This window comes from Gorilla gorilla, chromosome 20 (genome assembly GCF_029281585.2).
Source record: "Gorilla gorilla gorilla isolate KB3781 chromosome 20, NHGRI_mGorGor1-v2.1_pri, whole genome shotgun sequence".
Taxonomy (NCBI): domain Eukaryota; kingdom Metazoa; phylum Chordata; class Mammalia; order Primates; family Hominidae; genus Gorilla; species Gorilla gorilla.
Window position 1 is genome coordinate 59,307,443 of NC_073244.2, and position 60,948 is coordinate 59,368,390.

Consider the following 60,948-nt stretch of genomic DNA (forward strand, 5'->3'; position numbering starts at 1 on the left):
TCTGGCCGCCTCACCCCTCCTCTTCCTGGCACATCAGCCTTGGGCCCCTCTCCCTGGCCCACTGGATTCCTGCCCCTTTGTCCTCAAGCCCCTCTACTCCAGAAAGTCAGCCTGAATTGCACCCTTCTCCCCACCCCACCCACATGAAGTAGAATCAAGAGCAATACCGGGCTCCCCACCTAAAAGCTGGGGGGTTGGTTTCAAGTCTTCTCAGTCCGATGATTCCCATCTGAACTCCATGAACAGGGAACTACAGCTTCTCTCTGATGTCCTAAACATCCTTAACTATTAGGGGTGATGTGAACCTTGTATGCAGAAGGTGCTTAATCAATGCCTGCTGATGCAGGTGATACAGGGCATTGGTTAGTAGCATGGACTCTGCAGCCAAGCTCCTGGAATCACATCTTGGCTCCATCCCTTACCAGCTGTGTGTCTTTGAGGAAGTTAACCTCTCTGAGCCTCAAGAGAGATAATACTAGTGTCTATCGTTAAATAAGATAATACCTATTACTTTATTTATGCTGTAAATGCTGACAGCAGTGCCCAGCACATTGCCAAGTGCTGTGTGATTTTTACTATATAAGGAGCTCAGAAGAAAAGGAAAGAAAAAGGACCACAATCAATTCCTTTTCTTTTTCTTTTCTTTTTTTTTTTTTTTGAGACGGAGTCTTGCTCTGTCACCCAGGCTGGAGTGCAGTGGCGTGATCTCTGCTCACTGCAATCTCCACCTCCCAGGTTCAAGTGATTCTCCTGCCTCAGCCTCTGGAGTAGCTGGGATTACAGGCGCCCGCCACCACACCTGGCTAATTTTTCTATTTTTAGTAGAGACAGGGTTTCACCCTGTTGGCCAGGCTGGTCCCAAACTCTCGGCCTCAAGTGATAGGCCCGTCTCAGCCTCCCAAAATGCTGGGATTACAGGTGTGAACCATGGCACCTGGCCAGTAGAGTCTAGATTTAACTCCCAGTTTATAGAATATACTAGGGACAGAGGAGCATGTTAGATGACACCACAGAGTGAAACCAGTCAAATTCAGATAGTAGGAAACCCAGTCAACCTGCTTTCTTCAACAAATGAATGTCATTTAAAAAACTGAGTGATTGGCTGGGCACAGAGGCTCACGCCTGTAATCCCAGCACTTTGAGAGGCCAAGGCGGGTGGATCACGAGGTCAGGAATTCGAGACCAGCCTGGCCAATGTGGTAAAACTCTGTACTAAAAATACAAAAATTAGCCAGGTGTGGTGGCATGTGCCTGTAGTCCCAGCTATTTGGGAGGCTGAGGGAGGCTGAAGCAGAAGAATCACTTGAACCCGGGCAGCAGAGGTTGCAGTGAGCCAAGATCATGCCACTGCACTCCAGCCTGGGTGACAGAGCGAGACTCTGTCTCCAAAGAAACAAACAACCAACCAAAAAACTGAGTGATTACTTCCACGTCAAGACACAGATATTGAGGAGGGTAGAAGGCACTGCCGTGACTAGACTGGAATCCAGGCCATCTGAAGCCCCAGGTGGACAGAGATGCTCTGGTTACCTGGACATCCTGAATTCCAGAATTCCAGCAGGTGTCTACTTAGGGCTGCCACCTCCTTGCAGTTGATTTTTGGAGCCTCTTGTTGCCTCTGGCTTGAAGGCCCAGCTGTCTTTCTAGGTGTTTTCCCAGTGGGCATGGAGCTGCAGCGTGGCTGCCGGGAGCAGCACCATGTCTCCCTGCCCACTAGCTGGAGCTCCAGCTAGATGTGAACCACCAGGCAGGCGCAGTTGCTGCTGGTGTCCAGGGAGCATTGAACAGCAGGAGGGACTGAGGGTAGTAGGAGAGAGGAGAAAGAAGGTGGGTGTGAAGGACAGGATGTCATATCAGTGGTCTTCCTTCTTGGAGGAAACCTCACCTGGCTAGACTCCTGTCCACTCACCTGCTTGCCCATCAACCCATTTATCCACCCAACTGCCCACCCATCTGTCCACTCTTCCATCCATCCACTTATTCATCCAGCCACTCATAATCCACTATTCATCCACTCATCCATTCACTAATCCGCTCATCCATCCATCCATTTATTCATCCATCCATCCATCTACTCATCCATCCATCCATGGGCAACCATCATCAATGGCTGCTAAAACCATTTGGTTTAGGCCGGGCATGGTGGCTCACGCTTGTAATCCCAGCACTTTGGGAGGCTGAGGCGGGCAGATCACTTGAGGTCAGGAGTTTGAGACCAGCCTAACATGGTGAAACCCCATCTCTACTAAAAATACAAAAATTAGCCGGGCGTAGTGGCGGGCACCTGTAATCCCAGCTACTCGGGAGGCTGAGTCGGGAGAATCGCTTGAACCCGGGAGGCGGAAGTTGCAGTGAGTTGAGATCACGCCATTGCACTCCAGCCTGGGCAAAAGAGCGAGACTCCGTCTCAAAAAAAAAAAATCATTAGGTTTAGCATCCACTCATCCATCCATCCATCCATCCATCCATCCACTCATCCATCCAATTATTTATGCACTCATCCACTTGTGTATCCGTTGATCCATCCATCAATCATCCATCCATCCATCCATCATCTATCCATCCATCCATCCATCCATCCATTCATCCATCCATCCATCCATCATCCATCAATCATCCATCCATCATCCATCCATCCATCCATCCATCCATCCATCCATTCATCCATCCATCCATTCATCCATCCATCCATCCATCCACCCGCCATAGACATAATGTCAAGGGAAAGAATCCAGACATAAAGAGTACACAGTATGTGATTACGTTTATATGAAGTTTGAGAACAGGCCAAACTGATCTGTGGTGAAATAAGTCAGGCCAGTGGTGACCCTTATGAGGGAATTAACTGGGAGGATGTGTGAGAAAAACTTGGGGAACTGGAAATGATCCATATCTTGATCTGGGGTGGTTAAATGATATTATACATATGGAAAATTCACTGATCTGTACATCTGAAGATTTATGTAAAAAATATACTTTTAAAAGAAAAAAGACCTCACTGAGAAGGTGGCATTTGAGGAAGTACCCATGTCACCTGCACCGCAGAATGCTTCCAGACACCTGCAGATACCGTATACCTTTGTGTAGCCAGCACACAAATAACGGGATGGCTACTTTGAGTACCGTATTGACCAGAATAAATTATACCAGATTCCCGCCTCGCACCGTATGCATTTGTATTGTGGTACCCTATGTTCCTGGCAAACTGAAGAGGCCTGACGGGAACTCAGTGGGTCTTTGGAAAATTCTGCACCCAGTGGAAGAAGAGCCTATAAGCCCTACTTAAAAAAAAATTTTAAATCTGAAATATGCCTTTTCCCTTTAAGGATGTACAAAGGCTTGTTTGAGCAGGAAATTAAACAGACACCCCCTCCCCACCAACATGCCTGAATTCCAAGCACCTCGTGCTGGCCCAGAGAGAGAGAGAAGAGTTATCGCAGGGAGAGTGAGATAAGAATTTCCTTGGTTGGTGCTGACAAATGACCGAGTTTGCTTTCCTGTTTCACATACGGTTTTCACATGATTTAATTGTTTTAAATGTTTGTGAACATTCAGATAAGTGCCATGTGGTTTTTTTGTTGTTGTTGTTGAGACAGAATCTCGCTCTGTCACCCAGGCTGGAGTGCAGTGGCGCGATCTCGACTCACTGAAACCTCCGCCTCCCAGGTTCAAGCAATTCTTCTGCCTCAGCCTCGCCTTGTGGTTTTATAGATGGTTTTTGTGAAAATGAATAATGTTCGAAATTGTATTCATTAATATAAGCGACTCAACATTAAGTTTTTTTTTTTTTTTGAGACAGAGTCTTGCTGTTGTCGCCCAGGCTGGAGTGCAGTGGCACAATCTCAGTTCACTGCAACCTCCGCCTTCGGGTTCAAGCCATTCTCGTGCCTCAGCTTCCCTAGTAGCTGGGATTACAGGCATACACCACCACGCCTAGCTAATTTTTGTATTTTTAGTAGAGACAGGGTTTCACCATGTTGGCCAGGCTGGTCTCGAACTCCTGACCTCAGGTGATCCACCCACCTTCGTCTCCCAAAGTGCTGGGATTACAGGCCTGAACCACTGCATTCAGCCAACAGTAAACTTACTAAATATTTTCCTAAAGATGCATTTATCTGACAAGGATTTGAGTGCTTGTCACGTGCCACTCACTGTTTAGTTTCTGGGCACATACCAGGAAAGAGAACCAAAAAGAAAAACTCGAGGTGCACATTCCGGTAGGGAGAGATGGATACAGAACACGAAAAAATCATGCTTAGGCTGGGCGTGGTGGCTCATGCCTGTAGTTCCAGCATTTTGGGAGGCCAAGGCTGGTGGATCACGTGAGCCCAGGAATTTGACGCTGGCCTGGGCAACATAGTGAGACTCCATCTCTATGAAAAAAATACAAAAATTAGCCGGGCATGGTGATGTGCACCTGTAGTCTCAGCTACCTGGGAGGCTGAGTTGGAAGGATCACCTGAGCCCAGGAGGTTGAGGCTGCAGTGAGCCACGATCATGCAACTGCACTCCAGTCTGGGCAACAGAGCAAGACTCTGTCTCAAAAAAAACACACCAAAATCATTATTGGTAAGATACATAGAATGTCAGAGGTGACGAGTGCCATGAGGAAGAGGGGGCACAGAATGTTGGGGGAGGGGTTGCAGTTTTAAATAGGATGTCAGGGGAGGTCACAATGAAAAGTGACATTTTGGCCAGGCATGGTGGCTCACGCCTGTAATCCCAGCACTTGGTGGGAGGCTGAGGCGGGCAGATCACCTGAGGTCAGGAGTTCGAGACCAGCCTGGCCAACATGGTGAAACCCCGTCTCTACTTTTATAAAAATTAGCTGAGTGTGGTGGCAGGCACCTGTAATCCCAGATACTAAGGAGGCTGAGGCAGGAGAATCGCTTGAACCTGGGGGGCGGAGGTTGCAGTGAGCTGAGATTGTGCCACTACACTCCAGCCTTGTTGTCCAGCACTCCAGGCAACAAGAGCAAAACTCCATCTCAAAAAAAAAAAAAAAAGAAAAAGAAAAGAAAAGAAAAGTGACATTTGAGCAAAGATATGAAGGAAGCGAGGAGAGAAACTGGCAATTATCTGAAGGAAAACTGTTCCAGGCAGAGGGCACAGTAAATGCAAAAACAGTGAGGTGGATACGTGCTACAATGTGTGTGAACCTCAAAAACGTTATGCTAGGCCGGGTGCAGTGGCTCACACCTGTAATCCCAGCACTTTGGGAGGCCGAGGCAGGTGGATCACTTGAGGTCAGGAGTTCGAGACCAGCCTGGCCATCATGGTGAAACCCCGTCTCTACTAAAAATACAAAAATTAGCCAGGCGTGGTGGTGGGCGCGTGTAATCCCAGCTACTCGGGAGGCTGAGGCAGGAGAATCACTTGAACCCAGGAGGCAGAGGTTGCAGTGAGCCGAGATCGCACCACTGCACTCCAGCCTGGGCGACAGAGTGAGACTCCATCTCAAAACAACAACAACAAAAAACCCAAAAACGTTATGCTAAGTCAGATACAAAAGGTCACCTGTTGTACGAGTCCATTTATGTGAAATATCCAAAACAGGCAAATCCTTTAAGGCAAAAAGCAGATTCATGGAGCCAGGGACTCCTGGGGAGATGAGAAGTGGAAAGGGGCTGCTTGATGAATACGGGGCAACGTCTAGGGTGAAGAAGATGTCTTGGAGCTAGGCAGGAGTGATGGCTGCAAAACAATGTCAATGCACAAAATATCCCTAATGGTACATTTTAGCTTATGTGTATCGTTTGTATCGTTTATTTATTTATTTATTTATTTTGAGATGGAGTCTCGCTCTGTCACCCAGGCTGGAGTGCAGTGGCGTGATCTCGGCTCACTGCAACCTCTGCCTCCCAGGTTCAAGTGATTCTCCTGCCTTAGCCTCCTGAGTAGCTGGGACTACAGGCGCCTGCCACCATGCCCAGCTAATTTTTGTATTTTTAGTAGAGACGGGGTTTCACCATATTGGCCAGGCTGGTCTCGAACTCCTGACCTCAGGTGATCTGCCCGCCTCGGCCTCCCAAAGTGTTGGGATTACAGGTGTGAGTCACACCGCGCCCAGCCTAGGAATATATTTTGAAAGTAGATCCACCGTAACTGGCCGAGGTACAAGGGGAATAAAAAAGAGCCAAAGGTGACTCCAAGGTTTCTGGACTTGGTCTAGAGTTGCCGTTGCCTGAGATGGGGAAGACTGAGGAAGGAGGGGCTCAGAGGTGGGGCAGGTGCAGGGGAGAAATGGGAACTCGTGATTGAGATGCCCATTAGACGCCTGAGTATAGATGTGAAGTAGGCAGTTGGAGGTAAAAATTTGGAATTCAGAGAAAATTCCTGGGCTGGAAATATGCATTTGGAATTTGCTTATATTCACAACCTTTAAAACGTTGGGAGTGTGCCTTGTGTCTTCAACCTGTGAAAACTGCCCATTCTCTCCCTACCTAATGTAGTAGAATTTTTTTGTTTGTTTGTTTTTTATTTTTGAGACAAGAGTCTCACTCTATTGCCCAGGTTAGAGTGCAGTGATGCAATCTTGGCTCACTGCAACCTCTGCCTCCCGGATTCAAGCGATTCTCCTGCCTCAGCCTCCCGAGTAGCTGGGATTACAGGCGCCCGCTACCACACCCGTCTAGTTTGTATTTTTAGTAGAGACAGGGTTTCACCATGTTGGCCAGGCTGGTCTTGAATGCCTGCCTGCCCTCAAGTGATCCGCCCACCTCGGCCTCCCAAAGTGCTGGGATTACAGGCATGAGCCACTGCGCTTGGCCAGGGCTGTCATGTATTGAGAACAAGGTGTGCTTTTGTATAGCTGTGTGGCTGAATAAAGGTGTTTGATGTGTTGTGTCTCTGGGTTGGGTTTGTCTGGGTGTGCAATTGTGTAAATGGGTGAAGGAGATCACTTGTGTGTTACCATTTGTCATGTGTGTGTTTGTGTGTGTGAAAGAGAGAGAGAGAAAAGGGGAGGGGGGGTGGCCTCCCAGCCCAGAAGTCATTACTAATTCCTCCAGCATCCCCCATTTCTGGGCAACAGAGGCCCTTTTGTTCACAGTGGCAGAGGCAGTGATGTCCCTTCTCTCTTGAGGCCCCTGGCAAGTTCTCAGCCCTGAGCCTGGTCAACAAAAGGTCCTGTGAGCTTTTGCATTGAGCCCGGCCACTTGCAGAGTGTGCTGAGGACATCAGTGAGGGCACGGGACCTGTGACAACCACAGTGGCTTGGCCAGCGATGGAGGAGCCAGGGGCTTAGAGAGGGCCTTCTTGAGGATAATGTTGTTACAAGATAATTATGGGAAAAAAGGGAAAACCATGACTGTCCTACAGATCTAAAAATGAACACATGGGGCGGACATGATGGCTCGTGCCTGTAATCAGCATTCTGGGAGGCCGAGGTAGGAGGGTTGCATGAGCCCAAGAGTTTGAGACCAGCCTGGGCAACATAGTGAGACCTCATCTCTATTTTTATTTTTATTTATTTTTAGTTTTCATTTTTTCTTGAGATGGAGTCTCCCTCTGTCACCCAGGCTGGAGTGCAGTGGCATGATCTCAGCTCACTGCAACCTCTGCCTCCTGGGTTCAAGCGATTCTCGAGCCTCAGCCTCCTGAGTAGCTGGGACAACAGACATGCACCACTAGGTCCGGCTAATTTTTTTTTTTTTTTTTAGTTTTAGTAGAGATGGGGTTTTGCCATGTTACCAGGCTGGTCTTGAACTCCTGGCCTCGAGTGATTCGCCCGCCTTGGTCTTCTGAAGTGCTGGGATTACAGGCGTGAGCCACCACGCCGGGCTCCATCTCTATTTTTTTTTTTTTTTTTTGAGACGGAGTCTCGCTCTGTCACCCAGGCTAGAATGCAGTGGCGCGATCTCGGCTCACTGCAGGCTCCACCTCCCGGGCTGACGCGGTTCTCCTGCCTCAGCCTCCGCAGTAGCTGGGACTACAGGTGCCCGCTACCATGCCTGGCTAATTTTTGTATTTTCAGTAGAGACGAGGATTCACCACGTTGGCCAGGCTGGTCTCGAACTCCTGACCTCGTGATCCACCCACCTCGGCCTCCCAAAGTGCTGGGATTACAGGCGTGAGCCACCACACCCAGCCTGAATGATGTTGTTATGGGTTGAATTGGGTCCACTCCCAAAATTGGCATATTGAAGTCTTAACCCACCGTACTTTAGAATGTGACCTTACCTGGAAGTAGGGTCGTTGCAGATATAATCAGTTGGGGTCATACTGGAGTAGGATGGTCCCTAAACCATCATGACTGGTGTCCTTAAAAAATTCGGAAATTTGAGCCTGGAGAGGTATCTCATGCCTGTAATCTCTGCTCTTGGGGAGGCCGAGACAGGAACATCACTTAAGCCCAGGAGTTTGAGAGCAGCCTGGACAACACAGCAAGACCTTGTCTCTACAAAATATTTTAAAAAATTGGCTGGGGCCGGGCCCGGTTCTCAAAGCCTGTAATTCCAGCACTTTGGGAGGCCGAGGTGAGCAGATCACTTGAGGTCTGGAGTTGGAGACCAGCGTGGCCAACATGATGAAAGCCTGTCTCTACTAAAAATACAAAAATTAGCTGGGCATGGTGGCGCATGCCTGTAGCTCCAGCTTGGGAGGCTGAGGCAGGAGAATTGCTTGAACCTGGGAGGCAGAGGTTGCAGTGAGCCGAGATCGTGCCACTGCACTCTAGCCTGGGCAACAGAGTGAGACTCCGTCTCAAAAAACAAACAAACAAAAAAATATATATGGTATATATATATTTATTTTGTATATATATTTTTGTGTATATACATATCTATACATATAATTTGTATTTATAGAGATGGGGTCTCACTATGTTGCCCAGGCAGAGGTTTGAGTTTTTGTTGAGGGCTCTGGAAGTCACAGAAGATAGCTCTATTTGTGGGTCATTCACTTTTTGCCCAGCCCTGTGTCGCTTTACATGCACTTGCTCATTAAATCCTCCCAAGATCAGGGGGATCAGACTGAGGTGGGTGGAGTCGACTTGAACTTTGCTTAGGGTTCTAAGAGGTAAAGACTAGGGGATCTGGGGACAGGGAAATCCCAGATAGAGTTAACTTTTTTTTTTTTTTTTGATACAGTCTCCCTCTGTCACCCAGGCTGGAGTGCAGTGGTGCAATCTCAGCTCACTGCCTTCTGTCTCCTGGGTTCAAGTGATTCTCCTGCCTCAGCCTCCCAAGTAGCTGGGATTACAGGCGTGCACCACCACATTGGGATAATTTTTGTATTTTTAGTAGAGACAGGGTTTCACCATGATGGCCAGGCTGGTCTTGAACTCCTGAGCTCAGGTGATCTGCCTGCCTCGGCCTCCCAAAGTGCTGGGATTACAGGTGTGAGCCACCTCATCAGGCTGAGTTTATTGAGTTATCCCCATGTGCCAGTCAGAGCTCTAGTTCTTCCTACCTGTATAAACTCGCTTACTGCTCACATCAACCCCTAATGGAAGTGCTATTTTCATGTTGTTTCCTGCCCTTTGTCTCTACTTGCCAGATCACTCCCATGAGGGAAGGGACTTTATTTATTCATTGCTGTATCCCTGGAAACTGGGACTGCAGGTGGTTATGAAGTACCTATTTGTTAAATGAGGGAACATTTCCTGTAGGCAATTACACCCAACTTCCAAATGGAGAAACAGGCTCAGAGATAAGCCCCTGCACCCTCACTCCTCAACTCAACTGCCCGTTTCTAGCACTTTCCATGATGATCCCCTCTGCAAGGAGAGGGTTCATGGGGAGTGACTATTGTTCTGTAATGAATGACCAGGCTGTGCCGGGGTCCGGCAGTAGGCCTTTTCCTTTTTCTTTTTTTTTTTTGAGATGGAGTTGAGTTTTGCTCTTGTCGCCCAAACAGGAGTGCAATGGCGTGATCTCGGCTCACTGCAACCTGTACCTCCTGGGTTCAAGTGATTCTCCTGCCTCAGCCTCCCAAAGAGCTGGGACTACAGGCACGCGCCACCACGCCTGGCTAATTTTCATATTTTTAGTAGCGACGGGGTTTTGCCATGTTGTCCAGGCTGGTCTCGAACTCCTGACTTCAGGTGATCCACCCACCCTGGCCTCCCAAAGTGCTGGGATTTCAGGTGTGACCCACTGTGCCTGGCCAGGCCTTTTCCTTTCTTTCTTTTTTTGAGACAGTGTCTTACTCTGTTGTCCAGGCTGGGGTGGCAGTGGCACAATCACGGCTCACTGCAGCCCCAAACTCCTGGGCTAAAGTGATCCTTCCACCTCAGCCTCCCCAGTAACTGGGAGTACAGGTACATGCCACCACACGGACTAATTTTAAAAGTTTTTGTAGAGATGGGGTCTTGCTGTGTTGCCCCAGCTGGTCTCAGACTCTTGGGCTCAAGTGATCCTCCTGCCTCGGCCTCCCAAAGCATTGGGATTACAGGTATGCGCCACCGTGCCCAGCCGCAGCAGGCCTTTTGTTTTTTTAGAGAGGGTCTTGCTTGGTGGCCTAAGCTGGAGTGCAGTGGTGCAATCACGGCTCACAGCAGCTTCCAAACTCCTGGGCTCAAGCGAGCCTCCTGCCTCAGCCTCTCAAGTAGCCTGGGACTATAGGCACACACCACCACGCCCGGCTGATTATTTATTTATTTATTTATTTGAGATGGAGTCTCGCTCTGTCACCCAGGCTGGAGTGCATTGGCCTGATCTTGGCTCACTGCAACCTCCGCCTCCCAGGTTCAAGTGATTCTCCTGCCTCAGCCTTCCGAGTAGCTGGGACTACAGGCACGCGCCACCACGCCCATCTAATTTTTGTATTTTTAATAGAGACGGGGTTTCTCCATGTTGGCCAGGCTGGTCTTGAACTCCTGACCTCAAGTGATCCGCCCGTCTCGGCCTTCCAAAGTGTTGGGATTACAGGCGTGAGCCAACGCACCCAGCCACTGATGTATTATTATTATTATTATTCTGTAGAGACACAGTCTGGCTATGTTGCCCAGGCTGGTCTTGAATTCCTGCCTCTGCCTCCCACAGCGCTGGGGTTACAAGCGTGAGCCACCGCGCCCTGCGGCTGCAGGTCTTTATAAGGCAACTGTGGGCCCGGGACCGCTCCCTGAAAACCTCCCCCTCAACTCCCTGTCTCCTCCCTCACCTGGTCTACCCCGAATCCTTCCCCTCTCGCCCCCTTGCCCTCTCCAGGGGAGGTGAGGGACTCAAGGATCACGCCCTGCTTCTGTCCCCACCGCGCCGTCCCCAAGCCCTCGCAGTGAAAAGACCACCCTTGAGGCTGATTCCGGGTCCAGTTGGGAGCGGCGAGCCGTAAATCACCGCCCCCGTGGGCCGTACCATTCTGGCCGGGGGGACCTGGGAGGGGACGCGCGGAGGGCGTCCCCCGGGGACTGCCTCTATCGAGACTCTCTCCAGCCCAACAGGAGGATGGGAAGGAGACTTGTGTGGGGGCCTCGGGCTGGCGGGTCGCGGGTTCCTTATCCTCCGCCTTGGCGCCTCTCCGCCCACCGCCCACCGCCCCTCCCTGGCATTGGTTGGCGCCAGGGGAAGCCGAGGCTCCATCCTTTCTGCGCAGGTTCCCGCCGCACTCGCGCAGACCTAGCGCGTCCAGGTGGGAGGTTGGTGTGGCCTGGGCGTCCGCTCCTCAGCGGATGTGGCAGCCCCGAGCCATGGCTCTCGCCGTCCGAGTCGTTTATTGGTAAGCGCAGCGGCCAGCGGCCCCCGTCCCCGACCCCCGCCGGGACCCGATTCTCCTCACCCTCGGAGCCGGGGTCTGGGAGCCCCGAGGAGAGGACCCATGGGAGCCCCTGTATGGGAAAAGGGATTCCGGTGTGGGTGGGGTGGGCGTACGGAGGGGCGAAAAACAGAGGGCGGTCGTCCCTAGGCCCCCTCTTCGACTTGTGACACACTGGGCATCTCGGGTTATAAAAGGTGGGGCTGAGACGAGTGTGTGTCAATTTCGAACCCCCGACTCCGGGGCTCCGCTGGGGAAGGGGCTGGCGGTCAGCTTTGTAAAGGGACCTAAGGCTCCTCCACCCTAAGGCTTCCCCTCCCCCAATATCCCGAACAGTCGCGGGGTGGGGACAGTGAGAGCCCAGAAGGTTCGAGAATGTCTCAGCCTGTGTTTCAGAAGCACTTGAATTGTTGGCCTCTGCCCAGTGGGTTCCCTTGGCCACGAACCCCACTCCTTTTCTGGCCTCAGTTTTCCGTCTGTGGCAAGAGGGAGGCTCTGTGTCAACGCCGAACACGCTTAATTTCTGCAAGTCTCAGGAAGGGTATAATAGGATAGGATATAAATTACGTTCTCTCCACTCCCCAGCACCTAATACTGTGTGGCATGCTTTAGGTATTTAATAAATACGTGTTCAATGAATTTATCCTCCCAGGAATCCCTTAAGAGAGGGGAATTTTAGGCCAGGCGCCGTTGATCACGCCTGTAATCCAAACACTGGGAGGCTGAGGCGGGTGGATCGCTTGAGCGCAAGAGTTCGAGACCAGCCTGGGCAACCCAGGGAGACCCCCTCGTCTCTACAGAAACTTAAAAAGTTAGCTGGGCATGGTGGCGCACTCCTGTAGTCGCAGCTGCTTGGGAGGCTGAGGCAGGAGGATCACTGGAGCCCGGAAGGCGGAAGTTGCAGTGAGCTGAAATCGCGCCACTGCACTCCATCCTGGACAGCAGAGCGAGACTCTGTCTCAAAAAAAAAAAAGTAAATTAAAGAGAGGAATTTTAGTTCTATGTTACAGGTGAGAAAACTGAGGCTGGGACTGGGGTGGGGGCAGGTCAGTAGCTTCAAGTCTGGACTGCAGGTGACAGGGGTAACTGGAACCTGGGTTTGTCGGCAGCTTTCCAACGTCTCTGCCTGCTCGACAAAGCAGAGGCAAGAGTGACATTTTGAGACGCCTACCAGGCCTGTGCACCAGATTCCAGTCCCGAAATAGCCTGCTGTGGGGGTTGGGTGAGCCTGTATTTCACCCTGGGGACTGGGAAGGTGTTCAGAATCTAGGAGCTGCGGGGCCGGGTGCGGTGGCTCCTGCCTGTAATCTCAGCACTTTGGGAGGCTGGGGCGGGCCGATCCCCTGAGGTTAGGAGTTTGAGACCAGCCTGGCCAACATGGTGAAAATACAAAAATTAGCTGGGCGTGGTGTAAGAATCCAGGAGCCGCAGGGTTTTCCTTGGAGTGCTGTGGGTGAGGGTAGTGGGCACAGGGAGTGGGTGGGGACCTTACGTGTGCTGTTCTTCTCCTAATCCAGTTCTCCTGGTTTTCCCCCGTCCTGTCTCTCGTATTTGTGGTCTCCTTGTCTCCTCTCTCCCCTTTTTCCCCTCCCCCTTCTCTGTCTCTTGCTTGGTGTTGGTTTTCTGTGTGTGTCTGTGTGTCCCCGCGCCATCCACTGTGCTGTGTCCCAAAACTCTGCCTGGCTGGTGCCTGTCTTCTCTCTTGAGGGCATCTGTCACCTCTTCTGCTTGGTCATCTGTGTTCCTCTTTGTTTCCTCCTGGCCCCATCTTGCTCTCTCCCCACACCTCCTCTCTCTACCCTCCTCTCCCCGATCCCCCACTTCTCCCTCTCTCTCCTGGGCCCCAATGTCTTGGACTCTCCTACCAGTGGCGCTTGAGGCTACAAGTCCAAGGTAAGCAGAGTGGATGCCCTGGGGGCATTCCTGGGAGCTGGGGAGGGGTAGAGTGCGTATCGGGAGGGGGCTGACTGGTATGACCCCTGCTGTGACCTCTCACCGCGTTTTCAGTATCTTCAGCTCAAGAAGAAGTTAGAAGATGAGTTCCCCGGCTGCCTGGACATCGTGAGTCTTGGGATGGGGAGAAAGACTTGAGCACAGCCACTGTGTCGGTCCGTTAGGCCTGGATGGCACTGCAGGGGGGTTAGGTCAGCCCTACCCCCTTCACCCATGTTCTCATCCCCCTGGGAAGGGGAGGGTCTCCCCAAGAGGACATCTTAGCCCCTCCAACATCTCCCCTACCCCCTTTCCTCAGTGCGGCGAGGGAACTCCCCAGGCCACCGGGTTCTTTGAAGTGATGGTAGCCGGGAAGTTGATTCACTCTAAGAAGGTATGTCTGTCTGTCCGTCCTGCCTGGTTTTGGGGCTAGCATGGGGTTGGGGCTGAGGTTGGTGTCTCGGTCCCAGCTCACCCCTTCCCTCTTCCTCCCCTCCCTAGAAAGGCGATGGCTACGTGGACACAGAAAGCAAGTTTCTGAAGTTGGTGGCCGCCATCAAAGCTGCCTTGGCTCAGGGCTAATGCGCCCTGAAGGCAGAGGTGAGGGGGCCCACTAGACAGGGACACCACCCTTTGGATCTTCTCCCTGCCCCATGCTCTGACTCCTTGGCCCAGGGTGGAGAGCCTGGGAGATGGGGACATCACGTGTGTCCCCAGAGCGAGCCGGATAAAGTTAGACCCGGTTGGTGGAGGACGACAACTGAGATGGGGTCAGAGATGTGCAGGATGACAGCTGAGATGGGGTCGAAGGTATGCAGGATGACAGCTGAGATGGTGATGGGTCAGAGGTGTGCAGGATGACGGCTGAGATGGGGTCAGAGGTGTGCAGGATGACATCTGAGATAGGGTCAGAGGTATGCAGGGTGACAGCTGAGTTGGTGGTGGGGTCAGAGGGCTGCCCTAAAACAGCTCTCCTGGTTTGGGAATGAAAAGTGCTGGCAACCCAACGGTTCAGAATCCGGAACTCTAGGTCTTTGTCCCATTGCCAAGAAACAGTTCCCAACCCAGCAGGTCATGTGACAGCGTCCGGCCAAGTTCCCAGCATGTTTTGAGACAGAATTTCCTTGCTCCACAATGTCGAGTAGGTCACTAATTATCACCGGGCTCTGAACCTGAGAATTAGTTCTAGGAATATTCCAGACCTGATCCAGCTCCAGAAACTTACCCACTTTGGAACTGAACATGAGTCCAAGAATGCTCTAGAAACAAATGCTAACTCTAGAATGGATTGTCTGCTCCAAAAAAACCCTAGAGCTGACTCCCAGTTCTCCCCATAGAGCCGAGAATGAAATACACCACCAGCTCCCAACACACTGTAAACCTGAGCCCCACTTCCCAACCCAGCAACTGAAAAATGTGAACCAGCTCCTAAGCACTAGAATTGACCACTAGTTCTTGGAGTTGGCTACTGGTTCCTTATCACTGTTTTTCTTTCTTTCTTTCTTTCTTTTTGAGATGGAGTCTTGCTCTGTCTCCCGGGCTGGACTGCAGTGGCGCGATCTCGGCTCACTGCAGCCTCTGCTTCCCGAGTTCAAGCAATTCTCCTGTCTCAGCCTCCCAAGTAGCTGGGATTACAGGCACATGCCACTATGCCCGGCTAATTTTTGTATTTTTAGTAGGTCTGATCCTGTTGGCCAGGCTGGTCTTCAGGTGATCCACCTGCCTTGGCCTCCCAAAGTGTTGGGATTACAGGCGTGAGCCACCGTGCTTGGCCTCCTTATGCACTCTGAACCAAGTATTGTTTCCAGCCTAATACATTGTGGAACAAGTGGCAATTTCCATATGAACCTCAGGAACAAAGAACTACTTTCCAGCACCTTCTGAGTCTGATTTTCCAGTTTGTAAGCCAGTATGGTCCAGATAAGCTTGAAATCCAACCCATTCTAGAACAGTTACTAGCCGTTTTTCTGGTCTCTGGTACTGCAGGGCCTGGAGCATAGTTTATTTTTTGAGGTGGAGTCTCGCTCTGTCGCCCAGGCTGGAGTACGGTAGCGTGATCTCGGCTCACTGCAACACCTGCCTCCTGGGTTCAAGGGATTCTTGTGTCTCAGCCTCCTGAGTAGCTGGAATTACAGATATCTGCCACCATGCTGGGCAAATTTTTTTTTTTTTTTTTTTTTTTTTTTTAAGACGGAGTCTCTGTCGCCCAGGCTGGAGTGCAGTGGCCTGATCTCGGCTCACTGCAAGCTCCGCCTCCTGGGTTCACGCCATTCTCCTGCCTCAGCCTCCCAAGTAGCTGGGACTACAAGCGCCTGCCACCACGCCTGGCTAATTTTTTGTATTTTTTAGTAGAGATGGGGTTTCACCATGTTAGCCGGGCTGGTTTTGAACTCTTGACCTCAGGTGATCTGCCTGCTTCGGCCTCCCGAAGTGCTGGGATTATAGGCGTGAGCCACTGTGCCTGGCCATACTTTTTACTCCCCTCTAAACTTCAGCACCAGTTCCCATTCCATGTTGATCTAGAACAGAGTATCCCATCCCAACACACTGTGGACCCAAGTACCAGCTCCCAGTGTGCCTTGTGCCAGAAAACTAGTTTTCAAATGCGTTAAACTCAAGTTCCATTTCCTAAAATTCTTTACCAGAGCAGAATGAGGTCATGTTCAATGTGAATTGGGACGTGCCAATTTGAAGTAATGCAGAAACGATATCTTGCCTTATGTGCAGCTCTGGAACAAAGCAAATCCCTCTAACATAAAGGAAAAGAAAAATGGAATTGCCTAATTCCAAAGCTGCATCAGCTTAATGCACTGTGGACTGTTGCTGTTGAGCGTGGGGTGGGGTGCCACCATGCAGGCTTTGAATTCTTTTTTTTTTTTGAGACAGAGTCTCGCTCTGTCACCCAGGCTGCAGTGCAGTGGCGCGATCTCAGCTCACTACAACCTCCACCTCCCAGGCTCAAGCGATTCTCCTGCCACAGCCTCCCAAGTAGCTGGGACTACAGTTGTGCACCATCACGCCCAGCTAATTTTTCTAGTTTTTGTAGAGATGGGTTTTTTTCACCATGTTGCCCAGACTGGTCTCAAACTCCTGGGCTCAAGTGATCCGCCTGCCTCAGCCTCGCAAAGTGCTGGGATTACAGACGTGAGCCACCACACCCGGCTATCTTTCTTCCTTTTAACGTGGGCACCACGCCTGGCCTCTGTTCCTGCAAACTGACTCCCTACCCCAACCACCTCTTTTTCTCTCCACAGTCCAGGGACCTTGACCCAGCCCCTCTCAGCAGACGCTTCATGATAGGAAGGACTGAAAAGTCTTGTGGACACCTGGTCTTTCCCTGATGTTCTTGTGGCTGCTGTTGGGGGCAGAGATTGACGCCCCCGGTCTTTGCCTCTGAGCGGGAGAGTCTGTGTGTATGTGTCTTCCCCGGAATCCACACCACCCCACCCTCCTCCTGTCCCGTGGTTTCATCGTATCTCTTTGCATACCCCATGTCTTCCCCAGTTGTCCCCTGGAGTTTGGGGGGACATCCCGCCTCAGGCATCCTTCTCAAGGGGAAGCCAAGAGAGGCATCAGGATGGGTGGGTTTCTGATTGTGGCAACGTTTGCAACCGTTCACGATTCAATAAATACTGGACGAATTTAACCGAATGTGCCTGTGAGGAGTGTATCTTGTTTTACCCCTGTGCCTCCTCCCTCCAGGACCCCGTCCCAGAAATTAGCAACCACGTGTTGAGTGCTCAGTGCACCAACCCTCTGTAGGGAAGCACCTTACAGCAATGCTGAGGTTGTTATTTTTTAAGACAGTCTTGCTCTGGAGTGCAGTGGTGCGATCCCAGCTTACTGCAGTGTCCCTCTCCTGGATTCAAGTGATTCTCCCGTCTCAGCTTCCCGAGTAGCTGGGACCATAGGTGTGCACTGCTATGCCTGGCTAATCTTTTTCTTTTTCTTTTTCTTTCTTTTTTTTTTTTTTTTGAGACGGAGTCTTGTTCTGTCGCCCAGGCTGGAGTGCAGTGGTGCGATCTTGGCTCACTGCAACCTCCGCCTCCCGGGTTCCAGCGATTCTCCTGCCTCAGCCTCCCATGTAGCTGGAATTACAGGTGCCCGCCACCACACCCAGCTATTTTTTTGTATTTTTAGTAGAGATGGGGTTTCACCATGTTGGCCAGACTGGTCTCAAACTCCTGACCTTGTGACCCTCCCGCCTCGGCCTCCCAAAGTGCTGGGACTACAGGTATGAGCCACCGCGCCAGACCTAATTTTTGGATTTTGTAATAGAGACAGGGTTTCACCATGTTGGCCAGGCTCGTCGTGAACTCCTGACCTCAGGGGATCCGCCCGCCTTGGCCTCCCAAAGTGCTGGGATTATAGGCGTGAGCCATCATGCCCGGCTGTTTTTGTAACTATTGATAGCCATGAAGGGCATGGACACTTTCCTCAAATCAGGTACAATTCTAAACTGTTTCACTCTCAAACCTTGACCCACTCATTCTGGGAGGACAGAAATAAAATTGTTCCTCCCCCAAGTCAAATGCTGCTGACTCCTGAAACCCACCACATTCCATGGATCTCTGCTCAGTGACATCTGGGAAACACAAGACAGCCATCAACAATAGCAACAAGAGGCCGGGTGCAGTGGCTCACGCTTGTAATCCCGGCACTTTGGGAGGCCAAGGTGAGTGGATTGCTTGAGGCCAAGAGTTCGAGACCAGCCTGGGCAACATGGTGAAATCCCACCTCTACTAAAATTAGCCCAAGTGTGGTGGCAGGTGCCTGTAATCCCAGCTACTCGCCACCTGCCACTAGGTTGAGAACCGCTTCAACCTGGGAAGCAGAGGTTGCAGTGAGCTGAGATTGTGCCACTGCACTCCAGCCTGGGTGACACAGTGAGACACTGTCTCAAAAAACAAAAAACCCCTAAACCAAATGAACAATAGCAACAAGAAACAAGCCCCCACGTGGCTTCATTTCTAATGATTCTGAGGATTTTCTTAATATGACAGTCCTTTGGCGGTATAGTTCTTTATTTTTTTTCTAAGACAGGTTCTCTGTCACCCAGGCTAGAATGCTGTGGTAGGATCATGGCTCGCTGCAGCCTTGACCTCCTGGGCTCAAGTGATCCTCCTGCTTCAGCCTCCTGTGTATCTGGAATCACAGGCACATGCCATCATGCCTGGCTCTTTTTTTTTTTTTTTTTTTTTTTTTAGAGATGAGGTCTTGCTATTTTGCCCAGGTGGTCTCAAACTCCTGGCCTCAAGTGATCCTCCTCCTTTGGCCTCCCAAAATGCTGGGATTACAGGCGTGAGCCACGGAGCCTGGCCTGGTGGTGTAGTTCTTTTTTTTTTTTTTGAGATGGAGTCTCGCTGTGTCGCTGAGGCTGGAGTGTAGTGGCGCGATCTTAGCTCACTGCAACTTCCACCTCCCTGGTTCAAGCAATTCCCCTGCCTCAGCTCCTGAGTAGCTGGGATTACAGGCATATGTCACCACGCCTGGCTAATTTTGTGTGTGTGTGTGTGTGTGTGTGTGTTTTGTTTTTCTTTTTTCAAGTAGAGACGGGGTTTCACCATGTTGGCCAGACTGGTCTCAAACTCCTGACCTCAGGCGATCCCCCCGCCTTGGCCTCCCAAAGTGCTGGAATTACAGGCGTGAGCCACCGCACCCGGCCCTGGTGGTGTAGTTCTAAGCTAGGTAGAGAGAGATCACAGAGAGTGGCATCTGAACATCTGAGACTCAATGGAGGTTGACCGTAATCCCATTTGCCAACTGGTCTCACATTTGGGGTCAGCCCAGTATCAACATCCTCAGCTGTCAGCACTCCATCTGTTAGCCAAGGCACACTGTGGCACCCGTTCATCATTTAAATGACACAAGACTTTTCAGTTCTTTGTTTAAGCAAGAATTCTGGCAGGGCTGGGCTAGGTTGGCTTATGCTTCAGTGGGAACAAACCAGAACGAACCTAAATCTCCATGGATGAACACAGCCCATGCCAAGCCCTCTCCAGAGCAACAGTTCTCCTGCTTCTAGTCAGGAATCTAGCTCAATGTTGTCCAATAGAACTTTCTGCACGATGGAATTTTTCTCTTTTTTTGTTTTTTTGAGATGGAGTTTCACTCTTGTTGCCCAGGCTGGAGTGCAATGGTGGGACCTTGGCTCACTGCATCCTCTACCTCCCGGGTTCAAGCAGTTGTTCTGCCTCAGTCTCCCAAGTAGCTGAGATTACAGGCGCCCGCCTGTAGCCACCATGCCTGGCTAATTTTTTTTTTAATGTATTTTTAGTAGAGATGGGGTTTCACCACGTTGGCCAGGTTGGTCTCAAACGCCTAACCTCAGGTGGTCCACCCACCTCGGCCTCCCAAAGTGGTGGGATTACAGGCGTGAGCCACCGTGCTGGCTAGCACGATGGAATTTTTCTATACCTGCCCTGCCTAACACCATAGCAACTGACTTCACGTTACTGGTGACAACTTGAAATGTGACACGACCAAGGAACTGAATGATTATATTTGGCCGGGCGCAGTGGCTCACGCCTGGAATCCCAGCACTTTGGGAGGCTGAGCTGGGAGGATCACTTGAGCCCTGGAGTTTGAGACCAGCCTGGGCAACATAGTGAGAACCTGTCTCTACAAAAAATACAAAAAAACAGCTGGGCGTGGTGATACATGCCTGTAATCTCAGCTTCTTGGGAGGCTGAGGTGGGAGGATTGCTTGAGCCCGGGAGGTCGAGGCTGCAGTGATCTGTGATGGCACCACTGCACTCCAGCCTGGGCGACAGAGTGAGTGCCTGTCTCGAAAAAAAAAAAAAAAAAAGAAAAAAATAACATTCAACCCATGTAATATGTGGCTAGTTGTTATGGGACTGTGCAATTCTGTTATTCTGTTGCTGCACCTGGCCCCAAAGCAGCTTTAGTAGACAGAGCAGAGACAGCGTAGGCAATCTCGCATTGGCTTTTCTTTTCTCTTTTCTTTCATTTTTTTTTTTGAGACAGAGTCTTGCTCTGTTGCCCAGGCTGGAGTCCAGTGGCATGATCTTGATTCTCTGCAACCTCCACCTCCGGGGTTCAAGCGATTCTCTTGCCTCAGCCTCCTGACCAGGTGGGACTACAGGCGCACGTCACCACGCCCAGCTAATTTTTGTATTTTTAGTAGAGACGAGGTTTCACCATGTTGGCCAGGCTGGTCTCAAAGTCTTGACCTGGTGATCCACCCTCCTTGGCCTCCCAAAGTGCTGGATTACAGATGTGAGCCACCGTTCCCGGCCTGCTTTTCTTTTTTTTAAAGAGACGAAGGTATCGCTGTGTCGCCCAGGCTGGAGTGTTAGTGGCATGATCACGGTTCACCGCAGCCTGGAACTCCTGGGCTCAAGCGATCTTGCCACCTCAGCCTCCGTAGTAGCTGGGACTACAAGCGCACTACCACTTCCAGCTAATTTATTTTTTTTCATTTTGTTGGGGAATTGGGCGAGGATGGGGCAGGGTGGGAGGCCTTGCTATGTTGCTCAGGCTGGTCTCGAACCTGGCCTCAAGCGATCTTTCCCGCTTCGGCCTTCAGAGCAGGCATTGGCTGCTAAAAGCATCAGCCAGGAAGTGATGCGCATCAGCTTTCGTCACAGCCCATTGGCCAGAACCAGTTACACAGCCCCGCCCACTTTGAGAACCCTTACCACGAAACCCCTGCCTACCTGCAGAACTTGGCTGGGGAACTTAGTCTTCCTATGTTTAGGAAAGGGATGAGAACTTGAAAACTTGGTGAGCACTACAAATATCTACCAGGGCTCTTATTTTAATCGTACCGTATGCATGAAAACGCCACCATCTGATTTTGGCGTAATCAAGACAATTCACACCTTCAAAGAATTCAGCCTGAACATCACCCAGCCTGAAAAGGGGAGACACCGTGAATTCCTTTCTAACAGCGACAGCATGTGGCCACGTCTGAGAACTGCATCGTCTCAGTTCACCTCGGATCACCGCGGAAGACCAGGAATCACTGTGGAATCCCTGGGGGTCACCAGGAATCACTTCCGGTCATCAAGATTTAGGGTAGTCAGGTGAATCACCATCTTTGAATTGGTGACATGACACTTTCTTTTTAAAACTTAAAAATTAAAATTTAGCCGTGCGCGGTGACTTACGCCTGTAATCCCAGCGCTTTGGGAGGCCGAAGAGGGCGGATCACGAGGTCAAGAGATCTAGACCAGTCTGGCCAACATGGTGAAACCCCGTCTCTACTAAAAATGCAAAAATGAGCCGGGCGTCGTAGCTCCCAGCTACTCGGGAGGCTGAGGCAGGAGAATCGCTTGAAGTCGGGAGGCGGAGGTTGTAGTGAGCTGAGATCGCGCCACTGCACTCCAGCCTGGGTGACAGAGTGACCAAAAAAAAAAAAAAATTAAAATTTTTCTAGGTACATAGTAGGTGTATATATTTATGGGGGACATGGACTATTTTGATACAGGCATCCAGTGCATACTAATAACATCAGGGTAAATGAGTTATCTATCCCCTCAAGCATTTAACTTTTGTGTTACAAATAATCCAATTAAACTCTTTTTTTTTCTTTTTTCTTTTTTTGAGACGGAGTCTTGCTCTGTCCCCCAGGCTGGAGTGCAGTGGCAAGATCTCGGCTCACCGCAACCTCCGCCTCCTGGGTTCAAGCGATTCTCCTGCCTCAGCCTCCCGAGTAGCTGGGATTACAGGCATGCGCCACCACGCCCGGCTAACTTTTGTATTTTTAGTAGAGATGGGGTTTCACCATGTTGGCCAGGATGGTCTCGATCTCTTGATCTTGTTATCCGCCCGCTTCGGCCTCCCAAAGTGCTGGGATTACACACGTTAACCACCGCACTTGGCCTTTTTCTGTATTTTTAGTAGAGACGGGGTTTCATCATGTTGGCCAGGCTGGTCTCAAATTCCTCACCTCAGGTGATCCACCCACCTCGGCCTCCCAGAGTGCTGGGATTACAGGTGTGAGTCACTGTGCCCGGCCATACAGGCGTGAGCCACACTGCGCCTGGCCAGGAGATTCTTTTTAATTTAGCAGTTTTCAGAATATTAAATTGGAGCCTCAACAACTTTCTCTAGTTTTTTTTTTCTTTCTTTTTTGAGGACCATTGTGAACCAATGGACTTTCATGCATCTGACGTCTTTCAATTCATTGCAGCTCTTCTTTGTAAGCTCAGGTTGTTCAGCCTTTGGTTTCTTTTCTTTTCTTTTCTTTTAAAAAATATTATTATAGAAACGGGGTCTTGCTATGTTGCCTGGCTGGTCTCGAATTCCTGGGCTCCAGCGATTTGCCCGCTTCGACCTCCCAAAGCAGGAGGGGCTTTTGTTTTATCCAAGCTCTCTGTCCCCGCCCCCTCCCCCAGTAGCCTGTCGGGTGTCTCCTGCCTCCAAATCGGATTTAATTCTCTCTCTGCTCTGCTGAGACTGGCCTGGCTTAAGAGGATTGGGACACTTGCTAAATGGGACCAGGACAGGGGTCTGGGGAGCGCTGGGGAGACCCAAGGGCCAGGATTGCCACCAGGGGGCAGCAGAGAGGCAGAGTAGCAGAAGGAAGAGGTGGGGATGCTTCCATCTGACGGCGGGCAGTGGGAGGGCGGGGTGGTGGACGAGGAGGGGATGGTATAGAGGGAACAGTCCTCCCACCCCCACCAGAGTGGGTTAACAGTACTTACATGGTCACTGGATGCGTATTGAAAAATGAGCCCGGGCTCAGTGATTCACGCCTGTAATCTCAACACTGGGAGGTTGAAATGGGAGGGTCTCTGGAGGTCAGGAGTTCGAGACCAGCCTGGGCAATGTGAAAAAACCCCGTTCCTACCAAAAATACAAAAGATTAGCCAGGCGTGGTGGCACGCGCCTGTGGTCCCAGCCACTCGGGAGGCTGAGGTGGGAGGATCCCTGGAGCCCAGGAGGTGGAGGTTCCAGTGAGCTGAGATCACACCCATTGCACTCCAGCCTGGGCGACAGAGTGAGACCCTGATTCAAAAAACAAACAAACAAACAAACAACGACAACAACAACAACAACAACAACAAGATAATTGAAGAAGATGTGGGCCAGGCGAGGTGGCTCACACCTGTAATCCCAGCACTTTGGGAGGCCAAGGTGGTTGGATCACTGGAGGTCAGGAGTTCAAGACCAGCCTGGCCAACATGGTGAAACCCCGACTCTACTAAAAACACAAAAATGGCATGGTGGTACGTGCCTGTATTCCCAGCTACTTGGGAGGCTGAGGCAGGAGAATTGCTTGAAACTGGGAGGCAGAGGTTGCACTGAGCTGAGATCGCATCACTGCACTCTAGCCCCTGGGTGACAGAGAGAGACTTCATCTCAAAAAAAAAAAAAAAAAAAAGAGAGAGACTGACAGAAAAAGACCAAGAACATTCTGTATGTGATGCTATTATTAGCTATAATAATGGCAGATATGGTTTGTTGATCACTGACCATAATCAGTGTTAAGATTTACATGATTTGACTCATCTAACCCTTCTCCAAACCCTCCCTTTCACCAAAAAATCTTTCATATTAAAAATTCACAGAGTTTTTTTTTTTTTGAGATGGAGTCTCACTCTGTCACCTAGGCTGGAGTGCAGTGGCATGATTTCGGCTCACTGCAACTTCTGCCTCCTGGGTTCGAGAGATTCTCCTGCCTCAGCCCCCCAAGTAGCTGAGACTACAGGCATGCACCACCACACTCAGCTAATTTTTTATTTTATATTTATTTATTTTTATTTTATTTTATTTTTTGAGATGGAGTTCCGCTCTTGCTGCCCAGGTTGGAGTGCAATGGCGCGATTTCTGCTCACTGCAACCTCTGCCTCCCAGGTTCAAGCAATTCTCCTGCCTCAGCTTCCCGAGTAGCTGGGGTTACAGGCATGTGTCACCACGCCCAGCTGATTTTGTATTTTTAGTAGAGACGGGGTTTCTCCATGTTGGTCAGGCTGTTCTCAAACTCCCGACCTCAGGTGATCTGCCCGCCTTGGCCTCCCAAAGTGCTGGGATTACAGGTATGAGCCACCGCGCCAGGCCCAATTCACAGAGTTTTAAAACATCAACTTTTAAAGATAGATGCTTTCTTTACATTAGATAAAACACACTTGTCTTAAGTGTTCAGTATAATTGCTTTGATAAATGTATGCAACTGGCTGGGTGCGGTGGCTCATGCCTGTAATCCCAACACTTTGGGAGGCTGAGGCAAGAGTATCACTTGAACCTGAGAGTTCAAGAGCATCCTGGGCAACATAGCAAGACCCTGTCTCTACAAAAAATAAAAAAATTGGCTGGGCATGGTGGTGTGCACCTGTAGTCTTAGCTACTTGGGAGGCTGAGGTGGAAGGATCACTTGAGCCTGAGAGCTTAAGGCTGCGGTAAGCCATGTTTGTGCCACTGCACTCCAGCCTGGGTGACACAGTGAGACCCGTCTCAAAAAAGGATCATCAACAACAAAGTATACAACTATGATACCAGCACCCAAACAAGAAGCATCCGTCAGCCCCCAAATTTCCCTGGGACCTTTTTGCAGTCATTTTATATTCATTCCCACACCTGCCTGGGCAACCACCAATCTGCTTTCTCTAACTATAGATTACTTCTGTCTCTTCTAGAATTTCATATAAATGAAATAGTATCATATAGAGCTTTCTGTAACTACAGATTATTTCCATATCTTCTAGAATTTCATAGAAATGAAATTGCATCACATACAACCTCTTGTGTCTGGCTTTTTTCACCCAACATAAATGATTTTGAGATTCTTCCATATCACATGTGTATCCACAGCTTGTTCCTTTTCAGTGCTGTGTTATAGTCCATTGTATGGACATACCATAATTTGCTTAACCATTCACTTGGGCTGTTTCTATTTTGGTCTTTTATGAATAAAGTTGTTACGAATATTCTTGTACAAGTCTTCCTGTGGACATATGTTTATTTCTTATTTATTATTTTTCTCGAGACAGGGTCTTGCTTTGTCACTGAGGCTGGAGTATAGTGATCATGGCTTGCTGTATCCTTGTCCTGGGCTCAAGTGATCCTCCCATCTCAGCCTCCTAAGTAGCTGGGATTACAAGTCTGTACCATCATGCTCAGTTAATTTTAATATTTTTGTAGAGATGGGGTCTCATTATATTGCCCAGACTGGTCTCAAGCAGTCCTCCTGCCTCAGCCTCCCACAGTTTTTTTTTTTTGAGACAGAGTCTTGCTCTGTCGCCAGGCTGGAGTGCAGTGGCATGATCTCGGCTCACTGCAACCTCCACCTCCTGGGTTCAAGCAATTCTCCTGCCTCAGCCTCCCAAGTAGCTGGGACTACAGGCATACACCACTACACCCAGCTAATTTTTGTATTTTTAGTAGAGATGGGGTTTCACCATGTTGGCTAGGATGGTCTCGATCTCTTGACCTTGTGATCCACTCGCCTCGGCCTCCCAAAGTGCTGGGATTTCAGGCGTGAGCCACTGCATGTGGTCCATTTTAGTTTTAATATGCATTTCCCTGATGATTTTTGATGTCATGGGCTTACTGGCCTTTTTGCATATCTTTTTTTTTTTTTTTTTTTTTTTGAGACGGGAAGCTGGCTCTGTCACCCAGGCTGGAGTCAGTGGCACGATCTTGGTTCACTGCAACCTCCACCTCCTGGGTTCAACCAATTCTCCAGCCTCAGCCTCTGGAGTAGCCACCACACCTAATTTTTGTATTTTTGGTAGAGACAAGGTTTCACCATGTTGGTCAGGCTGGTCTCGAACTCCTGACCTCAGGTGATCCTCCGGCCTCGGCCTCCCAAGGTGCTGGGATTACAGGCATGAGCCACCGTGCCTGGCTTTTTTTGTATTTTTAGTAGAGACAGGGTTTTGCCATGTTGCCCAGGTGGTCTTGAACTCCTGGGCTCCAGCCATCCTCCTGCCAAAGCCTCTCAAAGAGCTGGAATTACAGGCCTGAGCCACTGTGCCCAGCCTGGTCTAAGAAATCCTTGCTCACTCCAAGACTGTAAAAATATTCTCCTATGGATGCTTCTAGAAGCTTCCTGGTTGTAGCTTTTCATTTGGAGTGAGGTGGGAGTCAAGGTTTGTTTTTTTTTTTTTTTTTTTTTTTGAGACAGAGTTTTGCTCTTGTTGCCCAGGCTGGAGTGTAATGGCGTGATTTTGGCTCATTGCAACCTCCACCTCCCGGGTTCAAGTGATTCTCCTGCCTCAGCCTCTCGAGTAGCTGGGATTACAGTCATGCACCACCACGCCCGGCTAATTTTTTGTAGTTTTAGTAGAGATGGGGTTTCTCCATGTTGGTCAGGCTGGTCTCGAACTCCTGACCTCAGGTGATCTGCCCGCCTCAACCTCCCAAAGTGCTGGGATTACAGGTGTGAGCCACCGCGCCCAGCCCAGTTTATTTTTATTTATTTACTTTTTTATGGTGAAAAGATATACATATATTGAGAATTAGCCAGCTGGACTCAGTTTAGATGACCCCAATTTCGTTGGCAACATCCAAAGCATTGTAACCAAGAGTCGGTTGAACATGTGACTTCTTCTCTCCGTCAGGCCGAATCAGAGCTTCTTCACAGCCTGTTTGATCTGGTGCTCCTTGGCTTTAACATCTATAATGAAGGCAAGCGTGTTGTTGTCGTCCATCTTCTTCATGGCGGACTCAGTGGTCGGTGGAAACGTGATGATTGCAGAGTGGCCAAGCTTGTTTCTCCAGGGGGCGCTCTTCCGAGGATATTTGGGCTCCCTCCGGAGTCGCGCTGTCTTGGGCCGCCTGAAGGTGGGTGACCTGCGGATCTTCTCTTCTGTGTGGCTGTGGACGGCTTTCAACACTGCTTTCTTGGCCTTTAAAGCCTTCGGTTTGGCTTGGGCTTTAGGAGAGGCAGGAGCTTCCTTCGCTTTCGGCACCATCTTGTGAAAAGACAAGGTTAATTTTTGTTTTTGACCTTTTTTTTTTTTTTTGAGATGGAGTCTTGGCTGGGCGTGGTGGCTCACGCCTGTAATCCCAGCACTTTGGGAGGCTGAGGTGGGCGGATCACGAGGTCAGGAGATCAAGACCATCCTGGCTAACACGGTGAAACCCTGTCCCTACTAAAAATACAAAAAATTAGCCGGGTGTGGTGGTGGGCACCTGTAGTCCCAGCTACTCGGGAGGCTGAGGCAGGAGAATGGCATGAACCCGGGAGGCAGAGGTTGCAGTGAGCCGAGATCGCGCCACTGTACTCCAGCCTGGGCGACAGAGCTAGACTCTGTCTCAAAAAAAAAAAAAAAAAGAGGGAGTCTCTCTCTGTCGCCAGGCTGGAGTGCAGTGGCCTGATCTCCGCTCACTGCAAACTCCGCCTCCCAGGTTCAAGCAATTCTCCTGCCTCAGCCTCCCAAGTAGCTGGGATTACAGGCATGTGCCACCACGCCTGGCTAATTTTTTGTATTTTTAGTAGAGACGGGGTTTCACCATATTGGCCAGGCTGGTCTCGAACTCTTGACCTTGTGATCTGCCCGCCTCAACCTCCCAAACTGCTGGGATTACAGGTGTGAGCCACCGCGCCCGGCCCAGGACCATTTGTTAAACTCCCCATCCTCTCATCAAATTGACTTGATACTTTGTTCAAAACAAGTTGATTGCATATGTGGATCTATTTCTGGATTTTCTCTTTTATTCTACTGATCTCTTTGTTGATCTTTATGCTCATAACACACTTTCTTGACTACTGTAGCTTTATAATAAATCTTGAAATTAGGTAGTATACGTTCTCCAGTTTTGTTCTTCTTTTTCAAGATTACTTGGCTATTCTAAATCCGCATTTCCGTCTAATTTTAGGATCATCTTATCAGTTTTATCAGAAAACTTGACTGAGATTTTGATTGGGATTGCAATGAATTTATAGACAGATTTGGGGAGACTATCCATGAACATCAGATGCCTTTCTGTTTATTTAGGTCTTCTTTTTTTTCTTTTTTTTTTGAGACTGAGTCTTGCTCTGTAGCCCAGGCTGGAGTGCAGTGGCACCATCTCTGCTCACTGCAAGCTCTGCCTCCCGGGTTCACACCATTCTCCTGCCTCAGCCTCCCGAGTAGCTGGGGCTACAGAGGACTGCCACCAGGCCCGGCTGATTTTTTCGTATTTTTTTTAAGTAAAGATGGGGTTTCACTGTGTTAGCCAGGATGGTCTCTATCTCCTGACCTCATGATCTGCCTGCCTTGGCCTCCCAAAGTGCTGGGATTACAGGCGTGAGTCACCGCGCCTGGCCTTATTTAGGTCTTCTTTAACTTCTACGGGCAATGTTTTGATAATTGTGGTCGTAGCTGTCCTGCACATCCTACTTTCTTCCTAGGCATTTTATAGGTGTGTGTGCATGCGTGCGTGTGTGTGTGTGTGTGTATTTTGAGACAGGGTCTTGCTCTGTTGCCCAGGCTGGAGTGCAGTGGTGCAGTGATGCTGCCTCAAACTCCTGGGCTCAAGCAATTCTCCTACCTCAGTCTCCCAAGTAGCTGGGACTACAGCTGTGCACTACCATGCCCAGCTAGTGTTATTTTTAATTTTTTTTGTGTAGATGGAGTCTTGCTTTATTTTACAGGCTGGTATTGAATTCCTGGCCTCAAAGTAGCTGGGACGACAGCTGTGCACCACCATGCCCAGCTAGTTTTATTTTTTATTTTTTTGTGTAGATGGGGTCTTGCTATGTTGTACAGGCTGGTCTTGAATTCCTGGCCTCAAGCGATCCTCCTGCCTCGATCTCCCAAAGTGCTGGGATTACAGGAATGAGCCGCCACACTCAGCCTGTTTTATGTTTTTTAATGCTTTTGTAAATAGTGTTTTTAAAAAACTTATTTTCCAATTTTTGTTGCTATTATATAGAAATATAATTTGTTTATTTTTTTTAAAAAAAATTCCCACACAACACCAAGATATACAATTGGTTTTTGTTTATTGATTTTGTATCCTGGAACCTTGCCAAATTCATGAATTCATCCCAGGAGTTTGAGTGTGTGTGTGTGTGTGTCTGTGTGTGTCTGTGTGTGTGTTTATTCTGTAGATATTTTCTTATGTTAGCTACAAGAGTTACCACTTTATTCAAGATACAGTTCTGTAATGATAAAATAAAAGCACTTCTCTAGCAAGAAATTCTAAGTGTACAAAAGTGAATAGGCCGGGCGTGGTGGCTCACATCTGTAATCCCAGCACTTCGGGAGGCCAAGGCAGGTGAATCACTTGAGGTCAGGAGTTTAAGACCAGCCTGGCCAGCATGTGAAACCCTGTCTCTACTAAAAATACAAAATTAGCCAGGTGTGGTGGAGGGCGCCTGTAATCCCAGCTACTTGGGAGGCTGAGGCACGAGAATTGCTTGAACCCAGGAGGTGGAGGTTGCAGTGAGCCGAGATAGCACCATTGCACTCCAGCCTGCGTGACACAGCAAGACCGTCTCAAAAAAAAAAAAAAAAAAAAGTGAATGAATACAGAACTAAAAATAAATTTCCATTCCATCCCCATTCCCAGAGCTGACTGCAGCCAAAAGAAAGAAGAAAAAAGTGGAAGGGTTTACTTTTTTTTTTTTTTTGAGATGGAGTCTCACCCTGTCACCCAGGCTGGAGTGCAGTGGCACGATCTCGGCTCACTGCAGCCTCTGCCTCCGGAGTTCAAGCGATTCTCCTGCCTCAGCCTCCTGAGTAGCTGGGATTACAGGTGCCCGACACCACGTCCGGCTAATTTTTGTATCTTTAGTAGAGACGAGGGTTCACCATGTTAGCCAGGCTGGTCTCGAACTCCTGACCTCGTGATCGGCCCGCCTCAGCCTCCCAAAGTGCTGGGATTACAGGCGTGAGCCACTGCGTCCGGCCAGTTTACATTTTTCATCACATATGCAGAGAAAATCAGGTGTGTCTGCGGAACATCTACAACACGTTGTTCCACTCACTGCCCCAATCAGGGAGAGCAGATTCTGCAGCTTTGTTTTGTCTTCCTGAGGAGTCTCTCTGGGGCTTATATAGGGGAAGGGCTCCAGGAGACCCTGACAGCACCTACTGCTGTAACTGAAGTCTCACGGCCAGTAAGGAGGCATGAGAAGGTGCCAGCACGGGCTTGAGAAGGGTTTTGACATCATCCACCAATATGTCCCTTCTCCCCTTCAACTCTTCTGTGACCCGGCTGAGATTCTGCAGATGCCACCTCACCTGGCTCTAAGAGGATTGGGGCAGGTGGTGAGTTAGATTAGGTCAAGGCCAGGGAGACCTGCTAGGGAGAAACGCAGGGACTGAGAGGGAGGGAGAGAGACTAGGGAAGGAGAGGGAAGGGGAGCATGGGTCTGCACAGGGCAGAGAGAGGTAGGAGATGAGTCAGAGGAGGGAAGAGATATGGGAGGAGGGTGTTGTCTAAATGGCAGAATAATAAGATCACCCGTTTCCTCCGAGCTTCCTGTAAGCTAGGCTCTGTGCTGGGCATGTCAATGACACAGCTCCATGTTGCTCACACCCCACACGTATGGAGAAGGTGTAGTTGATACCCAAAGTCTCATGGACATCCAGCTGTCCACAGGTCCTCCTCCAAACAGTCCAAGAAGCAGATGAGCTTGGTATCACTCGATAGAGTGGAGGAGTTAAGGGCTGTGCTCTTTGGCTGGGTGGCCTGGTACATGCTCAGACTGAATCTTTTTGGTCTTCTCAGAAATGGACTTAAACACCCTGATGTTTGGCGTAACCCCCGTAGGCAAAGGGATTACAGGCTGCCAGCCTCAAAGGACCTTTTGTAAGGATATTAGAGCACATAGGACAGCTGCTGTCACGTGGGAAGTGACACGGGCTGGGGAGACCCTACCTGTTCTGGTTTTGAGGGCAGGAAACTCCCATGCCTCAGTTTCCCCTTTTCTTTGCACCTCACTTTCCCTCTCTCCCTCCCCCTCAGTCTCTCCCTTTTCCCATCGCTCTGCCTCCCTTGGGACAGTCTCAGTGTGGTTTTCTGTGTACATCCCTCTCAGGGTCTCTCTGAGGAGCAGGAGCATTTTTCATTATATCCCGGCAGTCTGTCCCCACCTCCAACCACAGCCTGTCACATGTTTCCCCCAAATCCGCACTAATTCTCCCTATGTTTTGCTGAGGCTGGCCTGACCTAAGAGGATTGAAGCATTTGCTAAATGAGACTGGGACAGGGTCAGAGAACTAGCTGTGGGAAGACACAGGGGCCAGGATGGCCACAAGGTGATGGCAGAAGAAGCAGGAGAGGAGAGGACAGAGGCAAAGGGTGGCATGCTATTGGTGCAAGGATATAGAGACCAAGAACCCAATAGAGACTTTCTGTAGAGCCAGTCATTGTGGCTCACACCCGTAGTCCCAGCAATTTGGGAGGCCAAGGTGGGAGGATCACTTGAACCAGGAATTCAAGACCAGCCTGGGCAACATGGTGAGACCTTGTTTCTGCAAAAAGTAAAAGGAAATTAGCCAGGCATGGTGGTGTGTGCCTGTGGTCCCAGCTACTCAGAAGGCTGAGGTGGGAGGATCAGTTGAGCCTGGGAGGTTGAGGTTGTAGTGAGCTGTGATTGTGTCACTGCACTCTAGCCTGGGCAACAGAGTAAGATACTGTCTCAAAAAAAAAAAAAAAAAAAAAGCCAGGTGTAGTGACTCATACTTGTAATCCCAGCACTTTGGGAGACTGAGGCTAGCGGATCAATGAGGCCAGGAGTTCAAGACCAGCATAGCCAACATGGCTAAACCCTGTCTCTACTAAAAATACAAAAAATTAGCTGGGCATGGTGGTGCACGCCTGTAAACCCAGCTACTCAGGATGCTGAGGCATGAGAATCACTTGAACCTGGGAGGCAGCGGTTGCAGTGAGCTGAGATGATGCCATTGCACTCCAGCCTGGGCAACAGAGTGAAACTGTCTCCAAAAACAAAAAACAAAAAATAAAATACAAAAGAGTTTTTGTAGATACAGACTCATACATTAATGAACCCTTGATTTATGACAAAATACAGAATAAATTGCAAGCTTCTCAATAAATTGACAATTAGAAATCCATGAGAAAAGAAAAATCCTTACCTCACACCATAAATAATCAATTATACATGTATTAAATACCTAAATATGAAAGGTAAAACTATAAAAATTTAGAGAAAAAAATGGAATACCTTCATCATCATGTGATAATGCAAGATTTCTTTTTTTCCTGCTGGTTACCTGATCTTGGGGAAAGGTTTTTTTTTTTTTTTTTTGGAGATGGAGTCTCACTCTGTCACCCAGGCTGGAGTGCAGTGGCACGATCTCGGCTCACCGCAACCTCCGCCTCCTGGGTTCAAGCGATTCTTCTGCCTCAGCCTCCTGAGTAGCTGGGATTACAGGCATGTGCCATCACACCCGGCTAATTTTTGTACTTTTAGTAGAGGTGGGGTTTCACCATGTTGGCCAGGCTGGTCTCAAACTCCTGGCCTCAGGTGATCCACCCTCCTCGGCCTCCCAAAGTGCTGGGATTACAGGCATGAGCCGCTGTGCCCAGCCTGGAGAAAGATATTTTAGACAAGCTATTAAAAAAAAAAAAAGCATTACTCTTAGAAGGCAAAAGTGAGAAAATGTAGCAATTTTCAAAGCAGTAAGCTGGACACCTCAGACTGGTGCCACCTGTGGGCTTTGTCTCCAATTAGTAACAATTAGTAACAGAGGACTTTTAGAAACACCAGCTTTTAGAAGTTTTTCTGTCAATTTGAAAATACACATATATTGAGATATTTTGTAAAAGTCATTTTATTTTATTTGATTATTTTATATTTTTTAGACAAGGTCTCATTCTGTACTCCAGGCTGGAGTACAGTGATACGATCTCAGCTCACTGCACCATCCACCTCCCAGGTTCAAGTGATTCTCCTGCTTTAGCCTCCCAAGTAGCTGGGACTACAGGCACCCACCAGCATGCCCGGCTAATTTTTGTATTTTTTTTTTTTTTTTTTTAGTGAAGATGGGGTTTCACCATGTTGGCCAGGCTGGTCTCAAACTCTTGACTTCAAGTGATCCACCTGTTTTGGCCTCCCAAAGTGTTGGGATTACAGGCATGAGCCACCGTGCCTGGCCCATTTTAATTTTTATTAATAACTTCATTGTGTTTTACAACATTATCAGTCTGCCACTGATGGAAATGAAAAATAAGACAAAACTGGTCCATAACAATAGGTAATTTGAAAAGCAGTGAAATAGACAACATTAAAATCAAGAAATACTAATGAAACAAAATGCAAATAGGAAAGGCGTCTGCAGAACTTTAATTGCCAAGAGAATATAAGAATACATTCAAATAAATGAAGGAAAAGGGGTAAACAAATAGACACATTATGAAGATTTCTAAGGTTCAATTAACATGTGAGAGTTTAACCTCTCAATCATCAGGGAAATGGATATTACAACCACAACAAAACCACAAGTCATTGGATCGACAAACATTAAAAAGTCTCACAACCCTAAGTGTTGGGGAAGATGCTGACCATCAGAAGCACTGGGAAAAGCCCTTTAGAAAACTCTCGAGCAGCATCCACTAATGCCAAATATCCCAGTGAGCAGCGACTCCAATCCCAGCAGAGAAACGCTCAGGCTCAATTCAAATGAGAGGCAGGCACATTCACAGCAGAGCCACCTGTGATGGCTGCACAGTGAAGACAGCAAATGTCCACCTGCAGCAGCGTGGGTAAAGGGTGGTGCATTCACTGCAGAAAGTCACCAGCAGTGTAGATCAGCCACTCCAGGCCCACTGGGATCTGAAGAACTTTGCAGGCACAGGCCCCCTATAAATTCAGAAATGACCTGGGGCCTGAGTGATTTTCATTCACAGAGCCACCCTCCTCTTGGTACTGAGACTCTGAGTGTTTTTTGCCCATAGAGTCATCCCCTTCTTGGTACTGAGAGGTCATGGTGGAGACTGAGGATCCCTCCAAGGGGTCTAGGGGTGGGAGCAGCTCTGTGAAGTGAGGGAATAACTGGGTGTCTGGCAAGAAGTCGGAGGCATCAGGGCTCTGAGGCCATAAGGGGGCTGGGGCTGGGAGTGATCCTGGGCCTGGGATTGGAGCTGGGACTGAGCCTGAGCCTGGGCCTGGGCCCGGGCCTAAAATCGGGGCTAGGCCTGGAAGTGAGCCAGGGCTTCGCATCCGGCCAGGACTTAAGATGGGACCTGGGCCTTGGAGTCTGCCTGGGCCTGGGATCTGGGCTGGGCTGGGAATCGGGCCTATGACTGGGCCTGGGCCTGAGATTGGGCCTGGGATTGGGCCTGGGATCAGGCCTGGGATGGGGCCTGAGATTGGGCCTGGGATCGGGCATGGGTTTGGGCTTGAGATTGGGCCTGGGATCTGGGCTGGGCCTGGGATTGGGCCTGGGATCAGGCCTGGGTTTGGGCCTGAGATTGGGCCTGAGATTGGGCCTGGGATCGGGGCTGGGCCTGAAATTGGGCCTGGGATTGGACCACGGAATGGGCCTGGGGTCTGGACTGGGCCTGAAATTGGGCCTGGGATTGGGGCTGGGATCGGGCTTGGGATCTGACCTGGGCCTGAAATTGGGCCTGGGATCTGAGCTGGGCCTGAAATTGGGCCTGGAATTGGGCCAGGGCGTGGGCCTGGGATCTGGGTTGGGCCTAGGATTGGGTCAGGGAATGGGCCTGGGATCTGGACTGGGCCTGAAATTGGGCCTGGGATTGGGGCTGGGATCGGGCTTGGGATCTGAGCTGGGCCTGAAATTGGGCCTGGGATTGGGCCTGGGATCTGAGCTGGGCCTGAAATTGGGCCTGGAATTGGGCCAGGGAGTGGGCCTGGGATCTGGGTTGGGCCTAGGATTGGGTCAGGGAATGGGCCCGGGACCTGAGCTGGACCTGGGATTGGGGCAGGGATTGGGCCAGGGCCTGGACTCAGGGCAGCTGGGATGCCCTTCTGGGCTCTGCACCCAGGGCCACCCCAGGCCTGGTGGAGGCTGCAGATCGTGGGTTCCGCCGCTGGAAGCATTCCCGAGGGGCCCGGCTGAGGTGCGGAGGCAGAGGCCGCAGGGACTAGGGGCGCAGCGCGGGCTCCTCGGCCTCTCTGCCCAGGGACGCGCTGGGGCTGCTGCTGGAGCCGCCGCTCCCGAGCTAGTTTGGCGCGGCGATTCTTGAACCACACCTGGGGGGCAGAGGGGACAGGGAGAAGGTGTGAAGGAGGGGCTCGCGCGGCCCAGTGAGCCGTTTGGGGTCAGGGCCGGCCTCAAGCCTCTCCCTGTGCTCAACAGCCCCCCAGCCCCCACCCCACCAAAAGAGGGCCCCGGCTCTGAGGCCTGGAGAAGGGAGGGAAGAGGGAGGGAAAAGTAGGGGGAGGAGGGTGGGGTGGGAGGGGAGGAGCGGGGTCTGCCGCCCAGGTGCCCGGGGGGCCAGGGAGGGTTCAAGGGTAGGGACCGCGGGTTCTCACGGGTGCCTGAGGTCCGGGCACCGGGAGACCCCGTGGGGGACAGCCTGGGCCGATCATGTGGGCGAGTTTGGGCTAGCATAGAGTTGGAACAGGACTCAGGATGCAGCCCGGGTCTACACTGGCGGGACCCCTTGCGTGGCAGGGCGGGAGGTGGTCGGGCGGGCCAGGCCCCGGTGAGTGACAGAGGTGGGGAGGCTCCTTGGGGTGACTGGGGCGGGCGGGGTGGGGGTGGGGGTCAGACCTGCAGCTGTTGCTCCCTGAGGCTGAGCATCTCCGCCAGATTCAGTCGCTGGTCGTAGTTCGGGTACTGGTCCTTCTGAAAGTAAAATTCTAGCACTTTCTGCTGGCTTTCAGTGTAGACCGTGCGCTCCTGCCGCTGTCTCCTTGGAGGGTCCAGGGCCAGGGGAGGGCCTGGGGGCGGGAGGGAAACAGGTCACAGAAACCCCCAGGCAGCCCCCAGCCCCCCTAGGGACCCCGTCCCCTGCGCCAGGCCAGGAGCCCAGGCAGTGTGGGCTGGGGCGGCACCGCGGATAGCAGCCTGGTATCCAGACCAGACCTTGCACCTTTCTGGGCCTCAGGGTCCACATCTAGGAAATGGGCGCGATAACAGCTCCTGGGAAGGCAGGCAGCGTAGGCGCCTCACCTCGGAGCAGACGGGGCTGCCTCAGGCCTGCTCAGCCCTCCCCAGCTGCCCCGTCCCCTCCCATCCAAGGGTTATAGGGACCCTGACACTTGCAGGGGAGCCGCCACCTGCCCAGTCCTCTGCTCCACTCAACTGCATGGTTTAATTTCTTTCCTTCTTTCTTTTTCTTGGAGGGGATCTCGCTCTGTCACCCAGGCTGGAGTGCAGTGATGTGATCACGGCTCAAGGCAGCCTCCACTTCCTGGGCTCAAGGAACCCCCCGCCTTAGTCTCCCGAGTAGCTGGGACCACAGGTGTGCACCACCACCCCTGGGTAATTTTTGTATTTTTGCTAAAGACGGGTCTCCACTATGTTGGCTCGGCTGGTTTCAGAGTCCCGGGCTCAAGTGATCCTCCCACCTTGGCTTCCCAAAGAGCTGGGATCACAGGAGTGAGACGCTACCCCCAGCTGCGTGATTTTTCATTTCCCAGACACCACTAAGTTCTCCCCCATCTGCAGGACAGGAAGCCGCCCGCACAGGCCCAGCCCTTCTCTGGCTGCCCAGATTTGCACTCTGCAGCCTCAGCCACAGGATCAGCCCAGACCCCTCACACCTCTGTCCCCGCTCACCTTGGAGATGACCAGGGTCTTGCATCCTGAGTCCTGATCTGTTCCCAAACACAAGTGTGCACTGACAACGGCTTGGCTCTTAAATCACTTCTCTGCTGTGCCCACCCTGGCCCACCCTGCCGGGACCCTCCCTTTCCCACCCTGCCCTGCAGTCCCGCCCCCTGGAGGAGTTGAATGATGGATTAATCCTTCATCACTGATCAGGTACTGCCTGCCGAGCTGTGCTAGGAGCTGGAGAACCTCAGTGGACAACACAGCCTTGGTTTCACCCTCATGGGCCCTAGCCCAGGTGAGGTGGCATTCCATGCGGGTTTGGTTGGGGTAGTCAACATCGTGACCTGTGGTTGGGGTCCCCATCTCAGGAGAGGCACTGCCAGCCAGCCCCCAGGAGTCATCCTTGTTCCTTTCCAGGGCTGGGGCCCCGCGTGACCAATGCTGGTGAGTCTACCCACTCCTCCCGGCTCCTGGGCTGCCTGCCTTGTCCAGCCACCATCCCTCCTTCCTGGATGACCTTGCAACCTCTTCTTTGGTACCTCAAGGCCACTCTGGCCCCTACTATCCATTCCAAAAATTGCTCCCTAGGTGCCTATAGGTGTAAGCAGAGCTTAGTACACATTGGCCCTGCTGATAATGGTTTGGTTTCTGTAGTGGATTTGCCTATGGGGTGAAGTTCTGATAGGCATTCACATAGACCTCTGTTGGTTTCTCCTGGACAGTAAATGACCTCAGTGCTGGTTTATTCCAGTTTATATATGGGGCTCGTGTGCTGGGTTCACATGAGCCCAGCCTCTCCAAGCTGCATAGACCTGTATCAGGAGGGGGCACAGGTCTGATGGACGTGCCCATGGACCGCTGCTGGTCTGCCCTTGTGAGTGAATGAACCTACTGCTGATGATACAGGGGACCCATGACCTTGGTCTACAGAGATCGGATCCCTCAGAGATGCGTCTTCTCTGTCAGACACCTGGCTGTCCTCATTTCCCCATGGCAGGACCCACGTAGGTTCAGGGATTAGAGAGATTGACAAGGCTCATGGTGCGGGGAACTAGAAATGACTCATGCAATCAATTTCAAAATTCAGTAAAACGTAGACATTGTTACCACGGGTCTGGCTCATTGTTTTCACCTGCTACTTAGAGTTCTGTTGTAGAAAGCAGCATCCCCAGCAATGATTCCTCATCGCACACGTTGTCTGGCTTCATCTACAGGACATGCTGGGAACACAGTAGTGACCACAGAGATTTTGCACCATGGCTATTTATTTGGTCAATAAAGACATAAACAGATGAACAAGCTCACTGGTACTATTTTGTGAAAATAGACATTTAAATATAAGCAAGTTCACGGCAGCGTGATTCACTATCGCCCAAAAGGAGAAAATGCTGAAACATCGATCCACTGATGCATGGATAAATAAAATGCTGCATGGCCAGGCGCGGTGGCTCATGCCTGTAATCCCAGCACTTTGGGAGGCTGAGGCAGGCAGATCACCTGAGGTCAGGAGTTTAAGACCAGCCTGGCCAACATGGCGAAACCCTGTCTACTAAAAATACAAAAATTAGCTGGGCGTGGTGGCCAGCACCTGAATTTCAGCTACTTGGGAGGCTGAGGCGGGGGAATTGGTTGAACCCGGGAGGCGGAGGCTACAGGGAGTGGAGATTGTGCCACTGTACTCCAGCCTGGGCAACAGAGTGAGACTCCATCTCAAAATAAATAAAAGTAGCTGGGCACGGTGGCTCACGCCTGTAATCCCAGCACTTTGGGAGGCTGAGGTGGACAAATCACTTGAGGTCAGGAGTTTGAGGCCAGCTTGGTCAACATGGTGAAAACCCGTCTCTACTAAAAATACAAAAAATTAGCCAAGCATGGTGGCAGGAGCCTGTAATCCCAGCTACTTGTTAGGCTGAGGTAGGAGAATCACTTGAACCCGGGAGGCAGAGGTTGCAGGGAGCTGAGATGGTGCCACTGAACTCCAGCCTGGGTGACAGAGGGAGACTCTGCCTCAAAAAACAAAACAACACCCCCCAAAAAAACCCACAAAAAATAGAAACCCAAAATGTCATATATTTACACAATGGGATATTACTCAACCACGAAAAGGAATAAAGCTCTGATACGTGCTACAACATGGATGAACCTCGCCAACATGATGCCAAGTGAAAGACGCCAGACTCAAAAGCACATATACGATTCTATTTATACAAAGTGTCCAGAATAGGCAAATCCGTAGAGACAGAAAGCAGATTAGTGGTTGCTATGGGTTGGGGAGAAGGGGAAATTGGGACCAACTGGGAATAGCTATGGAGATAGCTATTGGGGACGGTGAAAAATGTTCTAAAATTGACTGTAGTGATGGAGGCACAACTCTGCAAAGAGACTAAAGACGATTTAATTTTTTTTTTTGAGATGGTGTCTTGCCCTGTCACCCAGGCTGGAGTGCACTAGTGGTGTGATCTCGGCTAGCTGCAACCTCCACCTCCCGGGTTCAAGTGATACTCCTGCCTCAGTCACCCAAGTAGCTGGGATTACAGGCATGCACCACCACGCCCAGCTAATTTTTTGTATTTTTAGTAGAGAATGGGTTTCACCATGTTGGCCAGGCTGGTCTCGAATGCCTGACCTCAAGTGATCCACCCATCTCGGCCTCCCAAAGTGCTGGGATTACAGGTGTGAAACACCGCGCCCGGCCAAAACCATTTCATTTTGTACTTTATGATTATTCTTTTCTTTTTGTTTTGCCGTGTTGCCCAGTCTCGTCTCGAACTCCTGAGTTTAAACAACCAGCCCACCTTGCCTCCCAAAGTACTGATATTACAGGCATGAACCAGCGTGCCCGGCCTGAATTGTATACTTTATTTAATTAAATTTATTTATGTATTTGTTTTGAGACAGAGTCTCTGTTGCCCAGGCTGCAGTGCAGTGGATTGATCTCGGCTCTGCCTCCTGGGTTCAAGTGATTCTCATGCCTCAGCCTCCTGAGTAGCTGGGATTACAGATGTGTGTTACCACACCCAGTAAAAAATTTTTTCTATTTTTAGTAGAGATGGGGTTTCACCATGTTAGCCAGGCTAGTCTCGAACTCCTGGCCTCAAGTAATTCGCTCGCCTTAGCTTCTCAAAGTGCTGGGATTACAGGCATGAACCACGGCACCCAGCCCTGAATTGTATACTTTAAGTGGGTACTTTTATATTACGTGGATGACATATCAATAAAAAATATAAATTAATGCAATACTCAGCATATTGCCCTGTGGATTGGCCAAGATCAAAGAGATGGATCAAGTGTAGACCCAGAGAATGTGGTTTTCTCTTGCCATTGATGAAGTGTAGGTTGGTAAAAGATTTTTGGAGGTTTTTTTTTTTTTGAAATTGACTCTGTGACATCTATTAAAGGATAAAATGTGTATAGTACCCTTTGACTCAATGATTGATTTTTTTTGAGACAGGGTCTTGCTCTGTTGCCCAGACTGGAGTGCAGTGGAGTCAATCGAAACTCACTGCAACCTTGAACTCTGGGGTTTAAGCAATCCTGCAACCTCAGCCTCCTGAGTAGGTGGGACTACAGGCACGTACCACCATGTCCGGGTAATTTTCTTATTTTATTTTATTTTCTTTATTTGTTTTGAGATGGAATTTCACTCTTGTTGCCCAGGCTGGAGTGCAAGGGCGCGATCTCAGCTCACTGCAACCTCCGCCTCCCAGGTTCAAGCAATTCTCCTGCCTCAGCCTCCTGAGTAGCTGGGATTACAGGCACCCACCATCATGTCTGGCTAATTGTTGTATTTTTAGTAGAGACGGGGTTTCACTGTGTTGTCCAGGCTGGTCTTGAACTCCTGACCTCAGGTGATCCACCCGCCTCGGCCTCCCAAAGTTCTGGGATTACAAGTGTGAGCCACCACGCCTGGCCAATTTTCTTATTTTATTTATTTATTTATTGAGACCGAGTCTCGATCTGTCACCCAGACTAAAGTGCAGTGGCTCTGCACTTTAATGCAGATATCGGCTCACTGCAACCTCTGCCTCCTGGGTTCAAGTGATTCTCCTGCCTTCCGAGTAGCTGGGACTACAGGCGCCTGCCACCACACCTGGCTAATTTTTTAATTTTTATTTAATTTTTATTTTATTTTTAGTAGAGATGGGGTTTCACCCCATTGGCCAGGCTGGTCTTGAACTCCCGACCTCAAGTGATCCTCGCACCTTGGCCTCCCAAAATGCTGGGATTACAGGTGTGAGCCACCATGCCTGGCCTCAATGTTTTATTGTAAGAGACTTATCCTGGGAAAATACTTGCTCCGCTGTGAATAAGCGCAGATATCAGTGTTCAGTGTAACATTTCTTTGAAATATCAACTGAGTTAATTGGATTAATTCACGCCCACCAATTAGAAGATGATTAATTTGTGGCAGCCTCAGACTATGGAATGCTAATGAAAGTTTAAAAAAAGGATGAAGTGGTAACCAATTAGTAAGAAATGATGATTTTTAATGTATTTGTTGTTTTGTTTGCCTGGTGGATGTCTGCTTGCTGTTTGCTGAAATAAATGTGTCTTGAACACAGAGACTTTGTTGGGCTTTTTTTTCCCCTCCCAAATCCCCATGTCTGTAATAGGAAAAGCTCAAAGTTGCTGAGTAATAATGTACTGAATGATTGAGTTTGTGTTTTCCATTTCAAATGCTGTCTCAGGCACATTGTTTATTTTGAAGAATGTACACATTTAATAAGCACGTACAAAAAAATATATATTATACTTATACATATTCTTTTTTCTTTTCTTTTTCTTTTCTTTTTTTTGGAGACAGGGTCTCTCTCTATCACCCAGGCTGCGTTGCACTGTCATGATCTCGGCTCACTGCAACCTCTCCCTCCTTGGCTCAAGCCATTCTCCCACCTCAGCCTCCCAAATAGCTGAGAGGACAGGCGCATGTGCCACCACATCTGGCTAATTTTTGTATTTTTTGTAGAGACGGGGTTTTGCCATGTTGCCCAGGCTGATCTCTAACTCCTGACCTCAAGTGATCCATCCATGTTGGCCTCCCAAAGTGCTGAGATTACAGGTGTGAGCACAATATATTTGAATGAACAATAAATAACAACAAAGATAAAAACTCCTGCAAAAGTAATTACCCAGAGATGACACGGAATGTCTATTTTCTCTATTTCCTGCTGTTAAGAATAATTATTTTTTAATGGACAACCTGGAAAACAAGAAGCATTTCTGGCCTTGAATGCCACCCTAGGACTCGTCAACACCCTGCCCACAGAAGTCCCCATGCCTTTTCTCGTCCTGATGTGTCTTCAGGGTTGGATGGAATTTCTGGAGATTCCTCCTGGGGCTCCCCAGGCAATGGCCAAATTCCTAGAGTCAGGTGGATGGAGGGAGGTCTTCTGAAGCCTGGGGCAAAAGTGACGTAAGTGGGAATGAAGTCGGTGGAAAAGTGTGAAGAAGGGATTATGAAATCCATTCTTGGCCAGGCGCAATGACTCACACCTGTAATCCCAGCACTTTGGGAGGCCGAGGTGGGCGGATCACCTGAGGTCAGGAGTTCAAGATCAGCCTGACCAACATGGCGAAACCCTGTCTCTATTAGAAATACAAAAATGAGCTGGGTGTGGTGGAGGGCACCTGTAATCCCAGCTACTTGGGAGGCTGAGTTAGGAGAATCACTTGAACCCTGGAGGCAGAGGTTGCAGTGAGCTGAGATTGTGCCACTGCACTCCAGCCCCGGCGACAGAGTGAGACTCCATCTCAAAAAAAAAAAAAAAAAAAAAAAAAAAATCCATTCTTATTTGATTCCTTCAGAACAGAAACAGAAACAATGGCTCTCTCCTTATCCATCAATTTTTTTTTTTTTTTTTTTTGAGACGGAGTCTCGCTCTGTCGCCCAGGCTGGAGTGCAGTGGCCAGATCTTGGCTCACTGCAACCTCTGCCTCTCAGGTTCAAACCCTTCTCCTGCCTCAGCCTCCTGAGTAGCTGGGATTACAGGCGCCCACCACCACGCCCGGCTAATTTTTGTATTTTCAGTAGAGACAGCATTTCACCATATTGGCCAGACTGGTCTTGAACTCCTGACCCTGTGGTCTGCCCGCCTCAGCCTCCCAAAGTGCTGGGATTACAGGCGCGTCCAGCCTTCCATCAATTCTTCAATCTCCTCTTTTACCCTATGCCTGTGGGCTCTGATGGGGTTGACCTCTTGGTGGGGTTGACTCATCTTTGCTCCTGCCCCCAAGAGGCCCACAGACACCTCCCCATCCTCTGCATTGTGAGGGTATCTCTTGGTGCAGGGGGAGGGGGTTCAGGAGGGGCACACGGGCAACAAGGAGTTGTTTGGGCTTTGAAGACAATATTGGGGCAGATCAGAGTGGGGGTGACGAAGGCATGAGGTTGGCCTTTGCTTTCTAGAATCTTGTTGTTCAATGTCTTTCTGACATTGGGGTTCCTCTCGGTGTCTGGACATTCATTCTTGAAACACTGTCCTTGCTCTCTGTTTTTTTTTTTTTATTTTATATTTTGAGACAGGATCTCTCTCTGTCACCCAGGCTGGACCGCAGTGGAGTGATCTCGGGTCACTGCAACTTCTGCCTCCCGGGTTCAAGGGATTCTCCTTCCTCAGCCTCCAGAGTAGCTGGGATTACAGGCGCCCGCCACCATGCTTGGCTAATTTTTGTGTTTTTAGTAGACAGGGCTTCACCATGTTGGCCAGGATGGTCTCAAACTCCTGAGCTCAGGTGGTCAGCCCTCCTCAGCCTCCCACAGTGCTAAAATTACAGGTGTGAGCCACCGCACCTGGCCGGCCCTGAGTTTAATTTGAATGAATCAACAACATATATTCAATAAGGTGTCTTTAAACCGAAACACGCATGAACCAGGGTGAGGTATTGATCGACTGATGACAATAGTGTGAGCAGAGCCTTGTGGGACCCCAAATCTGTATTTCCCCTGGGAGCAGTGGTTCCTTATTGGCTGAGACCATGTTCATGGCAACTTTTTTTTGTTTTTTTTGAGACAGCATCTCACTCTGTTGCCCCAGCTAGAGTACAGTGGCGCGATCTCGGCTCACTGCAACCTCCGCCTCCCGGGTTCAAGCGATTCTCCTGCCTCAGCCTCCTGAGTAGCTGGGACTACAGGCACGCGCCACCACGCCCAGCTAATTTTTGTATTTATAGTAGAGATGGGGTTTCACCATATTGGCCAGGCTGGTCTCGAACTCCTGACCTCGTGATCCGCCCACCTCAGCTTCCCAAAGTGCTGGGATTACAGGCGTGAGCCACGGCGCCCGGCTAATGGCAACTTCACAGAACATAACAAGTAAGAATGAGGAGAACTGCCTGTATTTTAATTTATTTTATATATATTTTTTGAGACGGAGTTTCGCTCTTGTTGCCCAGGCTGGAGTGCAATGGTGCAATCTCAGCTCCCTGCAACCTCTGCCTCCCGGGCTCAAGCAATTCTCCTGCCTCAGTCTCCCAAGTAGCTGGGATTACAGGCACCTGCCACCACGCCCGGCTAATTTTGTATTTTTAGTAGAGATGGAGTTTCTCCATGTTGGTCGGGCTGGTCTTGAACTCCTGACCTCAGGTGATCCGCCCACCTCAGCCTCCCAATGTGCTGGGATTACAGGAGTGAGCCACCCACGCCCGGCCTGAGAACTGTCTGTATTTATTAAGTGCTCAGTACATTCAAGGGACTGATCTAGGCACCTCTAGAGAGTTAACGGGTGCAGTCCTTGTTCTCAGGGAACTCGTTGTCCAAGTGGGGGAAGGCAGGCATTACTCAAAGAATCACAGAATAGGCTGGGCGCTATGGCTCATGCCTGTAATCCCAGCACCTTGGGAGGCTGAGGTGGGTGGATTGCTTGAGGCCAGGAGTTCGAGATCAGCCTGGGCAACATAGCGAGACCTTGTATCTCTTAAAAAATATAAAAAAATGGCCAGCCATGGTGGCTCATGCCTGTAATCCCAGCACTTCGGGAGGCTGAGTCAGGAGGATCAATTGAGGTGAGGGGTTCGAGACCGGCCTGGCCAATATGGTGAAACTCTGTCTCTACTAAAAGTACAAAAAATTGGGCATGGTGGTGTGTGCCTGTAGTCCCAGCTACTTGGGAGGCTGAGGCAGGAGAATCGCTTGAACCCAGGAGGGGAGGTTGCAGTGAGCCAAGATCACACTGAGACAGAAATTAAAAGAGAGAAACAGAATAAAGCAAAGGTTAAGTGAGAAACACTGCACTTCATCCTGGGCCACAGAGTGAGACTCCGTCTCAAAAAAACCCCCCAAAACCAAAAACTAAACAAAAAAAGCCTGGGCCTGGTGGCTCACGCCTGTAATCCTAGCACTTTGGGAGGCTGAGGCGGGTGGATCACTTGAGGTCAGGAGTTCAAGACCAGTCTGGCCAACATGGTGAAACCCCGTCTGTACTAAAAATACAAAAAATTAGCCCGGTATGGTGGCACGTGCCTGTAATCCTAGCTACTCAGGAGGTTGAAGCAGGAGAATCGCTTGAACCCAGGAGGTGGAGGTTACAGTGAGATGAGCTCACACCACTGCACTCCAGCCTGGGCGACAGAGTGAGACTGTGTCTCAAAAATAAATAAATAAATAAATAAATAATAAATAAAACAACCCCCCCGCCCCGCCAAAATTAGCCAGGCGGAGTGGCGTGCTCCTGTAGTCCCAGCTACTTGGGAGGCTGAGGTGGGAGGATCGCTGGAGTCTGGGAGGTTGAGGCTGCAATGAGCAGTGATTCCCCGACCTGCACTCCAGCCTGGGCAACAGGGTGAGACCCTGTCTCAACAAACAAACAAACAAACAACAAACAAAACTCCCCAAAAGCCCACGACCCCCTCAAAACACACAAAAAACAAAAAGCCACATGCCAAGAATTAATAAGTAACTCTGGATGAGGGAATCGGGTCCTTGTAGAGAGGGGAGTTGTTCCAGAATTGCAGGTGGAGGCACTAGGCACTCCGGTGACCGTGGCGGCGAGAGCCAAGCTGGGAAGACACTTTCCAGGCGCGGGGAGCAAGATCTCTTAGCCTCCAGGTGCCCTCTCTGCCCCTTGGCGTCCCCCCACCCTGCCTCTCTGTCTCCCCCTTTCTCTGTTCCTCAGTTTCCCCTCCTCGTTGTCCCTTGTGGGGTCCCAGTGTGTGAGTTGCTTTGTGTCTACCCCCTTCCAGGGTCTGACAAGCAGAAGGAGTTTTCATTATATCCTGGAAGTCTGTCCCCCAACCTCCAAATCGGATCTAATTCTGCTCTGCTGAGGCTGGCCTGGCCTGGCCTAAGAGGATTGGAACATTTGCTAAATGGGACTAGGACAGGGTCAGAGAGGCGTCGCTGGGGAGACCCAGGGGCCAGGACGGCCACCAGGGGGCGGCAGAGGACGAGGGAGACCAGAAGACAGAGGGGACAGAGAAGGGCGGGGTGGGGGTGGGGGTGGGGTGGGGAGAGGCAGGGAGTGGACACAGGCATATTCCCTGGCTGTTTAGGGAACCACATTTAAGGGGTTAGAAGGGTGCCAACATTGCTGATTTTTTTTTTTTTTGAGACAGAGTCCTGCTCTGTCAGCCAGGCTGGAGTGCAGTGGTGTGATCTCGGCTGACTGAAACCTCTGCCTCCTGGGTTCAAAGGATTCTCCTGTCTCAGCCTCCCAATAGCTGGGAATACAGGCACCCACCACCACGCAGAGCAAATTTTCGTATTTCAGTAGAGGCGGGGTTTCACCGTGTTGGCCAGGCTGGTCTCGAACTCCTGAACTTAAGTGATCTGTTCACCTCGGCCTCCCAAAGTGCTGGGATTACAGGTGTGAGCCAGAGTGCCCAGTCAACATTGTTGATTTTTAAGGTTTATTATGCGCTGTGGCTCACGCCTGTAATCCCAGCACTTTGGGAAGCTAAGGCAGGAGGATCGTTTGAGCCCAGGAGCTTGAGACCAGCCTAGGCAACATAGTGAGACCCTGTCTTAAAAAATAAGAATAAAGTTTATCATTAACCTCTACCCTGACTTTCTTTTCATTTTTCTTTTTTTTTTTTTTTGAGACGGAGTCTCGCTCTGTCGCCCAGGCTGGAGTGCAGTGGCGCGATCTCGGCTCACTGCAAGCTCCGCCTCCCGGGTTCACGCCATTCTCCTGCCTCAGCCTCCCGCGTAGCTGGGACTACAGGCGCCCGCCACCACGCCCGGCTAATTTTTTGTATTTTTTAGTAGAGACGGGGTTTCACTGTGTTAGCCAGGATGGTCTCGATCTCCTGACCTCGTGATCCGCCCGCCTCGGCCTCCCAAAGTGCTGGGATTACAGGCGTGAGCCACCGCGCCCGGCCACTACCCTGACTTTCTAATCACTCTCCCCTCTCTGTTCCTTTAGGGATAATGGGGGCCTGGAGAGTGGGAAGGGGAGTGCAAGCATGGGGGTCTGGAGGTGTCTGATCAACGCCCTCAGAGATGACCTGAGGTTTCCTGAGCTGGGAATCTTTTGGAAGGGTCTGAACTGCAAGGAATCTTTGCAGAGTCCTGGGGTCTACCTCTGATGTGAAGCATCTTGCATTTTGGAGCTGTCCAAGTAAAACATGAAAAAGAATTTGATACAGAATTAAAAATACATTTTTGTTTTTTCTGAGACTGAGTTTCGCTCTTGTCGCCCAGGCTGGAGTGCAATGGTGTGATCTTGGCTCACTGCAACCTCTGCCTCCTGGATTCAAGCAATTCTCCTGCCTCAGCCTCCCAAGTAGCTGGGATTACAGGCATGTGCCACCATGCCTGGCTAATTTTGTATTTTTAGCAGAGAGGGAGTTTCACTATGTTGGCCAGGCTGGTCTGGAACTCCTGACCACAAGTGATCTGCCCATCTTGGCCTCCCAAAGTGCTGGGATTACAGGCATGAGTCATTGTGCCTAGCTCAATAAATAGATAAATTATATATATATATACACAAATATATATATATATATACAAATATATATATACATATATATACAAACATATATATACAAATATATATACACAAATATATATATACATATATATATACACAAATATATATATACATATATATACATATATATATATATATATTTTTTTTTTTTTTTGAGAGAGAGTCTTGCTATGTTGCCTAGGCTGGAGTGCAGTGGTGTGAGTTCGGCTCACTGCAACCTCTGCCTCCCGGGTTCAAGCGATTGTCCTGCCTCAGCCTCCTGAGTAGTTGGGATTACAGGCGTGCAACACCATGCCCGGCTGAGTTTTGTAGTTTTAGTAGAGATGGGTTTTTACCATGTTGGTCAGGCTAGTCTCGAACTCCTGACCTTGTGATCCACCCACCTTGGCCTCCCAAAGTGCTGGGATTACAGGCATGAACCACCGCACCTGGCTCAAAATATACTTTAAGTAAAATTCAAAATCTTCAAAAGTGTTTTTAAAATTCCACACTTTTAATTTCTACCTCATGCCAGGCCCAGTGGCTCATGCCTGTAATCCCAGCACTTTGGGAGGCCCAGGCAGGAGGATCACTTGAGATCAGGAGGTTGAGTCCAGCCTGGGCCAGATAGTGAGACCCCTGTCTCTACAAAAAAAAAAAAAAAAAAAGGCAGGTGTGGTGGTGTGCACCTGTAGTTCCAGCTACTCAGGAGGCCGAGACGAGAGGATCATTTGAGCCCAGGAGGTTGAGACTTCAGTGAGCCGAGATCACGTCACTGCACTTCAGCCTGGGCAACAGAGCAAGACCCTGTCTCAAAAAAAAATGTAAAAAGAAATAATTTCCAATACAGTAAGTAGCAATAGATATATAGTCAATATCAACAAAAGCTCTTTGAGCCTTCGGTTACTTTAAATTTCAAGAGCTGGAGAGGACCCTGGAGTGTTTCTTTGGGACTTGGGACAAGTCTTATTTAGACTCTGGGTCATGTGTAGCGGGGTAGTTGAGGGCACGGTTTTGAGAGGCAAACACGGCTGACCCAAATATTGTTTTTCTGTTTATTTATTTATATTTGTATATATATTTTTGAGACAGGATCTTGCTCTGTTGCCCAGGCTGGCATGCAGTGGTGTGATGAGTCTCGGCTCACTGCATCCTCCGCCTCCCGTCTTCAAGCGATTCTCATGCCTCAGCCTCCTGAGTAGCTGGGATTATAGGCGTGCACCACCATACGGCTAATTTTTTGTATTTTTAGTACAGACGGGGTTTTGCCATGTGGGCCAGGCTGGTCTCGAACTCCTGAGCTCAAGCGATCCTCCCACCTTGGCTTCCCAAAGTGCTGGGATTACAGGTGTGAACCATTGTGCCTGGCCTTCTTTTTAATTTTTTAAAATTATATTTTTTTGGCCTCCTTCCCCTCCTAATATATTTTATTTTGTAGAGATAGGGTCTCACTATGTTGCCCAGGCCGGCCTCAGTCTCTAATCCATAGCCTCAAATGATCCTCCTGCCTTGGCCTCCCAAACCCCTGGGATTTTTTTTTTTTTTTTTTTTTTGAGATGGAGTCTCGCGCCGTCCCCCAGGCTGGAGTGTAGTGGCGCTATCTCGGCTCACTGCAAGCTCTGCCTCCCAGGTTCATGCCATTCTCCTGCCTCAGCCTCCCGAGTAGCTGGGACTACAGGCGCCCACCACCATCCCCGGCTATTTTTTTGTATTTTTTAGTAGAGATGGGGTTTCACCGTGTTAGCCAAGATGGTCTTGATCTGCTGACCTCGTGATCCGCTGCCTTGGCCTCCCAAAGTGCTGGGATTACAGGCGTGAGCCACCGCGCCCAGCCCACTGTGAGCTTTTCTTTTGCATTTCCCTGATGATCAATGAATGTGAGCCCAGTTTTATACACTGGTGGATTATTTGCTATTCTCACTTTTGAAATGCCTGTAAAAGTCTTCTGCAACCTGGTTGAATATCAGGCACTGATGTTTTATGATCTCAAATGGTGGAACAAGGGAGATCAGTGTCCTTGCCCTGGGGATCAGCCTGGGAGGCCCAAGGCTGGTTCTCAGAGCTGTGGAGTTCGGCACCCACTGGGTCCCAGGTTCCCACCTGAGCAGTTGTTCTCACAGGTAAGGCCTGAATGCTCACAGCCACCTTGTGGTGCAGACACACAGATAACTCCATTCTACAGGCAGGGAGACTGAGCCTGGGAAGGAGGGAGGTGCCCACAGGTCCCAGCTTCTCACACACTGCATGAACCACAGACCTTGGGAACAAGATCTCAGGCAACAATAACTCCATGGAAACTTCCTCCCAGGCGGCTTCTGGTATCATCCCCACTTTACAGAGGAGGAAACTGAGGCTGAGAGAAGTGTAGTCTCCAGTTCTGTCTCGCACGTCAGCGGCAGAGCCAGAGCTGGGCCAGCACCTGCCCCGGAGCCTGTGCCCTCCTGATCACCAGGTGATATGGCCTCTTAGGATGCTCCCCACAGCCCCACGGAGCTCAGAGGTCCCTTTCTCAGAGGAGGAAACTGAGGCTGAGAGAGGTTTCGTCAATTCCCGAGGTCACACAGGTGATGAGTGGAAGAACCAGGGGTAGAATTTAAATCTCTTTGGTCCCCTAGCCCCACTCTTCACCTTCAAGTCTGCCTGGGGTTCCTAGAAGATGGATGAGGTCAGCTTTCTCCCCTGCTCCCATGGGATTCCCAGGTCTCATTGTGACAGCTTGTCACCGTATCCACTTTGCAGAGGAGGAAACTGAGGCCCAGGAGCCCACATGAAGGACCCAAGGCCATGCAGTGAGAAAACAACAGGATTTAAACCCAAGCTCATGTGGCTCCATGCCAGCTCTTGGCAAGACCCTCCCGACTCAGCCATGTTCAGGGCCCTCCCTTGTTGGCCCTGCCAGACTCTCTCTGCCGCATCCGTAGGCTCCTCTGTCCAGTGAGGACAAGGAGCTGAGTGGATGCACCCACTACCAGGCATGGGACTTGGTAGAAGCAGGGATTCATGGCACAGTTAGAGCCTGAATGAATTAACTCAGGAACAATATGATCCCTGAAGTATCCAGAGATTCAAACACTAGTGGGCAACCCCACAGTCTGACCTCACAGTGCTGCAATCACAGACCCTTGGTTCTTTTGGGAAAACATCACACCACTTCTCTGTGCCAGTGTCTCTACCTGGTTCTGCCCCACCATCCATCCATCCATCCATCCATCCATCCATCCATCCATCACCCATCCATCCATCCATCCACCCATCCATCATCCATCCATCCATCCATCCATCCATCCATCCATCCATCCATCCATCACCCATCATCCATCCATCCACCCATCACCCATCCATCCATCCATCCATCCATCCATCCATCCATCCATCCATCATCCATCCATCCATCCATCACCCATCATCCATCCATCCATCCATCCATCCATCACCCATCCATCCATCCATCCATCCATCCATCCATCCATCCATCATCCATCCATCCATCCATCCCTCCATCCGTCCATCCATTTCTTTCACATTTATTGAACACACACTTACTGCTGTGTGTCTGGGACAGTCCTAGGTACTGGGAATACAGCTGAGAACAAGACAGACAGGAGCCCATCCTCCTGACAAGGGCAGACAAGAAACAAGATGTCAGTAAGAGTTTTGCAAAAGATTAAATAGGATGAATGTGTTAGGGAGCTAAGGGGGTGCAGGTATGAGGAGCACCCCCATCCTGCAGTAGAGCCTGGAGTGAAACTCATCAACAACCTGATCCAAGGATCCTCCAGTATTCCATACATCTTCAGACTGTCCCCAGAATTTAACCCCACTTTTTTTTGTTTATTATACTTTAAGTTCTAGGGTACATGTACACAACTTGCAGGTTTGTTACATATGGATACATGTGCCATGTTGGTTTGCTGCACCCATTAACTCATCATTTACATTCGGTATTTCTCCTAATGCTATTCCTCCCCCTGCCCCCCACCCCACAACAGGCCCCTGTGTGTGACGTTCCCCACCCTGTGTCCAAGTGTTCTCATTGTTCAATTCTCACCTATGAGCGAGAGCATGCGGTGTTTGGTTTTCTGTCCTTGTGATAGTTTGCTCAGAATGATGGTTTCCAGCTTCATCCATGTCCCTGCAAAGGACATGAACTCATCCTTTTTTATGGCTGCATAGTACTCCATGGTGTATATGTGCCACATTTTCTTAATCCTTAACCCCACTTTTTCCAGCTGCAATCATGTGCATTACAATAAGTCTCAGAGTCAGGTAGCGTAAGTTCTCCAACTCGTTTTATTTTTCCAAGACTGCTTTGATTATTCCAGATCATTTATATTTCCATAGCAACTTCAGAATCAGTTTGACAATCAATTTCTACAGAAAAATCCTGACGAGATTCTGATTGGGATTGCAGTAAATCTAAGGATTAGTTTGAGAAGAATTGACCTCTTAATAACATTGAGTCTTCTAAACCATGAACATGGTATAGTTCACTATTGACTTGAGTCTCCTTTAATTTCTTCCAGCAGTGCTTTATATTGTTTCAGTAGGATAATGATCTGAAAGAAGAGATGACAGGACTTATGGATGGATTGGATGTGAGTGGTGAGGAGAAAGGGGTTAGGGGCCAGGCTGAGTGCCCAGATTTCTGCCTGAGCCACTGGGTGGAGATGAGAAAGAAAGCAAGTTGCCTCAGAAGACCTAGCTCAGAGAAGAAGTGCTTGGATTTGATTTCAGCTTAATTGATCCCAGGGCCATGTGCAGGACCAGCTGAAACCCACCTCTCTGTACCCCCACCCCTGGAAGGACTCTGGATCAAGGAGCCAACCAGTACCCAGATTCCCCAGGGCAGGTGATTTAAGAGTTGCTGACACCTTCTCTGTCCAGCTGGAAGTTATTTTCTCCTCCCTCTCCCTGTACAGCTGACCTTCCTTCCCTGCTGCAGGGCCAGGGGGTCTGTTCCAGGACTGGATTCTCCCATCAGGAGCCTCTGGACTGGTCGCCGAGGGTCAGACGGCCCCTCCCTCTCTTGCTGTCACCCCTGGCTCTTCAAGCTAATGAGACCTGTCCTGATTCCTCAGCCAGGCCTGTAGCCTTAATCTCTCCTAGCAGGGGGTTTGGGGGAGGGAGGAGGAGAAAGAAAGGGCCCCTTATGGCTGAGACACAATGACCCAGCCACAAGGAGGGATTACCGGGCGTGTGTGTGTGTGTGTGTGTGTGTGTGTGTGTGTGTGTGTGTGTGTTTGTGTGTGCATGCGCGCGCGTGTGCGTGTGTGCTTGCGTGCGTGTTTGGGTGCACGGGGAAGTGAAACAGACCCGTGTGGGACCCAGGAGCTCAGGGACATATTAATATCTAGAGAGACAGACGAGAGGAGAGAGACACAAAGAGGGCCAGAGACCAGGAAAATCAGAAATACAGAGCAACAGAGGTACCAAGATAGGGAGAAGGACAGAAATGAAAGGAAATCCTCCCAGCTACTCGGGAGGCTGAGGCAGGAGAATTGCTTGAACCGGGGAGGTGGAGGTTGCAGGGAGCCGAGATGGTGCTAGTGCACTCCAGCCTGGGTGACAGAACAAGACTGTCTCAAAACGAAAACAAAACAAAACAAAAATGAAGGGCAATCCAGGGAGAGGGGAAGCAAGAATCAGAGAGAGAGAGAGAGACAGGGAAAAAGAGAAGGAGGAACAGAGATTGGAGCTGCAGAGGATAAGCGAGGACAGAGGGACAGAGATGAGGCTGGAGTTACAGGGACAGGTGGACAGGCAGAAAGACAGCAAAGAGAGGGACAGACAGACAGGAACAGAAGGACACGGAGGCTGAGGGAGAGGGGAGAGAGAGCAAGATAGACAGGGAGAGACAGAGAAACAGAATAAGAGAGACCAAGGGGATAATGCAGGTTTATCAACAGAGACAGGGACAGAGAGGAGCAGATGGAGAATGAAAGAGTGGTATTCAGGCAAGTAGGCAGAAATGCTACAGCCCAAGGCCCACAGGAAAAGAAACTGAGGTACAGAGAAGCCAGACAAAGACCAATGGTGTGTAGAGAGATGGTGAGTGCTGCGTTTGTTGGCTCACGCCTGCAATCCCAGCACTTTGGGAGGCCGAGGTGGGAGGATTGCTTGAGGCCAGGAGTTTGAGGCCAGCCTGGGCAACATAGAGCGACTCCATCTCTATGAAAATAAAAAAATTAGCTGGGCATCGTGGTATGTGCCTGTAAAGTCTCAGCTACTGGGGAGGCTGAGGAGGGAGGATCCCTTGAGCACAGGAGGTCAAGGCTGCAGTGAGCCGTGATCATGCCACTGCACTCCAGCCTGGGCGACAGAGTGAGACCCTGTCTCAACCAAAAAAAAAAAAGAAAAAAATCCCAAACCCCCAAACTCCACCAAAAACAGAAAAACAAAACACCCTTTCTAATAAGTCTGCCTATTTTCAGTGCTGGAAGCAGCCCCTGCCACCTCCGCCCCCAAAAAGAGGAGAATATCATGTCTGACAACACAGAGACAGAGAGGCCACAGACAAGACTTGACCAAGTCAAAGAGAGAGAAACAGGGGAAACTGAGGCAGAAACCGAGAACAATGAGGCACTACAGAGATAAACTAGCTGTCGGACAGACTGTTGTGGAGAGAAAGGGGGACCCAGGAGAGGGATCCCGAAAGCTCCGTGCCTCTCTTTTTTCAGACGATCTCTCAGGACCCTCTGACAGTGCTCTCCTTCCTCTTTGATGCCTCTCTCTTGGGATACTAGCTGAAGCTGGAGAGACACCAGTTAGACCTAAGGAAGGACTTCCCTGAGGAGTAGGGGCTTATGGTCACCGGCAGGAGCTGGGGCCTCTCTTCCCCATCAGCCCTAATTGCCAAGATGTCATGGGGGGAAGAGGAGGGGATTAAGCAGACGGGTGCCCCTCCCCCTCCCAGCCAATGTCACCTCCTGGTGCCCAGTCGAGTCCCCCACCTTGGCGGGGATTACCCTCCGAGATCCAGGCCATGACAAATGACATCACTCCCAGCCCAGGCTTAAAATCTCCCCATGTGAGGGGATGTGTTTCCTTCAGCCTCTGCTGTCTGGCCGCTCTGTCTAGGTCCTGGGCCACCGGAGAGCCCCGTCCCTCCTTTCTGAAGGTGAGCGTCTGCAGGAGAGGTGGAGGGGACCGAGGAGGGGAGAGGGAAAGGGGGAGAAGAAAGAGAGGGGAGAAGTTGGGTTTATCTTATTCGTGGCTGTGTTTGCCGTGCTCTGCAGGTGATGTTTGCTAAATAGTCACACACAAAACAGAGGTGCCGTCCTGGCATTTGTGGAAACGGGGCTAGGCTGTGATTGCAGCAGGAGGGAGTAAGGTTAGACAGCAGGGACTGGCTGACGGCACTCGGGGCATTGGGAGGATTCAGGGTGGCTTGTGGGCAAGGGGGTCCCCTCAAGCCCTGACGGCATCCGGGGTTGGGGGCTTCTCACCATGGTTCTAAGGCAACTCCTCAGCACACCGTTCTGTTGGATGTTCTTTAAAACTCTTAGCACTGCCTGAAATTTTCATTTGCGCGATGATCCAGAAATGGCCTGTCTCCCTCCCTTGTTGAGCACTGATTTTTCCCCAGTGCCCAGCGTGTGGTTGGGATTTGCCTAAATATGTGTTGCATAGACGGATGGATGAATGACAGACAAGGGACGGAACAGACATATACGCAGAGAGCCCAGGTCTGTGGCTGCAACAGGAAGAACTCCGGGTGGACTTGGGCCTGCCCGAGAGAGCCAGGAATGTGATGACTGGGGATCACTGTGCTGGTGAATTGATCACTTAGGGCCTCAATGCACCCAGAGGCTCTGGCTTTCAGCCCAGGCTCTACTTCGGGACTGGGGAATCCTCACGCCCCCACCCTCTTAGCTTCCAGCACAGTCACTCTCTCTGATCTTCTGCAAAGTTTTTTTTTGTTTGTTTTTGAGATGGAGTCTTGCTCTGTTGCCCAAGCTGGAGGGCAGTGCCACGATCTCCACTCACTGCAACCTCTACCTCCTAGGTCCAAGCAGTCCATCCACCTCAGCCTCTTGAGTAGCTGGAATTACAGGCACGTGCCCCCATGCCCAGCTATTTTTTGTATTTTTAGTAGAGGTGGGGGTCTCTCCATGTCGTCCAGGCTGGTCTCGAACTCCTGACCTCAAGTGATCAGCCCGCCTGAGCCTCCCAAAGTGCTGGGATTATGGGTATGAGCCTCTGTGCCCAGCCGGTCTCCTGCAAAACTCTTGATTGACACCTTGTTTCCCGTCTGCCCCTGTCAGGAGGGCTGAGGCCTTGTCTGTCTTGCTCTCGGCTGTATTCCCAGTGCCTGGGTCAGTCCTAGACACACAGTGAGTGCTCAGTGAATATGCAGGGAATGAATGAATGAATGAAGGGCAGAAGGGTAGAAGCAGGTAGACAGACTGCCACAGAGAGGAGGTGTGATGTGGTTTTCCCAAAAGGAACGAGCGAGGGCTGTGATTGCCACAGAGTGAGGTCCGACTTCAGGGCTGCCCACTGTGTGTGAATTTCTGGATGCTTCAGGGATCACATTGTTGATCACTGAGTTGATTTGCTCAGGCTCTAACTGTGCCGTGGATCCCAGCTTCCCCCAGGTCTCATGGCCGGCAGTGGGTGCATCCACCCAGCTCCTTGTCCCCGCTGGACAGAGGAGCCAACAGAGGCTGCAGAGAGAGGCTGGAGTGGCTGACAAGGGAGGGCCCTGAATGTGGCTGAGCTGGGAGGGTCTTGCCAAGGGCTGGCATGAAGCCACATGAGTCTGGCTTTTTTTTTTTTTTTGAGACGGAGTCTCACTCTGTGGCCCAGGCTGGAGTGCAGTGGCATGACCTCAGCTCAGTGCAACCTCCACCTCCCAGGTTCAAGCGATTCTCCTGCCTCAGCCTCTCAAGTATCTGGGATTACAGGCGTGCACCACCATGCCTGGCTTATTTTTGTATTTTTAGTAGAGATGGGGTTTCACCTTGTTAGCCAGGCTGGTCTCAAACTCCTGACCTCAGGTGATCCACCTGCCTTGGCCTCCCAAAGTGTTGGGATTACAGGCGTGAGCCACCACACCCGGCCGAGTCTGCGTTTAAATCCTGTTCTTTTCTCACTGTGTGGCCTTGGACCCCTCATGTGGGCTCTCTGGGCCTTGGTTGCCTCCTCTGCAAAGTGGGGACAATGATAAGCTTCACCATGATCCAGCCAGATGAGCCATATTGCAGGCCTGGCCTGCAGTGGGAGCAGGGCAGGAGACCAGCCTCATTCTGTTTCTAGGGTCCCTAGGTAGACTTGGGGGTGAAGAGCGGGGCTCGGGGCCAAAGAGATTTAAATTCTACCCCTGGTTCTTCCACTTATCACCTGTGTGACCTTCGGAATTGACGAAACCTCTCTCAGCCTCAGTTTCCTCCTCTGAGAAAGGGACCTCTGAGCTCCGTGGGGCTGTGGGGAGCATCCTAAGAGGCCATATCGCCTGGTGATCAGGAGGGCACAGGCTCCGGGGCAGGTGCTGGCCCAGCCCTGGCTCTGCCGATGATGTGTGAGACAGAACTGGAGACTGCACTTCTCTCAGCCTCAGTTTCCTCCTCTGTAAAGTGGGGATGATACCAGAAGCCGCCTGGGAGGAAGTTTCCATGGAGTTATTGTTGCCTGAGATCTTGTTCCCAAGGTCCATGGTGCATGCAGTGTGTGAGAAGCTGGGGCTCCCTGGAGGTCCTTAAGGTCATCAGCCACCTGAACTGTGGGCACCTCCCTCCCTCCCAGGCTCAGTCTCCCCCTCTGTAGAATGGAGTTATCTGCATGTCTGCCCCACCAGGTGGCTGTGAGCATTCAGACCTCACCTGTGGGAACAACTGCTCGGGTGGGAACCTGGGACCCAGTGGGTGCCGAACCCCACAGCTCTGAGAACCAGCCTGGGGCCTCCCAGGTTGATCCCCAGGGCAGAGACACTGATATTCTTTGTTCCACCCTTTGAAATCATAAAACATCAGTGTCTGGAAATTGTTGTCATTGTGAGATCTTGTATATAAAGCCTGGGCCAAGTGTCTGCCGAGTGATGAATTCCTGGACATTCTTTTTTTTTTTTCCTCCCCAGGAGACAGGTCCTCTTTCGATTGATTGATTTTTTTTTTTTTTTTTTTTTTTTTTTTTGGGATGGAGTCGTGCTCTGTCGCCCAGGCTGGAGTGCAGTGGTGCAATCTCAGCTCACTGCAGCCTCCGCCTCCCGAGTTCAAGAGATTTTTATACCTCAGCCTCCCCAGTAGCTGGGACAACACCACGCCCGGCTAATTTTTGTATTTTTAGTAGACGGGGTTTCACCACGTTGGCCAGGCTGGCCTTGAACTCCTGACCTCAAGTGATCCGCCTGCTTCAGCCTCCCAAAGTGCTGAGCCACCGGCCTGGCCTGTTTTGTTTTGTTTTGTTTTGAGAGAGGATCTTGCTCTGTTGCCCAGGCTGGAGTGCAGTGGCTGGATCATAGCTCACTGCAGCCTCCAACTCCTGGGCTCAAGCGATCTTCCCACCTCAGCCTCCCAGAGTGCTGGGATTACAGGTATGTGCCACCACGCCCAGCCCTCACTGGAGGCCCTTCTGTCATCAGCTGCCTCAGGTTGCTGCCAAACCCAGGGAAAGATTTCAGTGGATGTTCAATATTATTATTGTTATTATTCTCTGCTGACATCTTGTCTAGGCAGCACTTTATCATTATTATCAGCTGTTTGATCTGGGGCCCACACTTTCCTCCTGCTGAGCCTCCTCTCCCCTATCTGTTAAAAGGGATGATCCTGGCCAGGCACTGTGGCCCACGCCTGTGATTCCAGCACTTAAGGAGGCCGAGGTGGGCGGATCACCTGAGGTCAGAAGTTTGAGACCAGCCTGGCCAACATGGAGAAACCCAATCTCTACTAAAAATACAAAAAAAAAAAAAAATTAGCCAGGCATGATGGCACATGCCTGTTGTCCCAGGTTGGGAGGCTGAGGCAGAAGAATCGCTTGAATCCGGGAGGTGGAGGTTGCAGTGAGCCAAGATCGCGCCACTGCACTCCAGCCTGGGTGACAGAGACTCCGTCTCAAAATAACAACAACAACAAAAACAAAAACCCAGAAAGTGGTGATCGTAAATGTGAGCTTTCTTGGCTTTCCTGCAAGGTTAACTGCTTAGCCGGGCAACCTGACTCAGATTTGACGGCGAAGACAATGAAAGTGTGTGCTTTTGTTCCAGGCCCTGCAAATGGTCGCCAGTGGGGCAGGTTCACCAGTTTCCTTGTCTCCACTCTCTGGAGGTTCATATTTAACATTATTGGTTTTTGGAGAAGTGGGAGAGGACAGAGGGAACCCAGGTTAGGGGGCTGGGGGAATAGGACCTTCAGGAATTACTCTAGCCTTGAAATCCTGGATTCTCCACTGCCAGCCTGTGTGTGATCCTGGGTAAGTCACACTTTTGAGCCTGAAGATGCTCTCTAAACTGTAAGCATCAGGCAAAAGCAGTGTCTCATGCCTGTAATCCCAGCAATTTGGGAGGCTGAGACAGGAGGATCTGCTCAGGCCAGGAGTTCAAGACCAGCCTGGGCAACATGGCAAGACACCTCTCTCTACACAAAAATTTAAAAAATTAGCTAGGCGTTGTGGCACACCTGTAGTCCCAGCTACTTGGGAGGCTGAGGTGGGAGGATGGCTTGAGCTCAGGAGGTCGAGGCTGCAGTGAGCTATGATTGTGCCACTGCACTCCAGCCTGGGTGACAGAGTGAGACGCTGTCCCTAAGACCAAAACCAAAACCAAAATGTAAGCATCATAGTAATACAGTCTCTACCTCCCAAGGTTGTGCTTGGGATTTAATGACTTCCTGTATAGAGAAGGCTTGTGTATTAGTTACCTATTGCTGGATAACACTTATCCTAAAATTTAGCAGCTTCAAACAATAAACATTTCTGATCTCTTATAGTTTCCAAGGGACAGGAATCCAAGAGTGGCTTAACTGGATTATTCTGGCTCAGGGTGTTCCATGTGGTTGTGGTCAGATGTCGGCCAGGACTGAAGTCACTTAATGGCTTGGCTGAGGCTGGGAAACTAACCTCCATGGTAGCTTACTCTCATAGCTGTTGGCAGGAGGCCTCATTTCTTTGCCACATAGACCTCTCTGTGGGATGGCTTGAGCATCCTCACAACATGGCGGCTGGCTTTCCTTAGAGCTAGGCTTGGAAGCCACGCTCTGTCATTTCTGCAATATCCTGTTGGTTACACACGTCAGCCAGCTTGTTAGTAGGGACTACACAGGGCATGAATATCAGGGGGTAAGGATTATTGGGAGTTACCTTGGAGGCAGTTTGATTTTGGGGATTTAATGTAGCTGCTTTTGATTTTATTGTCAGCACTGAGCCTTCTCGTGACATTCCTACCAGGTTTTACTTGTTCTTTCTGCTTTTCTCCATGATCAATCTACTATGGTCACACAGGGTGCCTTGTTTCTTCTCCAACAAGACCAAGTTGGAGACCCTGTCTTGCTCAGGGTGACAGTGTGAGATTCCAGCGTCCAAGCCTTTGCACCTGCTGTTTTTTAAATTTTTTTTTTTTTTTGCCTGGAAATCTCTATTCCAGATCCACACAACTTCCTAGATGCCTCACCCACCCCAAACGCCTTCACTCTCATAACAACCTGTTTTATTTTCCTGGGAGTTCTTGAAACTTTGAAGGCTTTTTTTTTTTTTTTTTTTTTTTTTTTGACAGAGTCTTGCTCTGTTGCCCAGGCTGGAGTGCAGTAGTGCCATCTCAGCTCACTGAAACCTCCGCCTCCCGGGTTCAAGCGATTCTCAAGTAGTTGGGATTACAG

At 50.2% G+C, this 60,948-nt stretch overlaps 1 protein-coding gene, 1 non-coding gene and 1 pseudogene across 2 annotated transcripts; 1 reads left to right on the plus strand and 2 right to left on the minus strand.

Annotated features, from left to right (window-relative positions):
- The first annotated feature begins 11,328 nt into the window (after window positions 1-11,328).
- SELENOW (selenoprotein W) lies at window positions 11,329-17,277 on the plus strand. Its single transcript, XR_004068075.3, has 6 exons — window positions 11,329-11,658; window positions 13,563-13,587; window positions 13,702-13,755; window positions 13,946-14,020; window positions 14,128-14,226; window positions 16,881-17,277. It is a non-coding gene; the product is annotated as a selenoprotein W (transcript).
- Window positions 17,278-26,867: 9,590 nt separating this feature from the next.
- On the minus strand, window positions 26,868-27,509 carry LOC101135190 (large ribosomal subunit protein uL23-like; annotated as a pseudogene).
- Window positions 27,510-34,354: 6,845 nt separating this feature from the next.
- TPRX1 (tetrapeptide repeat homeobox 1) lies at window positions 34,355-52,322 on the minus strand. Its single transcript, XM_063701983.1, has 4 exons — window positions 52,191-52,322; window positions 51,686-51,756; window positions 36,234-36,403; window positions 34,355-35,710 (listed from the first exon to the last, which is right to left on the minus strand). Exons 1-4 carry the CDS (start codon window positions 52,268-52,270, stop codon window positions 34,355-34,357), a joined length of 1,677 nt encoding a protein of 558 aa, XP_063558053.1. The 5' UTR covers window positions 52,271-52,322.
- Window positions 52,323-60,948: the final 8,626 nt, after the last annotated feature.

What these genes read in the sequence shown, in the direction of transcription:
- TPRX1 (XM_063701983.1), bottom strand. Translation starts at nt 52,270, where the DNA reads ATGGATGAAGCTGGAAACCATCATTCTGAGCAAACTATCACAAGGACA. An exon ending in CCGCATGCTCTCGCTCATAG is followed by an intron (nt 51,757 to 52,190) that starts GTGAGAATTGAA and finishes TGCCCTTGTCAG; the next exon opens with GAGGATGGGCTCCTGTCTGT. An exon ending in TCAGGGAGCAACAGCTGCAG is followed by an intron (nt 35,711 to 36,233) that starts GTCTGACCCCCA and finishes TCTGCCCCCCAG; the next exon opens with GTGTGGTTCAAGAATCGCCG.